This window comes from Platichthys flesus, chromosome 19 (assembly GCF_949316205.1).
Source record: "Platichthys flesus chromosome 19, fPlaFle2.1, whole genome shotgun sequence".
Lineage (NCBI taxonomy): Eukaryota > Metazoa > Chordata > Actinopteri > Pleuronectiformes > Pleuronectidae > Platichthys > Platichthys flesus.
In genome coordinates, this window is record NC_084963.1 from 16,876,343 (window position 1) to 16,946,577 (window position 70,235).

The following is a 70,235-nucleotide window of genomic DNA, read 5'->3' on the forward strand; positions in this document are numbered from 1 at the left end:
TGTCCCAATACAGTCTTATGGTTAATGTTTAATGAAAATGTTTAATATATCGGCAATGAAAGGTTATTGTCTCATAGGCGTCTTAAAACATTGTTTCTTTGATCCTGATCCACAACATAAATGAAGCCCAGTTTAGTTCATTATCTGCCCCATCTGCCCCCTTCTCTTTCCTGTATTTTCAAACACTACAGGTATTATTCAAATGATCTGCAATAAGACGGTACATTAATAAGCATCAATTTACTAGTAAATGCTTATTGGAGACATGTTCCCTACAATGAACCAGAGTACTTCAGGACTCACAGCTTCCAGTGGGATAAATAACCATGAAGCTACATTCAGGAGCACAAGGCGCTTCATCATCCCCTTGGATGTGGAATGACAACTCTCTCAGGTGTGAAACAGCCCTCACTGTCACCACGGGGAGAGCAGCAGGCGATATCTCTGAAAATAATGGCTTGAATGGCACAAACCAATAGGGCGACCAGTGATTGAAGGCCTGCAGGTGTATTATCATCAACAGACACCTGCATCCAAAGCTGGTGATGAACAAGGGCATGATGACGCCATCGACGGGGTTGGCAACCACTGGTCTAAAAGGACATTTCCTTTCAGTTTCAATGTCATAATGAGTTGAAGTATAAAACTGGCATAATTACACTACTACTGCCTTGAAAATGAAATGACCAAAACTAGCAATGTATAATAATATATTTCAAATTCACCAGCTTGTGACCTTCTGCAAGTCTATTAATCCACAAAATATATCCATTGACAATAAACATATAAACAATTACCCCAAAAATGCAAAATAATTTACTAAAATTACGCTGTAGGGGTCTATTTTTACCAGCGGATTGATTGAGCAGAGTTCGAGTGAGTATAAGCAGGACAGTGTGTGTCAGGTCGTGTCAAGTTCCAGTGCTGAAGTTAAACGGGATGAACCAGTATGTCACCAGTGTGTCACCAGTGTGGCCCACTGTGGCTTTAGCTTCACACAGTGTTTGTTAGAGTTATTTGGGTTTTATGGTCTCTACATTTTTTATTTTTTTTTTTAAGTAAGAAAAGCTCAATATCACCAACCTTGGTCTGTATAACCTTTTAAGAGAAAATGTCTTACAACTGAAGTAAAACTGAACTATCACATACATATTTTCATCCCTGTATGTATATTTCTTCTAAATATATAATAGATTTCTTTAATGATATTTAATAATATTAACTGTGAGCTTGATTGCAATAATGACGGCTCTGTTGACAGCTCTAGATTGAGGAAATCAAGCATGACATTAGAATACGGCCTCTCTGAGAGGGAAAGCAACAATGATTTGTCAATTACTCAACAGGGGCTCCGAGCCGATAAAGACACTCAATATTTTGAGTGCAGTGCCTCTCAAATCATTGTCAACGCAGCATCAAGGTTCTACCGACCCACATGCTCAACCAACTGCGTGTCAGTCTCAGCTGTTAATCCTGACACAACCCATTTTCATAGCATCAGATTGACTTAAAACCAAACTTGCAAAAAAAAAACCACTTGAACAAACATCATTTTGATAAGAACTATAACTTACATGACAGAAAGTATACATGGAAAAATATATTTGGACTTTTTAGTTTGGTCCATGTCCAATCTGCTGACATGAGGCAGGGTTTTGGTCAATACTGCAGCGAAACCACCAGGGAGTAATTAAAATATGACATCCACCTTTATAAACATTCTCTCGTCAATACAAATTTACAGGTGACGTTGCAGACAATCAGAAGATACAAGAAGAAACAACAGTGAGCTTGTGTAAATACGGACAGGGCTATAAGTGAAAAATGGGTGAGGAGATCAGGGGATCAGGAACTAGGGCAGTTTATATTGATGTGTGTCGATAGAGCAGTGCAATGACTGAGGGAAGAGACAGAGAGCACAATGAACATAACAGGACTGAGGCAGTGTCTGTCTGGTCTGTGAGCAGAAATTGGATAGATTGCCATATTAAATGCTTTTAGCAGACATATGTCTGATGTCGGTTGAAATCTTACTGAATTATATCGTCCCTATGGGCTTTCTTTGTAGCTACAATTACTTGTCAGCAATGGGATATATTGCCACAAAATGTAATAATAATAATAATAACAATAATAATAATAATAATGCATAAATACTTATATGGTAAGTGAATAGCGAAATAATTAAATTAAAACCCCAAATCAGAGGCTTTTAAATAAAAGTATGTCTGAAGAAGGGACTGAAAAAGCTAAGTTTAGAGTTTGCTGCAGTGGTGCGAGTGTATAGGTATACTAATTATAGACTTTATACAAAGACATACGATGACGATATAACTGGGCTGTGATTTGAGTAGCCATAAAGAGGGTCAAATCAGGCAGGGAAAGACAGGATAGGTCAATCAAGGGGATTGACCAGGACAGCTTGAAGTGGTTCCCAGATGCCATTCAATTGTTGTGTCTTTGTTACCCAAGAGTGTGGATTATCTTTCTGTGGGTGTCCTGCCTGACAGAGCTGCTAGGGCTGTAGCCTCCTCATCACCACGAGGGCCCTTCAAGTCTTTGACTTGTCATGGCTCAATCTTTCAAATAGATCTAATTATTTCCACTTGCATCAGGTTAAGTCTGATGTAATTATTCATGTGCCAAATGTTTCAGGGCCTTAAGTTTGTGCTCTAGTCCTGTGTGTTTTGTGTAATAATTGACTTGTGTGATCAAATGGGAGTAATCTACCTTGTAATTCCTCAAACATCTATCTTTCTGTCTGTCTGTCTGAACTTTAATAATAACTTTATGTATAGAGCGCTTTTCAACATCTAAGATAAAAAGTGCTTACAAGGACAGCAAAATAAAACAGACAGGTAATACAAGCATGAACTCAGCGAAAATTAAGGAATTACAAACATCGAAAGAAAATATTCATTTAACAGAAATATAAAAGACAAAATTGTTTTAAATCAATAAAATAGAACTTCTAATCGGTTTCATACTTAGCATGTGTATTCTTAAGAGCCCAGGACAGTCCAGTGTCAAACTTTGTCTAATTGGGAAAAAGTCAATTGGGGGAATGGGCAGTGGGCCTTCAGTCTGCAGACCGATTTGAACGTGTCTTCTTCTAAGTCAGGGGTTTTCAACCGGGGATCCGCGAAATTCGCACACACACACACACACCCACATCAGTGGGCTGCAGATTACTTTCTAGTCAGAATGGTGGTCCCTGGGACAAAACCAGTTGAAAATCCCTGTTCTACTTCATCAGATAACCTACAGCAGCGGTGAGCAACTGGTTCAAACCATGGGCCTCTTTGTTGCTGCTATGCATTATATCGAGGTGAATGACAATGCTTTCATATTGAAAAGGTGGGAACTTGGGTCTAAAGTTTGTTTTACTTGCTCAACAGAACTTTGAAATATTAAGTTTGAAAAAGTAACAGCAGTTAAGAAAATAATTCAGTTTTATATATAAACCACAGAGTTTTACTATAATTAATAAAAATGTCCCAATCAATATCCCTTCATCTTTCTGTTTGTTTTCAGAAGAAAACCGTCTATAAACATCATACGTGTGTGGTTGATACAAATCACAGGAGACGATCTCAACTAAACGTTTTTCTTCCAGTGTGAGAGACGGATCAGGACGTGTATTGCCCAACGGGATGACATTCTTCACTGGTGTCATGTCTACATCCCCCCGCGGGATGACCACCCTGATTTCCTGGGAAAAGCGAGCTGCTGTGGAAAATCTGTCTTCCTCACGTGCTGTGCTTCCTAATAGGATCATTCCTCATCTGTTACTAAACAGCACTGAATGGGTTCAGAAACATAATGGGGATTCGTGTGGCATCTTGCACTTCATTACCAAACAGAAAATAAAAAGCAGACGGTCAGAAGGGAAATGGAAAAATATCTGCATCCTATATTGTTCCGTCAATCATTGGTTGAATTCAATTTATGGGGGCATGCTTCTTTTATTATTTTGTATGGTATATTGAATTTATACATATGGGAAAAACAGGTTAAGATATTAGGATGTGTTGTTAAAATATTAGGTTCTGATTGTAGTCAAAAGTTTGCAAAGACTTTTTCTGCAAGATGCTGCGTACATAGAGCATTAAGGATAAAAAGTAACAAAACTTAAACCATTATTAACTGTGCAGTAATTTTTTTAAATGTTTTGCATTACACATACGGATTTAATTTATAACCTTAACTTACTTAAATTATTCCTACATATAAAAGGGATTTTTCTATACTAATTGCATATTAATGGTTTCAAAAATACATGGGTAACTAAAGTCTACATTAAGTCTGAGCACAAATTCATGTAATTGTAGCATTATAACCCTGACTAAATAATAACAAGTTTTACTATGACTAGGCTAAAAGATCCTTTACTTATATAACTCGTACTAATTCAAATGTTTCATCTACATTCCTAAAAGGAAATAAAGAGTTTACTAAATCTAGCATCTTTTCCGAATTTTTTATATCAGCGTCTTCACAGATTCATCAATTAATTTGATAGATTATATCTTACTTGACATACTTGTTATAGAATTATGATTATAAAATACATAAAAAACAGTTATGTTTGTTGTATCTTGTCCAGGTCTGTATTTTATATCCTATCCTCAACATCCTTTTTTATTAAATGATAGAGAAAGGTCCATATCACATCAGCTGATGTTTTATGTAAGCTAAGAAACTAATGAGGAGTTATGACACAAATTGTGACGCACAAAATGACGAAACAAAGGAAAACACAGCATGTGGTACATAAGGGCTCGGGGCGTTCTTTAGAGACATTTGTCACAGGCAGCAGCTACATTTGGATGACTGCACTGAGTGAAAAGAAACTGTCCTGGAAGTCTTAAAATCTTGATTTATGTCCAGCCTGTATGTTTGTTTAAAACAGACGATCTCCAGACTCTCCTGGTCATGGCCCTATCCTCTGTCTTCTGCACTGTTTTCCTTCCTTAATGGTCAATTCTTTCTTAATTACTCAATGACAACATAAACCTGTCAACTGTCACGCATGTTTTAGACACATATTTTTCTAAACATATCAATCGTTAATCTGTTTTTGCTCTTAATTGCCTTTCTCTAATTGTTATTTCAGTTGTATCTCCTCAAATCCCATCCTGTGACTCACCCTGTCAGTTATCATCATTAGATTTCATTTCTCATGATGTTATAAAATCATCTATTTAAGACTATGTTTATTTCACACACAATTTGTACCTAATTGTGCTCTCAATCCAGACAATACTTAACATCAGATGTAACCATTCTTTTGTCTCTGCGTTTCTTAATTGCCAGTAAATTCCCCCCTCCCACACATACAATAACTGGACACCGGGACTTTACTGAAAGTGAAATCAAAGAAATGAGGATTTCAGACTATCTGCTGGAGAAGTGCTCTCTGCTAAGAGCCGGTAACTCACAGGAAATGAGGAGACAATAGTGTGAACATTTTGAAGAGTTTATGCCGTCATAAGAGCGCATGTATAAATACCCACATTAAAAAAATTATCAAATGACACTCAGGATTGATTGCAACCTTTTAAAAATTGGACAAAAAACATAATTACTGCATGGCATCTTCCCACGGGAGATTACCGGGTGATTATCCTGCCCGATTACAGCCAATCACACGCAAATTGCATTGTGACAGCGAAAGGCCTGTGCAAGCACCATCTGTGCACATAAAAGCACCACACTTGCCACTGAATTTAGTTTCAGTGATTTGCCTCCACGTCACTGCCGAGAATGTCACTGCAAATTAACAGTTTTTTTTCATACATATATTTAGGGGTAGGGAGGGGGGGGGATGGGTACACACAGGAAAACCCTTAGAAAATACAGCTTTAGTCTGCACTTCTGTCCTTCCCAAGGTGAGAGCATCAGCACTTGTGCTCGAGGGGCAGAGGAGACGTCCCTGTGATAGGCTGATGCTGCTGGAGACGCAGGTGGTGGATGCATGCTGGGGACGTCATGCATCATTGAGAGACAGTCATTTCCCGAAAGCACAGCCTCTCTCTCCTTCTGTGGCGTCCGGGCAGGGAGAGCTGAATGAGACGTGCTTTCACACACACCAACACATGCATGGCTTTGGAAAGTAAATTTACTTAAGTGCCGTACAGTAAAATCTATTTATGAGGTGTTATTGTGTTTTTTGTTTTTTTATATGCTTTCTTGTTCTTTTAGTCCTATCAGTGTTCCTAATAAGATTTTACATAAATACACTGTACTGCTCTGTATGGGCCACTCTCTGTCGGATATTTCTGATGCAATGAGCTTTTAGCAGTTTCCCCAATGACCTGACATGAAATCCCTCAGGTCCAAACAAACCAAATGATCAAATAAAACAAATTAAGACAGGCTTGTGCAGCAGAACTGTGTTTTAAATTCTTTCAGCATCATTAATCATCTCATAATCCCTCAAATTGAATGTGTGACGGTGCTACTGATGCCTGTGATAATCGAATAATGTCATTTGTATTGATATATCAGGCACAGGGGTGATTCTTCTGCGGAACAAATGTCCTCCAATTCTCTTTTTTACACTCAAAACTCTTACTCTCCTACTTTTACATGTCATTTATTGGAAAACTGTATTCATACCTCAGTAAATCAACAACGTTGTGTGTACACGAACTATATGCATATTATATGCTAATACTTGCACACAGTAAATGGTAAAGAGGAAGTAAGCACATCTTGCAAATTCTAGTGGATATAGAGGTTTTTATTTAATGCAGTTTCATCAAATGTTTACATTATGTCTTAAATAAGTTTATATTTTATTTGGTCTTCATTTTACTGTCTGAGCTGTCATATTTAAAGAAGATGCTCAAATATTGTATAAAACAAAATGGATGAATAGATTAGTGTCTCGTGGAGTTCATTTAAACAGCATCAAACATTTCAGATGCTGTACATTTACATCTTCATCACTGAAACAAAAACATAAAAAAGTTTTAATCCAGTTCTACTGTCCATGATATGTTATTTCCGCTAGCAAGGGGAGAAAAACTAAAATATGTCATTATGGGCAACAGAGGCTGACTGGAAAACTGCTAAGGGATGAGAATGTCTAATGACAATTAGGCTGCCTATAGAGTAAACTATTAGTTATTTAACATTTGATATTTAATATTTTGAGCAGAGAGGGTCTCGGCTGGGGATATCTGCTGGGACAAAAGCTATAATGATATGATGACAGAGGATTTGAGGACATTTTTAAATGACTAAGGTGTTTCTTTAATGGTGAATGCCACGGAATTAATAGGCAGTTGCGAACAATCTTTTAAATTTTTCATAGACCAGACTAGACACAACTCCATTAACAATGTAAAAAGGTGACAATCACAAAACTATGGGGAAGGGGCACTTTTGTATCCTCTATATACTTACATCACTTAACTATAAAAATGATTTTAAAATTGTTTCCTCCAGATTGTTGTGACAGCATAACTGCCTGAGATTGTTGATATTCTTAAATAATACACAAATGATCATGTACTGGGGAAAATACTACAAACAACTGATTCAACTGATGTTACATTTACTGTTTTTATTAAGATGTCATTTTCAAAACTTATGGATTGCGATTAACAGAGCTTATACAGTTTTCCCCACAGACGTTTACTTGCTTTTCTTTTTCTTCTCTTGGAAGAACTCATTGCAGGCAACGGTCAGGGCCGCCACCAACACCACAAACTCGTTGAAATCCACCTCGTTGTCTTTGTTCGAGTCCAGGTCGTTCATGATTTTCTCCACCAGCATTGGATCCTTCTGAGACTGTAAAAGAGTCACAATTAGCACAACAAACAAGCAATGTGCTGGAGATTATTAAAATGCCTTTTAATGATTATCCTATGGACTCTTTGTATCCCTGTTTAAGCAATGAAACACTCCTTAGATAAATTCCATTTGTATATATCTGCCTGTCCATGTAGGATGAGTATCACCAATGTGGTCGTTTGAATGTTATTGGATTGACTCAAGGCAAAAGCTTCCATCCGTGTCCAGTGGAGAGCAGAGTGATGTTACTGTTAAACGATCCACGAGCTACAGCTGATTACACAGGATGGTTATTGCTTCGGTTGTTTCCAGCAGGATCGAGACACGAGTCACGGCTTCATACCTCCAAGTCAATGGGATCTTAAAGTCGTGGCTTATTTAAGTCGAAATAGGAAAAACACTGGAGTCAAACCAGGTGGGATTCATTTCATCAGGCAAATATAACTAAAGTGTTGTTGGGTTTTATGTATCTTGTTTTGATTTACAATTCTCAAATGGCTTCTGTTGGAGTGAAAGGTGACGGCAGACAACAAGAACAGAGAAGAAAAGAAAACCGAAAATACAACCAAATTCACTGCGACAACTGCACCGAGATGCTGGTGCAGGCAATCAAATAAAAATAACATAGGTACAAGTAGCAAATGTCTAAAATTGATCTGAATGAAACAAACTCTAAAATAAAATTTAAGCTAACTTTATTGTCATAATTTAGTTTTTAGCTTTGTGGTTATAACTGTTCTTGTCTTCAATGGTTTAATTGCAAAAATAAGCTGTATAAATGCAGTGCTGTGTCCAAGTTTTCAGTCAATGGAAACCAAGAGTGTGTTCGTCTCTGTGGGGCTGCGTCTGTTGTCAGAGGTGACTATAGCCCACGGGGGTGTGATGACATCATGGGAGTGTCTATATTTGGAGGCGATATGGGCCACTGATGATGATGATGATGATGATGATGATGATGTGTGAACACCTGAGGCTTCCCCTTGGCATGAGCGAGGACAAGAAGTGAAAATAATAAATATATCTGAAGGCATCAGAGGTCTTAGGCCTCGGCCGCTTTGTCTGACACGCTGGTCTCAATCATGTGAAATCGCAGGCTTGCACATGCTGCTATCACACAGACTCAGAGGATGGAGCTTATTGCAAACAGCCTTATCTATCTCCTTCTTTATTTCTCACAGTTCCATGGCGTGAGAGCCACCAGGAGTTACACGTCAAATCGGAAGGATCGCAATCGATAAGACTGTTTTCCTCGGAGAAGGTCAGAGTGCTAAAATAAATGTATAGAAAAAAAAAGACTAGTGTGAAAAAAAAAAACTTTTATCAAACAGGGTCTTGGCAAGAGAGGAGCAGCAAAGCATCATCTGAACCAGTGATTACATTACATAAGATTAAGATGCATTTATTAGTCCCAAACACACAAAGGCACACTCATGCAGGTAGGGAAATTTAATCTCTGCTTTTGACCCATCTGGTGCAGGACACACAGAGCAGTGAGCGACCATGTACGGTGCTCGGGGAGCAGATGTTGGGGGAGTAAGGTGCCTTGCTCAGGGGCACTAGACAGGGTAGGGAGACTCTTGGATTTTTGGACAGATCAATCCAGGTTCGTCTTTTGTTGTCTCTCCTTGGAGTCAAACCAGAGACGAACCAGAGACCTTCTCTGCCCATAGTCCAAGTTTCTGCCACTAGACCACCGCCTCTCCTATATGGTCATTATACAACAACTGAGCCAATACAGGGAGATGTAATGGTCACACTTTGATGCACTAACATATTTCTGGTAATTAAGAGGACCAAGGAGTTACAGGAAGACCCCCCCCCCCCCCCATCCCCCATATGTTCTGCTACATCATGACAAAACACAACCATAATGTTGAAATGTTGAAAACTTTACCGTGAGGAAGTCGGTGAGCTCGCTGTTCAAAAGTTCCTTCAGCTCGCCCTTGTTCAGCTTGTATTTGTCTCCGTCATTTCCTGAGTAGTTGTAGAAAACGGATATCAGTGCGTCCATCGCACCCTCCAGCTGGCTCGGCATTTCTGCTGGGATGATAAAAACCTTTGCAGCTTCCTGAGGAGGAGAAAGATTTTCACACAGAATTGAATCAAATGAACAGGATCCACCTAGCAGACAGAAGGAGGCTGATTCTTCGGTCAGTGGGAGAGGTGTTCTCACCTGGTTAGAGTCCTGCACAAGTGATGAGAGACGCTGCGGCACAGCCTGTTTATTAGGAAATGAGGAGCAGCTAAGAGGGCCATCCTCTATCTTTTTGGCGATAATTAATTCCTCAGGTGAGACGCCCGTGGCAACTGTCTTTCCTTTCCAGGTGTTAATCAATTCCGTTGAGTGAAAAACAACACGTGCACCAGTGTAACCCCCGATGCCCCACGGGTATTCATCAGGCCCGATGTTTCTATGGCCACACTGCGTGCTTGACTTTTTGGGAGGAAATTTATAGCAACTGTGTCCTGCTGGTTAATGAGAGACAGCACAAGCGGAAATATTAACTGGGACCAGTGTGATGTTTTTTCCTCAGGGGACGATACAGGTTGCAATTTGAGTGTTCTTTTTTATTTGATTGAACAGGGGAATATGTTTTCCTTGGGTAAAGGTTTTACTTGAGTATTTTTATACTTTCACTGCATGATATTTCTCATGGGTAATATGCAGAAACCACAGATTTGACATATAAACGAATCAGCAGTAATAATCTCACGTTAATTGAAATATGTTATTAACTTAAATTTAATATGTATTACAGCCTATACTGTATCTCAGATAGAAGAAAACATGACTTAAAATAGGGCTGAATACAGTATGAATAATATTGTGTAGTGTATATTGTTACCTTTCTTCTAAAAAAGTATTTACTGTTGCAAATGAAAGAAACCCTGTGTCAGAAGTGACAGTGGAGAACAACACTCTTCACACTGTAGCCCCAAATGACAACACCTGAGGGAACTTTTCTTCCACCCAAAGCCACTGTCACAGAGAAATCAACTTTCCATCTATTAAGGTGACGAAACAGTTTCACCTCACAGCCGCTGTTAGAGAATGTTGTGAGGGAAGGTGACATTGATACATACTACATGTATATATATTGCATTTGTCTCACAGATACATGTCTACCCTCTAGAGATAGTTACAGTTAATCTGAATGTAGCTCACAACAAGGCTACTCCATATTATTTATGAATGATGAAACTCAATGCCCTGTGATTTGTAGGAGACTTTCCCTGATTATTGTCGAAGGTGATGTAAACCGTGCCTTCCACCTGTCCGAGAGAGGCTGGGCGATTTTACATTTGTTAATTTGGCCTCAGGTCCTCTGCAGTATGTTCAATGTCACGACAGGTGCAGTAGAAGTGATGCGTTCATTGTGTTGGTGCTTAAGCTTTTAAACATCTTGAAAATGAGATGACTGAGTGGGCATGCAAATATTTATATTGACTGCCATTTTGGTAAAACACAATGATTATTGAATGTATAAATCTTTAATGTGAAAAACGAATCAAAAGGCATTTCTATTTAATCACGTCACGGTTCATCCTCTTCACATCTGCCCTTCCAATGTAAGACACATACTACATACAACTATATTGTGTCTGTAATGGCCATTGAATCATTACTCATAATAAAAAAATACTGATAATGTAAGATAATCATTGATAATTGGCTCTGCTGCTGAGGGGGTTTGTATTATGTTATAGAATATAATATATTGCTTTTGTTGTCATTGCACAGCTGAACAATGAAATTGTATATACAATATATATAAAAGAACATGCAAAGACTCTTTAAACAGAATCGGCACTTACATATTAAGATATGTTTATATGCATGGTACATTAAATGTACACACATATATAGTAGGACAAAATAATAGGAATGGATATAAACAATAAATACACTCACACACACACACACACACACACACACACACACAAACAAACACATACATATATATTTATATGTGGTTATTTGATAGAGTTCCGTTATTTTAAGTTGTCAGGAGTCTGGAAGCATAGGCCTTGATGGACCTGCAGCGCCTTCCAGGGGGGCAGTGGAGTAAAGATAAAGGGTGGCCTGGGTGGAATGGGTCCTTGATGATGTGGCCCGCCATAACCATTGGTTTCTTTCATTGGAAATTTCCTGGGGTTTAAGTAGCTGGGTTTTAAGGGTTTTGTGTCATCAATCAATCAAATTTTCAAATTTTATTTGTATAGCCCATATTCCTAAATTACAATTCATCTCATAGGGCTTGAACAGGGTGTCATCTGTCCATGTAAAGACCTGGGAGATGTGCGTGCCTTGGAATTCGAAGCTGGTCACACTCTCCACTTCTTCTCCTCTGATGGGAGCAGGTTGTTTTTTTTCTTTTCCCTGATCAACTCCTTTGATCTGGAGGAGTTGAGGGCCAGGTTGTGTATGGTACCATTCTGACAGTTTGCAGACCTCATCCCTGAAGGGAGACTCATCACCATTTGAATCAGTCCAACCACAGTGATGTAATCTGCAAACTGGATGATTGTATTGTGTATCTGGGTTGGTACACAGTGGTGGGTAAAGAGGGAGTAGAAGAGGGGGCTCAGCACAGAGCCCTGTGGAGCTCCAGTGCTGAGTGTTAGGGTCGGGAGTGATGGTATCCAAGCCTGACAGTCTGTGGTCAACTTGTTGAAAATCTTTCTGCATGAGAGCGCACTGACCCCCAGGTTGTGGAGATTGGTCACCATTCTGCTGGGGATGGATTTGTTGAATGTGGAGCTGAAGTCCACAAACAACTTCCTCATGCATGAAGAGCTGTGTTGATGGTGTCCTCTGTGGATCTGTTGTTTCCGGCCGCACATTGGTGTTGCTCAAGAAAGGGTGGAAATGCAGAGGAGCTTAAGGACCAGCCTCTGGAAGCATTTCATCAGTGGGCTTGAGAGCCACCGGCCTGAAGTCATTAGGGCGGCTGATTGCTGTTTTCTTCTGGACAAGCATCATGGCAGCAGACTCAAGGCATTTTGGTACAGTCTTATGTTATATTATGTTATGTTATCTCTTATATTACCTAATCTTATCTTATCATAAGCTGTTGAATAAAACTGCAATCTTACTTTGTGGCAGAATGAATTATCTCAACAACTGTTAAGTGAATTGTCTTGAAGTTTTGTGCAGATATTCATAGAGGTTGTCCATGCAGACCTTTGAGCAGATGAGTCCAGCACCTGTTGATGGACGCTGACGTGCTTCCGAAGGTGTATTCCTTTCACACCTCCAGTGCTGTTAACACGCGCTGTCACCAAGCCTGAAGTAGCAGAGAAAGAAAACACACTTGGGATCAAGGAGTCCGGGCTGAGTGTAAAGCCTGTTTTCACACTTCTGTGTCGCAGCCCTCAACACAAATGTTGCTGAGAAATGTGGTGGTGAAGTGACCATTTAGTCTCAATGTCAGAGGGACTGACTGCTTTTCATAATCATTCAATTAAAGTGGGTTTCCCTCGTCAGCTTTATTCTAACCTCTGGTTTTTGCACTGCTGCAGGCAGCTGAACGAACGCCATTAATTCTTAATTTCTTTTCTTTTTTTGCCATTACACAACAGCTGAGCCTGAATGGAAAATCGGGTTCTGCTGTCATATGCGTCATAACGGATATACACATACATTGAGACTGTGTCTTTATAACACTGCTTGTGCGCTTTTCCAGTTCAAATAGCATGCAACACATGCAACGTTCAGACATCAATACTTTCCCAGAAACCTTTAGATTTGTTCCAGAATTTAGTAAAATGTTCAGCTCTTTTTTGCAAAATGTCTGTAACATTTTATTTTAATCCCAATCACCCACCCCATTAAGCACATAGAAACAATACGTAATCAATTGATAGAAGTCATGTTATTTATTATCATCTTGCAATTCACTACGTATATTGACATGTAAAGACGATTTATCTATCTCCTCTTTCAAAACATACAGCTTTCATATGTTTTATTCTGTTTATTTTAGTCTTATTCTTATTGGAGTGAAAGTCATAATATAAAACAATGTTGTAATTATATGATATAATATGTCATTATATTTTCATTACACCATGATAAATAAAGTATTATTAATTATATTAATAACATTTACTAATGAATTGTTTATTCATTTACAAATACATTTAAATTCAATGGTCGGAGAAAGTGCTTTGTTGCTTTCAGTAGTGAGTTCATTCAATTCGTCATTCTCCCAAAAAAAAATCCATCTGTCAATTAAACTTTAACAGCTTGCAGTTTATTTTACTTTTTCGTTTTGACATATAGATTGGTGTTGTTGCAGTCTCTGTCATGTATATAAAATAAAAAGAGAATCCAATCCACAATCAATCTCAACATAAACAGTTTGAAACTACACCTTTGCATGGTTGTGTACAAAAGTCTCATCACACAATATAAGGATTTGATTTAATGCAATCTATTGTATCTTAATCTACAGAGTATACACATAAATACACTGATAAACATGTATAATGTTCTCAAACAAGGTTATGGTTACATTATAATGTGTTGAAAAGCATTTACTAGGGTTCCAGTGTTTTGAAGGGTAAGCATGGGGAAGTTAAAGTGAAGTGAAGGGACAGGCTTTGGTGTGAGGTGTTAGCATCTCTGTGATCACCCTGTCAGGGTCAGTGTAAATAGCCGCTGGAGGATTTCTCACTCGCTGTACTTCAGTGACTCGCGCTGACAAACTTTGTTACTTTGCTAACAAAGTGTTTTTTTGCTGAATCCTTGGCCCGATGCTATATCTATCCAGTAAAGTACAAGCCAGTAAATAAACTACTGCATGTTTCAGCAAGGGTTCATTCTTCTATCATTTATTTATCATACGTCAGATTTCTTTACTGTGCAGCATTAAACTTTTAATTGTATCTGGTTCCTTTCAGAGCCAGGAAGTGTCTGGACAGTGTTCCTTGGAAGCCTTGTGGCTGCAGAGCTCAACGGATGAGTGCCGCCCCTACGCGAGTGAAGAGTCAATGTGTCCTCAGACACCTGCGTGATGTGGTGTGCGCCACGTCTGATTTATTTTGCACTTGTGAGTCAAGTGGCAAATAAAAATGTGGTTTGCGATCACCCCAACTACCCACAGAGCTGATTACTGAGGCACTGGAGCAGTTTCTGCTCATCATTTTTGACAATGTGCCAAGAGCTGTTTCTGTTATTCCTTAAGGCGATCTTTAGTTTTGGTATCTGTTGAATCAGACAGTGGCCAGATCTTCTTCCATGAGCTATTTGTTATTTTTTACTTCTGTAACTGTCAGTGTTTTTCATCTGGGTTTGAATCGATGTCCAAGTCCAACAGGAAACAAAAAGACAGAGGGCAACGTTATAGGAGTCTATAGAGTATTTAGTACTGTATGTTGTTGGGGAACTATTGATCTCTCAAATAACTCCAGCTTTCTTTACATATCTTAATGAATGTGCTTCACTTTTTGATGCCAATAAAGTGGCTGTAGATTACACAGATACTAATATCGTCAGTGCAGTAAAACCAGTTTGGTCGTGGACAGTGTTGTTGGTTTAAAAACAAGTCGTCTCTACTGTTCATGGTCTGCACCCACTATGTGGATTGCACAGGATAATGCTTCATCAGCTGTCGTGTTGACACAATACTCATTTCATGGAACTCGAAACTGCCTTTAGGCCTCTTGGGCATAACTCATACCTTGGAGGAATGCAATGAAAAACACTGTCCTCTCTGTTGAGCTCCGTCCAAACTTTGGAAACCTTTAAAAAAGACAAAAATCTAAGAAAATCTTGTTCAGATGCAGCTTCTCCCCATTCATTATTTTAGTGGTGTGTAGGATTGGTGAAGACTTGACTTCTGTTGCCCTCTATTGGCTGATCAGAGGTATCAGAAAGTGTAATGATAATACTCCTAAACTGTCCTATTACAGACAGGATATTTTTGTTTTTATAGGGTTGAGTCACAGCTGTGCGAGTAGGCCGTCCCATTTCGTGAGTTCCTTAAAATGCGTCAAGGGGCATTACGTTCTGGTCCAATCCAACTTCAGCTCTGTTGCTATGCAATAGCAATACGGGCAAAATGGGCAGTTGATGCGATCATGGAATTCCTCTGTAGACCAGCATATCTCATTTGAGCTCGGCCTTATCAATGTACTGAAGCATGCCTCTTTCTTGGGCCGGGTAGACCTCTTCCTCTGAAGGATGAAGGCCCTGAATTTTATCACAGCGAAGAAGAAGAAGTAGAAGAAGAATTGGATTATGATTACAATTAGATAGCTTGAATAAACAATATGAATACTCACATATAGTATCATATATGTGAGTATATGATACACATCTAGTATCATTATTAAGAATACATTTATGTTAAACGCTGTCTTTTTTCATGAACGTTTTCAAGTTTTTGATTTTGTGGAAGAGCTCTGTTATATGACTGTCAAGTGTTTTTTCCATCACTATTTTTGAGGGTTAAGGGCAAAAGATTTCACACTTTGTTAAGACTAATGTGTCAAACTGTGGTTTGTGAATATGGACTTTACATATTTGATTTGATTTATTGATTGATAAATACTGGAAACATATCAAAACAGCTATCCTGCTCCGTTTGACAAACGTTTAAAAATTGAGTTATTCGTGACTATAAGCTCATTAGTTAACTTTAACATAAAACAGCAACTCAAATGAATGGTATTATGTGTCCGAATATTTGAGCCAGTGGCAGCCTCACTGACCAGGAGCTAATTCATGAGACAGAAAGTTTAATTCCCAAAATGTCAAACTATTCCTTTAATGCACGTTGGTTTCCCCTGCATTCACATGGGTGGATTTATTCAGTCAACTTTAAATCAAACCCTGTGTATGTCAGTGTGTCTGTTTTCTCTTACCACACATAAACTCAATATACTTGTAGAATAATTGTCTGGCCTGCTGTTGACATGTAATATGTTGTTATTTAATGAAATCAGTGTTAAGAGCATCCTAAGTCGACATATTAACATAGAGTGCACAGTGGTACATGAGATATTATCCAATCCTCTGCTCTGCAAAGGAATATTGGGTCACTCCATGGAAACAAGAGCTTTGGTTGCTTCTCCAGCTCAGTTTTTTTTAGGAAATAACTCTTTTCTGTAAACAAACTCAAACTGAGTGATAGGCCAACAGCAATCCAACGTCAGAAAGGAAGTGCTTTTGAATTCCTGTCTCATTTGAAAGCTGTTGTATGATTAATTACTCCTCTGGCCTCAAATGTCAGTGTACAGTGTGTGTGTGTGCATATGTGTGTGTGCGTATGTGCGTGTGTGTGTGCGTTTGTGTGTGTGTTTCTTTCTATAGTTATGAGGGCCAATTTTGGTTCAATACAGTTATTGTGAGGACATTTTGAGTTGAGGTTCTCACAAATTGAAAGGAATGTTCAGGGTTAAGACTTGGTTTTAGGGGTTGTGGTTAGAATTCGGTTTAGTTTAGGGCTAGATAATGCATTATGGCAATGAGTGTCCTAACAGCTATAGAGAGACAAGTGTGTGTGTGTGTGTCTGATAATCTGAGAGGAGCAATAACAGCGAGAGACTGTATGACTTGTTACAGATGATGTCTATTCTGTTAATGTTAACAACTATAAATCACCAGCTCAAGCGTTTTGTGACAGCCTCAAATTCACAAGTAAACGGAAGCCTTCCCTCCATGATCTGGGTCAAAAATGAGAGCTGTTGTGGCCTGGCTTCTGAGTCCTGGCTGTGGTCCTTGTGCCATGAAAAAGAGCCTTTACTAAGTGCCCGCTTTGAAAATTCGGAGGGGGAGGTGGATGGGTTGGAGGTGGGGCTTGAATATACATAAGAGGCTAAGAGAGCCCGCCAGTCCAATTTGGCACAATCTCTCCAGACAATTTGCTCTTGCCTAAACTATAAAGAGAAGCTGATCGGATCTCTCCGTTCGTTTAGACTCTGTTTATCCTCTCCAGAAGCGTGTTAGAAAATATCCTCTTGAATCTGCTCTCTTTTGAACGAGAGACGCCTTGTTAGTGATGAGCACGGGCAGGTTACTCAGAACTGAGGCTTTATCCTGGATGACGAATGTGGACAACGTGACATGGGGCCAGTCCCACGACATGGTCCTGCAGCCCCTTTGGGACTTCCTCCACCAGAACCACCACGACCTTCTGACGAGCCCTCTCATCCCTGTGTTCCTCTCCGTCACAACCTACTTCTTCCTGGTAGCTCTTTACACTGTGTTGGACCTGCTGGCTCCCACCTGGCCTAGCATCAACCGCTACAGGCTCCATCCTGACAAACCACTCTCCTGGCCAAATATCTGGACGACCCTGGGCTGCACCATCTACAACCACCTTCTGTACATCTTTCCTGCTGCAGTTGCCCAGTGGCTGTGGAGGCCACCCACCCCACTGCCTCGTGAAGCACCCTCTCTCTGGAGCTTCTTCCTGGGCATCCTGGGCTGCATGGTAGTCTTCGACTTCCAGTATTACCTGTGGCACCTGCTGCACCATCGGATTCCATGGCTGTACCGCACCTTCCACGCCGTGCACCACCAGTACAACCAGCCTTTCAGTCTGGTCACCCAGTACCTGTCTGGCTGGGAGCTGTTCAGCGTGGGGTTGTGGGCTACGGTGGACCCAATCCTGCTCCAGTGCCACTGCCTCACAACATGGGGCTTCATGGTGTTCAACGTCTATGTTTCCACCGAGGACCACTGCGGCTACAACTTCCCATGGGCCATGCATAACCTGGTGCCCTTTGGCCTCTGGGGCGGTGCACCCAAGCATGACACACACCACCAGAGGCCCAGCACCAATTTTGCCCCATTCTTCTCTCACTGGGACTGGCTGGGGGGCACCCACACCGTGTCAACCCCCTCCAGCCACGTTGCCTCCAGCCACGTTGCCAGACGAGCTGAAGGGAAGAAAAAACGAAAGAGTTTGAATTAATCCCTCATTGACTCTGTCCCTCTTTTACTCGCTCCGTCTCTTTTGTACCTGCTCTTGTCCCACTAGTACATGCTATTTTCCTCTCTCCTCTTCGGGAGAACACTTTCTCTCTTCCCCATCTCCCTGCCTTTCCTTCTCGTTGATATTGTTAAATTAATTCACTCTATTCTGATATTCTGCTCTGCTTTCTAACAGAATACGGATATTCTTCACTGTTTTGGAGCTGATTATCAATCTTAACATTTTCTGGTAAGTTGTTGAGAACAATTATCTGTAATATTTTACCAGACGCTGTTGTACTTTGTACATTTATTTTTTATTCCTAGAGATTTTCCATTAATGTTAATATATCAATGGTATTCTCAGGTCCTGTTTTCAGTTACCCTGTAAAATAAAAGTAAAAGATTAAAGCACTTTTTGGAGATTTCTTCTGTTGCACTTTGGTGAGTAGTTGAGAATGTGCTGTCAGTGGATGGTGGGGTCAAAGTGATTACACACACGTAAGCACAAACATTCTCCCTCTCTCCCTCCGCAGCACCGACTCTCTCACTCACACGCATGAATAGTGGTCTTTAAGCTGCATCCCAGTATAATGCGTGGGCGCAATACTAATCTATCATCCGCTTTCTCAGACAAAATGGTCTTACTGGAGGAGTTCTTCATTAAACTCACCCTAAAAATAATTAACATGTTTGAGATGCAAAGTCTTCCACATGTGAAAATAAGGATCAAACACTGCGAGAGACTTTGCTACATTCGGTATATCTCTGAACATTTGCCCTCCTGTGAGCCAGGCTGGTCAACTCCAAGTTCTAGTTTGAAAAACCAAATGAGAAGGGATGTTTGCCGCCATGATCCATAGGCTCAAAAGGGCCTGTCAGAGGAAATCAGACCCTCAGAGACCCATCTCTGTTTTATTTAATTTTTCGAAACAAGATATCTATTTTATTCATGTTTTGGTTGTTAATCTGTGTTGTTTCCTGTATTGAAAGGTACTAAACAAACAAAGCAGTTTCAGTATTGTGGGGTAACCTTACATACATTACTGTGGAAATAAACTCCTTTGAATTTTGAAATACGAAAAAAAAATTTGGGCTACATCTACAATTCTTATTTGCACAGATTAAACTATCTAGCATTGTGTCATATCTATTTAAATCAAAGAGGACATGCAGTGAGTCATAGGTCAGCACCCTCATCTCAGGTGGAGACACAGGCGGTTTGTTGTGGTGTGTTTCTTCATCACGAGGGAAATGACAGTTGCAACAGGTTGTTTCACGAAGAAACATGTTCACATGCCTTAAGCAAAACTGTCTGCATGTCTCTCAAATTTCTGCAGTACTGGGATCTTATTTATGAAGAAATTAACAAACTTTAAACTCGAGGATGATTGGGATGGGGACTGTAATGTGTGGGTGTTTAGTGAGTGATTTCTTTTAGTGTTTATTTAGGAAACAAATGCTCAAAGGAATGATTTTTAAAGATTTCTGTTTGTTATGCAATCTACCAGCATCATATGGAAGAAATCTTCTCACTTGTGCATTGGTAAAATAACTTCAACAGTTGCATCAAGTCAGATCAGGGCCATCTTTCAGTAGCTAATTATTTTCTCATATTTCAATACCTGACCACTTGTCAGTCTTGTGGTTACAGGGCTGATGCAATTTGCCAGTTCCTATGGAGCATACCGTAAATATTGTGTCATGGACACAAGCAACGCAAACCACCACTTAAACCGCATGCCTGCAACTGCAGAAGTAACTTCACAGGGAAAGAGGCAGCAGTAAAACCACAACATGCTGTTTTCACACTTTGAGTTTTGTAAAACGATATGAGGTTCAACCTGTTTTCACTCTCCATACTAAGCCCCGAACTGGCTCCCGGTGGTATAAATTCACATTCAACAGGAGTGTGATATCCGCTTTTGTCATTTAACTCTAGAAAGGGAGTCAGTTTCCAAAGAATAATGAATTATTCCCTAAGAACACTGCTATATGTTGCAATGCTGTTATTTGGAGTGCAACTACAGTATAATTCCTATAACAATGGCCCTCACACCAAAGCTGTGTTGATTGTGTCATGCAGCAGGATGTGTTTTTAAATGACTGCACAACGGCATTATGTTCGAGGTCATCTGCGTTTTCAATCCCGCAGGATCATTCACGGTCAGAAACATTGCTGCAGGACATATCACTCCCTGCATAATTCATGGTGCCCTCAAACCCCCTTTGGGTCATCAACTTTTACAAACCACAATCAGAATCTTTTCACCCTTCTCTCTTTTTTAAGAAGTGGTTTATGTGTGCCCTTGTCACATAATGTAACTAACGAATGTAAATGTAACATCGCCAGGGAGTGGCCCTGTCCCCAACATGAGAAAAGAAGGTATTGTTTACTCCGAGTGCTGACAAAAGGTAACATGACACCCAACAGCAATCATTTACCTTCTTAAACAGCCCACCTCTTTGGGTGGGGTAGATGCTTGAAACACATTGGCTCATTTACTCCTTATCTACAGAAAAAAATACCAGGACCCTTCACTTTAGTTCACAATACCCCCCTTTGTTGACAATCTATTATCTTTTAGAGGACAACATGCATTGTCTTAGGTGAGAGATTTCAACTGAAAATAGAACCTGACTGTGACACACATTGAAAGAGTTTAACTAGAAACCTAGAAACAGGCTGCACCCACACTGAGAGAGTGACGTAGGACGTCACTAACTGAGGTGTATTGTAAAAATAGGTAAGCTGTTTTACTCTCTGCTGGTGGAACGTTGTGCGATAGTGAAACCAGTGGGAGGACAACCTGTTTACGTAATCCTCTAAGCCTGCCTCAGCACGTTCTCTAACATTCTTCAACCCCTCTACTCTGATCCTTTTCTTCTGTCTGACTTTTCCCTTCAGATAAAAACCCTAAAACATGACCAACAAGTAGTAAATGTAAACTGAGAGTCATTCAGGAACAGGACTTTAATCAGTTACACTATCGAGTGAAGGAGTTTAAAAACAACACGTGGTATAAAAAGTTAAAGTTACGTTTAAACTTGCTGCAGGAATTTTGCTTAATGATTTGACTAAAGTTCAACTGACATAAAATAAGTCACAACTGATCCGCTTCACAAATCAGTTCAGTTTGCTCTTATTTCACACATTGTTTATAAATGTTCTTCAGTGCAGTGAAAATCTTAGAAAACCCAAATTTATCTGTGCAGCCAAGTCAGACCTTAAAAAGGCCCTTTTTACCTTTACATATAAATGAAAAATAAAAAAATATGCATAAATGTTTCACATTTTAAAACCAAACATCAATTCATAATGAAGTAACACACATCTTAAAATTAATTCCACTCTTATCCCAGTACAGTATTTATAGAATGTGTCCCAGTGCCACACTACCTGTGTGATGCCATGTTATCTGAACACTACAGTACAAGCACAGACACGATGCGCGATATCTCTGCTTTATATGGCTAACTTGTGCTGCTCTTTGTGTCCCCTGTGTCTGACGTACTTGACTTGCTCTTCCTGGAGTTTTTCAATGAGCTGAATTAAACTCTCATCCTCTCCACAGTCCTGCTGCTGCGGCACAGCAAAGTGTTCTTCACGTGGTTCCTGAAGTCCTCAGACACAAAGTAATAGATGAACGGGTCCAGGCAGCTGTTGAGACTGGCCAGGCATAATGTGGAGATGTAGAAGCTGTAACCATTATTTTTCTCTCCATTCCTCAGTAAAGTGTAATGCACCACCAGCATGATGTTACTGGGGATGAAACACACCATGAATGTCACCAGGACGGTCCCAATCAACACCCTGGATCTGTATCGGTTCTTTGCTGCCGTAATATCCTGCATGCTGTTCCCCAGAGCTCTTAGTAACAGAATATAGGCCACAACGATCACTACACAAGGGATTAGGAACACAACGACGGCCATGAAGGTGAAGTAGTAGTAAAGGAGCCGGACAGAGGGGAATGGATCTGTGGAGTTTTTTATGACGTTGACGTCATGGCAGGTAGTGATGTTCAGATCTTCGAGCTTGACAGTGTGGTCATACAGGTACAGAGGGGTGGTGGTGAGCCAGATGAAAGCCCAGATGGAGACACACACGCCAACAGCCACGTTGGTGTTCTTGGTCTGCTGGGACAGAGGGTGAGCCACGACCCAGTACCTCTGCACACTGAGACAAGTGATGGACAGAATGGAGCAGTACATGTTCCCGTAGAAGAAGCTCACAAGGACTTTGCACAGCGGCTCTCCATAGGTCCAGTTGTTGCCGTTTAAGTGGTAGGCAATTTTTAGGGGCGTCCATATGACAAAGAGCAGGTCAGCCAGTGCCAGGTTGGCCATGTAAATTGATGACGGCTGCTTCTTTTTGGTCCTGAAGAGGAAGACCCAGAGTGCCATGCCGTTGGCAGGAAGTCCCAAAATAAATACGATGATGTAGATGATTGGCAGAAAGACTGTGGTGAGGGTACCCTTCAACGTCTCTGCTGCCTCGGAGTGCACAACATATTTTGTAGGGTCCTGTTCAATGGTCTTATCTAAAAATAAACAAATAAAACAAATCAATGCACTGATTAGTTGATGGAGAAAATATTGATTGTATACGGTTTAGATAATTCTATATAACAGTCTGCTTATAACACCCCTGAAATAGCTGACATTCCTGTCTGTTTTGGAGTTAACCACAACCCAGTGTACCCTTCATAACATTCTGTACTTGTACGTGTTTATAAAGATTTGGTTTGATTTAAATAATCCAGGTAACATTTTCATATTCTCTCTTGAGATAGACCACATTTATATATACTCAGATACAGTAGATGATTGGGAGAAAGACTGTGGTGAGGTTACTCTTCAACGTTGCGTTGCCCACACCAGCTTGTCCAGGGTTTATACGGACCTCAGGACCGGGCCACCCACGATCTTCGACTAAAGCTAAAAAATAACACAAAAAAAAACAGATCAGGGTACTGATTAGGTGATGGAGAGTATATTCATTGTAAACAGTTTAGATAATTATCATTTTATTAATCTACCTGTTTGCTTATCTCACCCCTGAAATAGCTGACATAGATGAGAAATAACACCAGTTAAGTAAAACCTTCAACTTATTCATAGCTATTGACATGAACAGTAATAAAGAAAATTCTGTTTCATTTTATGCCCCATAAAAATCTGCCATAAATTCTTAATTGCAGATAAACCAGGGAGGATGAACACAAAGTTGTCTAACTTCACTCTTCACCATAGACTGTTTATAAAAAGCTCTGCACACAGTATATTGTAGAACTGTTTGAGGAGGACTCACTAATGACAAGGAACAATTCTGAAGTATCTCCAGAGCATTAACACAGGACAAGAGAATAGCCCATTCGGAAGAAACAGGTTTAGGTCAAGCACGGCACTAGTTTACCAAACAAAAAATATAAATGAGATACATTCTGACTGAAGCTTCTCAAATGTGAGGATTTGCTGTTTTTATCTGTGTAAAATGATTGTACAGGTACTGAGACAGGGACAATTATTTGAAGAAGTCACCATGGGCTTTGTGATGGACAATTTCATTTATGTTCTACAAGAAAACACACAGAATGATATTTTTAGTAAACATTAGAAAATAGTGACAAATTTCCATCGCTCTCAAGTCAAAAGTGACCTTATCCAATGTCTAGGATTCTCTGATCAACAGACTGAAACCCAGATATAAATACGTGTGTAGTTAGAAAGGCCTACATTTCCCGACATTCCTGTCTGTTTGGGAGTTAACCACAACCCAGTGTTAGAAACAGTGTCCCCGTCAAAACATTCTGTACCTGTTCATGTATATAAACATTGGATTTGATTTAAATTAATCCAAGATAACATTTTGATATTTTCTCCTGAGAAATTACCACATGTATATACTCAGATACAGTAAAGGCTGAAAGCGTGTCCGTGTAACGTGGACGAACCAGTTCCTGCGACACAGTGAGAAGTTGCAGCTCTTACCTGAGGTGACAGAGATGCAGCAGCAGAACATTGACATGAGCCACAAGCACTGAGTTAAGTCCATGATGTCCTCTCGACGATGAGAGGCTCACTTCTCCTTCAACACACTGCTGCTGTTTTACTCTCTGTTGGTGGAAAATTGTGCGATAGTGAAAGCACTGGGATAACAACCTGATTAATCCTCTAAACGTGCCTCAGCACGTTCTCTAACGTTTTTCAACAGCTCTACTCTGACACTCTTCTTCTGTCCGACTTTTCCCTTCAGAAAAAAAACCTAAAACATGACCAATATGTAGTAAATGAAAACATAAATATATAAGGTTTGGGCCAGACACCGTTCTGAGTGTGAAATCCACCAAAACACATTCCACAAAATATAAACATGACTACGAGGCAGGCAGAGCGATACATGACAATGAGCATCGTCCACTTTCCTCTTTGTCTGCATGACGGAAACTGTGAGTCACTCAGGAACAGGACTTTAATCAGTTACACAATCAAAGAAATGAGTTTCACAGACATTGCATCCTGTTGTTTTATCATTTATTTAAAAAAAAATTACATAAAATTACGCCATTTTCTTTGGGGCATTAACTCTTAAGATTAATAATATCAAAACCTCATCATCACTTGCTTTAAAAAGTTAAAGTTACGTTTAAACCTCCTGCTGGAATTTTTCTAAATGATTTGACCAAAGTCCGACTGACATAAAATAAGTCACAACTTATCCGCTGCACAAATCAGTTAAGTTTGGCTCTAATTTCAGACATTGTTTGTAACGGTTCTTCAGTGCACTGAAAATCTAGGAAACCCACATTTATCTGTGCAGCCAAGTCAGGCCTTAAAAAGGCCCTTTCTATATTTGTATTGAAACGAATTATAACAAAATATACATAAATGTTTCACGTTGTAAAACCAAACATCAGTTTATAATGCAGTAACACAATCCTTATCCCAGCACAGTCATGTTCACATGCATAAGAGATGCCTCAAGTTCAACTGGTTGCAAATGACAGTCTTATCTTTAATGTGTCCCAGTGCAACACTACCTGTGTGATTCCTTGTTATCTGAACACTACAGTGCAAGCACAGACACAATGCTCGATATCTCTGCTTTATCTGGCTAACATGTGCTGCTCTGTGTGTTCCCTGTGTCTGAAACCTATGATTTTGCTCTTCCTGGAGTATTTCATGGAGCTGAATGAAACTCTCATCCTCTCCACAGTCCTGCTGCTGCGGCACAGCAAAGTGTTCTTCACGTGGTTCCTGAAGTCCTCGGACACAAAGTAGTAGATGAACGGGTCCAGGCAGCTGTTGAGAATGGGCAGGCAAAATGTGGAGATGTAAAGGACGTAATCATTATTTATCACTCCATTCTTCAGTAGAGCGTAATGCACCACCAGCATGATGTTACTGGGGATGAAACACACCATGAATGTCACCAGGACGGTCACGATCAACACCCTGGATCTGTATCGGTTCTTTGCTGCCGTAATTTCCTGCATGCTGTTCTCCAGAGCTCTTAGTAACAGAATATAGGCCACAACGATCACTACACAAGGGATGAGGAACACAACGACGGCCATGAAGGTGAAGTAGTAGTATGGGAGCCGGACAGAGGGGAATGGATCTGTGGAGTTTTTTATGATGTTGACGTCATGGCAGGTGGTGATGTTCAGGTCTGTGAGCTTGACAGTGTGGTCATACAGGTACAGAGGGGTGGTGGTGAGCCAGATGAAAGCCCAGATGGAGACACACACGCCAACAGCCACGTTGGTGTTCTTGGTCTGCTGGGACAGAGGGTGAGCCACGACCCAGTACCTCTGCACACTGAGACAAGTGATGAACAGAATGGAGCAGTACATGTTCCCGTAGAAGAAGCTCACCAGGACTTTGCACAGCGGCTCTCCATAGGTCCAGTTGTTGCCATTTAAGTGGTAGGCGATTTTTAGGGGCATCCAAATGACAAAGAGCAGGTCAGCCAGTGCCAGGTTGGCCATGTAAATTGATGACGGCTTCTTCTTTTTGGTCCTGAAGAGGAAGACCCAGAGTGCCATGCTGTTTGCAGGAAGTCCCACCAAAAATACGATGATGTAAATGATTGGAAGAAAGACTGTGGTGAGGGGACTCTTCAACGTCTCTGCTGCCGCGTTGCCCACAACATATTTTTTAAGGTTTTCAGAGCCCGGTCCTTGGGTCTCATCTAAAAATAACACATAAAAACAGATCAGGGCATTGATAGGTTGATGGAGAGAATATTGATTGTAAGTGGTTTGGATGAATATCATTTGATGAATCTACTCCCTGCTTATAACACCCCTGAAATAGCAAACATTCCTGTCTCTTTGGGAGTTAACCACAACCCAGTGTTAGAAACGATGTCCATGTAGAAAACATTCTGTACTTGTCCGTGTTTTTAAACATTTGATTTTAAATAATCCAAGATAACACTTTTTGATATTTTCTCCTGAGACAAGACCACATTTATATATATATATTCAGATACAGTAGATGATTGGGAGAAAGACTGGTGAGGTTACTCTTTAACTTCGCGTTGTCCACATCAGCTTGTCCAGGGTTTTCAGTGACCTCATACGCGGCGAACCCACGATTTTCGACCGAAGCTAAAAAATAACACACAAAAAAACAGATCAGGGTACTGATTAGTTGATGGAGAGTATATTCATTGTAAACAGTTTATATAATTATCATTTTATTAATCTACCTGTCTGCTTATCTCACCCCTGAAATAGCTGACATGCAGTAGAAATAACACCAGTTAAGTAAAACCTTCAACTTATTCATAACTACTCACATAAACAGTAATAAAGCAAATTCTGTTTCATTTCATGCCCCAAAAAATCTGATATAAACACTTTATTGCAGATAAACCATGGAGGATGAACACAAAGTTGTCTAACTTCACTCTGCACCACAGACTGTTTATAAAAAGCTCTGTACACAGTATATTGTAGAACTGTTTGAGGAGAACTCACTAATGACAAGGAACAATTCTGAAGTATCTCCAGAGCATTAACACAGGACAAGAGAACAGCCCATTCGGAAGAAACAGGTTTAGGTCAAGCACTGCACTAGTTTACCAAACAATACAATTTAAGATATGTTCTGACTAAAGCTTCTGGAATGTGAAGAATTGCTGTTTTTGTCTGTGTAAAATGATTGTACAGGTACTGAGACAGGACCAGTTATTTGAAGAGGTCACCTTGAGCTTTGTGATTGATAATTTCATTTATGTTCTATCAGGCTACAAGAAAACACACAGAATGAGATTTTTAGTAAACATTAGAAAAGAGTGACAAATTTCCATCGCTCTCAAGTCAAAAGTGACCTTATCCAATGTCTAGGATTCTCTGAGCAACAGGCCGAAACCCAGATATAAATACGCGTGTATTTAGAAAGGCCTACATTTCCCAACATTCCTATCTGTTTGGGAGTTACCCACAACCAAGTGTTAGAAACAATGTCCCGTCAAAACATTCTGTACCTGTCCATGTATATAAACATTGCATTTAATTTAAATTAATCCAAGATAACATTTTGATATTTTCTCCTGAGAAATAACCACATGTATATACTCAGATATAGTAAAGGCTGAATGCGTGTCCGTGTAATGCGGACGAACCAGTTCCTGCGACACAGTGAGAAGTTGCAGCTCTTACCTGAGGTGACAGAGATGCAGCAGCAGAACATTGACACGAGCCACAAGCACCGAGTTAAATCCATGATGTCCTCTCGACAATCAAAGGCTCACTTCTCCTTCAACACACTGCTGCTGTTTTACTCTCTGTTGGTTGAAAATTGTGCGATAGTGAAAGCACTGGGATAACAACCTGATTAATCCTCTAAACGTGCCTCAGCACGTTCTCTAACGTTTTTAAACTCCTCTAATCTGACATTCTCCTTCTGTCCGACTTTTCTCTTCAGAAAAAAAACTAAAACATGACATGTAGTAAATCCAAACATAAATATATAAGGTTTGGGCCAGACACCGTTCTGAGTGTGAAATCCACCAAAACACATTTCACAAAATATAAACATGACTACGAGGCAGGCAGAGCGATACATGACAATGAGCATCGTCCACTTTCCTCTTTGTCTGCATGATGGAAACTGTGAGTCACTCAGGAACAGGACTTTAATCAGTTACACAATCAAGGAAAGAGTTTCACAGACATTGCATCCTGTTGTTTTATAATTTATTTAAAAAAACTAAACAAAAACAACGCCATTTTCTTTGTGGCATTAACTCTTAAAATAAGATTAAAACCTCATCATCACTTGCTTTAAAAAGTTAAAGTTACGTTAACACTTGCAGCTGGAATTTTGCTAAATGATTTGACCAAAGTCCGACTGACATAAAACAAGTCACAACTTATCCGCTGCAAAAATCGGTTCAGATTGGCTCTTATATCAGACATTGTTTGTAACGGTTCTTCAGTGCAGTGAAAATCTTAGGAAACCCACATTTATCTGTGCAGCCAAATCAGGCCTAAAAAGGCCTTATCTCTATAGAATGTGTCCCAGTGCCACACTGCCTATGTGATGCCATGTTATCTGAACACTACAGTGCAAGCACAGGCACGATATCTCTGCTTTCTCTGGCTAACATGTGCTGCTCTTTGTGTCCCCTGTGTCTGACATATACGACTTGCTCTTCCTGGAGTATTTCATGGAGCTGAATTAAACTCTCATCCTCTCCACAGTCCTGCTGCTGCGGCACAGCAAAGTGTTCTTCACGTGGTTCCTGAAGTCCTCGGACACAAAGTAATAGATGAATGGGTCCAGGCAGCTGTTGAGACTGGCCAGGCATAATGTGGAGATGTAGAAGCCGTAACCATTATTTATCACTCCATTCTTCAGTAGAGCGTAATGCACCACCAGCATGATGTTACTGGGGATGAAACAAACCATGAATGTCACCAGGACGGTCATGATCAACACCCTGGATCTGTGTCGGTTCTTTGCTGCCGTAATTTCCTGCATGCTGTTCCCCAGAGCTCTTAGTAACAGAATATAGGCCACAACGACCACTACACAAGGGATGAGGAACACAACGACGGCCATGAAGGTGAAGTAGTAGTATGGGAGCTGGACAGAGGGGAATGGATCTGTGGACTTTTTTATGATGTTGATGTCATGGCAGGTGGTGATGTTCGGGTCTTTGAGCTTGACAGTGTGGTCGTACAGGTACAGAGGGGTGGTGGTGAGCCAGATGAAAGCCCAGATGGAGACACACACGCCAACAGCCACGTTGGTGTTCTTGCTCTGCTGGGACAGAGGGTGAGCCACGACCCAGTACCTCTGCACACTGAGACAAGTGATGGACAGAATGGAGCAGTACATGTTCCCGTAGAAGAAGCTCACAAGGACTTTGCACAGCGGCTCTCCATAGGTCCAGTTGTTGCTGTTTAAGTGGTAGGCAAATTTTAGGGGCGTCCAAATGACAAAGAGCAGGTCAGCCAGTGCCAGGTTGGCCAAGTAAATTGATGAAGGCTGCTTCTTTTTGGTCCTGAAGAGGAAGACCCAGAGTGCCATGCCGTTGGCAGGAAGTCCCACAATAAATACGATGATGTAGATGATTGGGAGAAAGACTGTGGTTAGTTTACCCTTCAACGTCTCTGCTGTGGCGCTGTCCACAAAACCTTGTCTAGGGTTTTTTGGGACCTCAACCCCTAAGTACCCCTGTCCTTTGGTGGTATCTAAAGACAAACACATACAAACAAATCAGGGCACTGATTAGTTGATGGAGAGAAAATTGATTGTAAACGGTTTAGATAATTATCATTCAATTAATTTACAAGTCTGTTTATCACACCCCTGAAATAACTGACTTTCCAGTCTGTTTGGTGTTATAAATATTTGATTTGATTTTAAATAATATAAGATAACATTTTGATATTTTCTCCTGAGATAAAACCACACTTATATACTCAGATACAGTAGATGATTGGGAGAAAGACTGGTGAGGTTACTCTTCAACGTTGCGTTGTGCACATCAGCTTGTCCAGGGTTTTCAGTGACCTCATACGCGGGATACCCCCGATTCCATGAATCATCTAAAAAATAATACATCATGACAGATATGGTTACCGATTAGTTGATGGAGAAAATATTAATTGTAAACAGTTTAGATAATTGTCATTTAATTAACCTGTCTGCGTATCTCACCCCTGAAATAGCTGACATAGATGGGAAATAACACCAATTAAGTAAAACCTTCAATTTATTCATTACTACTCACATGAACAGTAATAAAGTAAATTCAGTTACATTTTATGCCCCAAAAAATCTGACACAAACTCTTAATTTCCAGATAAACCAGGGAGGATGAACACAAAGTTTTCTAACTCCCCTCTGCACCATAGCCTGTTTATAAAAAGCTCTGCACACAGTATATTGTAGAACTGTTTGAGGAGGACTCACTAATGACAAGGAACAATTCTGAAGTATCTCCAGAGCATTAACACAGGACAAGAGAACAGCCCATTCGGAAGAGGCAGGTTTAGGTAAAGCACTGCACTAGTTTACCAAAGAATACAATTTAAGATATGTTCTGACTAAAGCTTCTCAAATGTGAGGATTTGGTCTTTTTGTCTGTGTAAAATGATTGTACAGGTACTGAGACAGGACCAGTTATTTGAAGAAGTCACCATGGGCTCTTTTCTGTGATGGACACTTTTATTTATATTCTAACAGGCTACAAGAAAACAACAAATTGATACTTTTAGTAAACATTAGAAAATAGTGACAAATGTCCATCACTTTCTCGTCAAGTCAAAAGTGACCTTATCCAATGTTTTGTCTTCTCTGAGCAACAGACCGAAACCCAGATATAAATACATAGCTGTAGTTAGAAAGGCCTATATTTCCCGACATCCCTATCTGTTTGGGAGTTAACCACAACCCAGTGTTAGAAACAATGTCCATGTCGAAAACATTCTGTACTTGTCCGTGTTTGTAAGCATTTGATTTGATTTTAAATAATCCAAGATAACATTTTAATATTTTCTCCTGAGATAAGACCACATTTATATATACTCAGATACAGTAGATGATTGGGAGAAAGAATGGTGAGGTTACTCTTTAACTTCGCGTTGTCCAAATCAGCTTGTCCAGGGTTTTCAGTGACCTCATACGCGATGAACCCCCGATCTTCGACCGAAGCTAAAAAATTTACACACAAAAAAACTGATCAGGGCACTGATTAGTTGATGGAGAGAATATTGATTGTAAACAGTTTAGATAATTATCATTTAATTAACCTGTCTGCTTACCACACCCATGAAATAGCTGACATAGATGAGAAATAACACCAGTTAAGTAAAACCTTCAACTTATTCGTAACTTCTCACATGAACAGTTTTAAAGCGAATTCAGTTACATTTTATGCCCCCCCAAAAAATCAGATATAAACTCTTAATTTCCAGATAAACCAGGGAGGATGAAGACAAAGTTGTCTAACTTCACTCTTCACCATTGACTGTTTATAAAAAGCTCTGTACAGAGTATATTGTAGAACTGTTTGAGGAGAACTCACTAATGACAAGGAACAATTCTGAAGTATCTCCAGGGCATTAACACAGGACAAGAGAACAGCCCATTCGGAAGAAACAGGTTTAGGTCAAGCACTGCACTAGTTTACCAAACAATACAATTTAAGATATTTTCTGACTAAAGATTCTCAAATGTGAGGTTTGATGTTTTTGTCATTGTAAAATGATTGTACAGGTACTGAGACAGGACCAGTTATTTGTTCATGTTAAGTCACCTGGGGCTTTGTGATGGACAATTTTATTTATATTCTCACAGGCTTCAAGAAAACAAACAAAGTGATATTTTAAGTAAACATTAGTAAATAGTGACAAATGTCCATCGCTTTCTAGTCAAGTCAAAAGTGACCTTATCCAATGTCTTGTCTTCTATGAGCAACAGACTGAAACCCAGATATAAATACGTGTGTAGTTAGAAAGGCCTACATTTCCCGACATTCCCGTCTGTTTGGGAGTTACCCACAACCCAGTGTTAGAAACAATGTCCCCGTCAAAACATTCTGTACTTGTCCGTGTTTACAAACATTGGATTTGATTTTAAATAATCCAAGATAACATTTGGATATTTCCTCCTGAGATAAGACCACATTTATATATACTCAGATACAGTAAAGGCTGAATGCGTGTCCGTGTAACGTGGACGAACGAGTTCCTGCAACACGGTGAGAAGTTGCAGCTCTTACCTGCGGTGACAGAGAAGTAGCAGCAGAACATTGACACGAACAACAAGCACCGAGTTAAATCCATGATGTCCTATTGACGATCAGAGGCTCACTACTCCTTCAACACACTGCTGCTGTTTTACTCTCTGCTGGTGGATCGTTGTGAGGTATTGAAACCAGTGGGAGGACAACATGATTAATCCTTTAACCGTGCCTTAACACGTTCTAACATTCTTCAACACCTTTACTCTGACACTCTCCTTCTGTTCGACTTTTCCCTTCAGAAAAAAAAACTAAAACATGACCAACACGTAGTAAATGTAAACATTAATATATAGAGTTTGGACCAGACACCGTTTTGAGTGTGAAATCTACCACAACACATTCCACAAATTCCAAACATGTCTACAAGGCAGGCAGAGCGATACATGACAATGAGGCTCGTCCACATTCCTCTTTGACTGCATGATGAAAACTGTGAGTCACTCAGGAACAGGACTTTAATCAGTTATACAATAGAGTGAAGGAGTTTCACAGAAACTGCATCCTGTTGTTTCAATCATTTATTTAAGAAACTATACAACAATTACACCATTTTCCTTGGCGCATTAAAACTTTAAATTAGATAAACACCTCAGCAAGAGGTGGTTTTAAAAGTAAAAGTTACATTAAAACTTGCTGCAGGAATTTTGCTAATGATTTGACAAAAGTTCGACTGACATAAAATAAGTCACAACTGATCCGCTGCACAAATCGGTTCAGTTTGGCTCTTATTTCAGACATTGTTTGTAAATGTTCTTCAGTGCAGTGAAAATCTTAGGAAACCCACATTTATCTGTGCAGCCAAATCAGGCCTTAAAAAGGCCTTTCTATCTTTACATATACACAAAATATAACAATATGCATAAAAGTTTCACATTTTAAAACCAAACATCAGTTCATAATGAAGTAACAGACATCTTAAAATGAATCACACTCATTCCAGTACAGTCATGTTCACATCTGGATATGAGATGCCTCGAGGTCAACTGGTTGCAACTGACCGGCCTTATCTCTATAGAATGTGTCCCAGTGCCACACTGCCTATGTGATGCCATGTTATCTGAACACTAAGGTGCAAGCACAGGCACGATATCTCTGCTTTATCTGGCTAACATGTGCTGCTCTTTGTGTCCCCTGTGTCTGACACATATGACTTGCTCTTCCTGGAGTATTTCATGGAGCTGAATGAAACTCTCATCCTCTCCACAGTCCTGCTGCTGCGGCACAGCAAAGTGTTCTTCACGTGGTTCCTGAAGTCCTCAGACACAAAGTAATAGATGAATGGGTCCAGGCAGCTGTTGAGACTGGCCAGGCATAATGTGGAGATGTAGAAGCCGTAACCATTATTTATCACTCCATTCTTCAGTAGAGCGTAATGCACCACCAGCATGATGTTACTGGGGATGAAACACACCATGAATGTCACCAGGACGGTCACGATCAACACCACGGCTCTGTGTCGGTTCTTTGCTGCCGTACTTTCCTCCATGCTGTTCCCCAGAGCTCTGAGTAACAGAATATAGGCCACAACGATCACTACACAAGGGATGAGGAACACAACGACGGCCATGAAGGTGAAGTAGTAGAACGGGAGCTGGACAGAGGGGAATGGATTTTCAAGGTCTTTTATGATGTTGACGTCATGGCAGGTGGTGATGTTCGGGTCTTTGAGCTTGACAGTGTGGTCATACAGGTACAGAGGGGTTGTGGTGAGCCAGATGAAAGCCCAGATGGAGACACACACGCCAACAGCCACGTTGGTGTTCTTGCTCTGCTGGGACAGAGGGTGAGCCACGACCCAGCACCTCTGCACACTGAGACAGGTGATGAACAGAATGGAGCAGTACATGTTCCCGTAGAAGAAGCTCACAAGGACTTTGCACAGCGGCTCTCCATAGGTCCAGTCGTTGCCGTTTAGGTGGTAGGCGATTTTTAGGGGCGTCCAAATGACAAAGAGCAGGTCAGCCAGTGCCAGGTTGGCCATGTAAATTGATGACGGGTGCTTCTTTTTGGTCCTGAAGAGGAAGACCCAGAGTGCCATGCCGTTGGCAGGAAGTCCAACCAAAAATACGATGATGTAGATGATTGGGAGAAAGACTGTGGTGAGGGGACTCTTCAACGTCTCTGCAGTGGCGCGGTCCACAACAACTTGTCCAGAGTTTTCAGGGTCTATAACCCCGATGAACCCCCGTCCTTTGGCCTTATCTAAAAATAAACACATAAAAGCAGATCAGGGCACTGATTAATTGCGGGAGAGAATATTGATTGTAAACAGTTTAGATAATTATCATTTAATTAACCTGTCTGCTTATCACACCCCTGAAATAGCTGACATGCATGAGAAATAACACCAGTTAAGTAAAACCTTCAACTTATTCATAACTATTCACATGAACAGTAATAAAGTAAATTCAGTTACATTTTATGTCTCCAAAAAATCTTCCTTAAATTCTTAATTGCAGATAAACCAGGGAGGATGAGCACAATGTTTTCTAGCTTCACTCTGCACCATAGCCTGTTTATAAAAAGCTCTGCACACTGTATATTGTAGAACTGTTTGAGGAGAACTCACTAATGACAAGGAACAATTCTGAAGTATCTCCAGGGCATTAACACAGGACAAGAGAACAGCCCATTCGGAAGAAACAGGTTTAGGTCAAGCACTGCACTAGTTTACCAAACATAAATATATAAGATATGATCTGACTGAAGCTTCTCAAATGTGAGGATTTGCTGTTTTTGTCTGTGTAAAATGATTGTACAGGTACTGAGACAGGACCAGTTATTTGAAGAAGTCACCTTGAGCTTCGTGAAAACAAAAAAGTGATACTTTTAAAAACATTAGAAAATAGTGACAAATGTCCATCTCTCTCTCGTCAAGTCAAAAGTGACCTTATCCAATGTCTTCTATGAGCAACAGACTGAAACCCAGATATAAATACGTGTGTAGTTAGAAAGGCCTACATTTCCCGACTTTCCTGTCTGTTTGGGAGTTACCCACAACCCAGTGTTAGAAACAATGTCCCCGTCAAAACATTCTGTACTTGTCCGTGTTTACAAACATTGGATTTGATTTGACATAATCCAAGATAACATTTTGATATTTTCTCCTGAGATAAGACCACATGTAAATACTCAGATATAGAAAAGGCTGAAAGCGTGTCCGTGTAACATGGACGAACTAGTTCCTGCGACACAGTGAGAAGTTGCAGCTCTTACCTGAGGTGACAGAGACGCAGCAGCAGAACATTGACACGAGCCACAAGCACCGAGTTAAATCCATGATGTCCTGTCGACGATAAGAGGCTCACTTCTCCTTCGACACACTGCCACTCTGCCGATGCTTCTTAAATGTCGGACAACACTTGATGTACCGTGAAGGCCACACCCTGAACTACCTGTCCCAGCCCTGACGTCACTGCCTACCCGCTGACGTCCGGTCTGAGCCAGTTCTCGCACTGTGAGTCTGAACCATAGACTGTATATGGTCTGAACCCAGTCTATGGTCTGAACTGAGCTTAGTCGTAACACAAACTGTCCAAATACCTGATTTGTATATCTCCAATAATTGATTTAAAATAAATGCTCTAGAATGTATATGATGTGTAATATAAAAAAAAAAAACACAAAAAGGATTTCTGTATTAAGAAACGAAAAACATTATATCCCCCGGAAGGAAACTATTTGGGCTGAAGAGAATTTATTTATGTGTTCTTAAAGATAAATAATCATGTGACCATAGACTTACTGACATCGTCCAGAGTTAAACTTTTAGTAAACATTAAAATATTGACAAATCTCCATCGCTTTCTTGTCAAGTCAAAATGAAAGGCGTCTTCTCTTAGCAACAGACCAAACACCCAGATATCTTGAGTTTAGTAATGTGGGACAGGAAATTCATCGTCTGACGCCGTCGTTTGTTTTTTTTGTTGAAAAACTAGTCTAGATCCAGTTCTTAAAGTAGACACACTGTATACACAAATATCCAGGTCCCATCCCTCTACTATATTTGGAATGACTCGGATGACGCAGCTTCATAATAAAGCGTCAAACAAAGCAACAGAGCGGAAGCCCAACCTCCTAGACAGGTAATGACTCAAACAAAAAATAACTTGTGGTGGAAGGTTAGCTGTTATAGCTTCTATTGCAGAACTCAATCTGTGGAACAACAACTGTTAAAATAAAGTAAATCTCAAAAGCTTGAATAAATTTCATCGGACTAACTTTGCTAACTTTTCTTTTTATTTGAATCTAAATTTATATAAAAAACACTTTACTGTTTTTGTAAGGTACTGTGCTCTTCCTCTGACAGTCCTTAATGTTTGAAGAGATTGGTTAAGAATAAAAAAAAAAAAAACTCTGAAAATTAAAACCAATGTAACCGTTACAGTGATCTACAGGGAGCAGGATCCAAATTAACTTCTAATAAATTGAAAGAATGAAACATGAAAGAAAGGGTCAGTTTTGTTTGATACTGTGTGTTTTACTTCAGGGACTCTACAGCAAATTTAACTCATTTTATTAAAGCTTGAAAATAGATCCAAATAGGTCGAACAATACCACCTCTCTTGCTTTTTACGTAACATTTGATTATTTAACCAAAAGACAAAGATTCTGTCCAATCAAAAAGAATAAAATAAACATCTGCACTGCTCTTATATCATTTTAATAAAAGATTTACATTTGAAATCAGTTACAACAGTAAAAGAGGCATTTCTGACTTTTCTACTATAGGCATCAGAAAGCTGCATATGACTGTTTTGAAAACAAGAAATACCCAGAGTGACCTTTACAACTGCCTGGCTCACAATACAGTCAGATATGTCAGCAAAACCAACGGTGTGACTGGGGGGAAGATACATCCGCTGGGCAGGTCCTTTTATACGCAAACGGAAAAGTAAAAAACAAAAGTTATTACCATTTAAATTATGAGTTAAAAACATATGTAAAGAGTATATCTTATATCCTCCAAAACACTACATTTTTGGCCATTTTAGGTCTGAATATCAAACAGTTTGTCTCAATAAAAATACACCACAGACTAAAAGACAGACACATAAAAATGAATTAAAAAATAAAGTCATTCAAATCCCAGTGAATCAAACAAAACTGTTAAAAAAAAATTCATCACACTCTGAAGTTGTCAAAAGTATAAAAATAAACATTTTTTAATTTTATTTGAAGAAAAAACATGAGTTCAATGCTTTGAAGAGGTCATTACATCACAGGGACTCTCCTGAACTTCCACAAAGACCTATCATTTCTCTGTAAATTTAAATAAAGAAAGACATTTTATTAAAACCTAAAAAGATCGGTTCATTAACATTCAGTGCTCTGCGTGTTCCGTGAGTCGGACGTGTACGTGTTGCTCTTCTTCGAGTACTTCAGAGCGCTGAAGGAGACCCTCATCCTCTCCACCGTCCTCTCACTCCTGCACAGGAACGTGTTCTTCACATGGTCCCGGAAGTCCTCGGAGATGAAGTAGTACACAAAGGGGTCGAAGCAGCTGTTGAGGCTCGCCAAGCACAGGGTGGTGATGTAGAATCCGTACAGGTTGTTGGTTGCCCCGCCCAGCAGCAGGATGTAGTGCACCAGCAGCATTATGTTACTGGGAGTGAAACACACTAAGAACATAACCAACACTGTGATGATCAAGACCACGGCCTTCCGTCGCTTCTTTGCGATGTTTTCGTCCTTCATGCTGTTCCTGAGCGCCTTGAGCATAAGGACGTAGGAGATGATGCACACGACGGTGGGAGCCACAAACCCCACTATGCCCATTGTCAGGAAGTAGCCTGCAGCTATTTCCTTCTGACTGGGCTTGGTGACGTCATGGCATGTGAAGATGTTGAGATTGGTGACAAGGACCTGTTGGTCGTAGAGGTACAGAGGGATGGTGAGAAGCCAGACCACCACCCACACTGTGACGGAGACGCACACAGCTAGACGGTTGTTCCTCTGATGCAGGGACAGCGGGTTGACCACGGCCCAGTAACGCTGAACACTTATGCAGGCGATGAAGGCGATGGAGCAGTACATGTTGGCGTAGAAAAAAGCCACCAGCACTTTGCACAGACCCTCTCCGTAGATCCAGTTGTTGCCATTAAAGTGGTAGGCGATTTTTAGGGGGACCCAGATGACGAAGAGCAGGTCGGCCAGGGCCAGGTTGGCCATGTAGATGGAGGACGGGTGCTTCTCCTTGGTGCGGAAGAGGAAGACCCAGATCGCCAAGGCGTTGGTGGGCAGCCCCACAGCAAACACGATGATGTAGATGATCGGGAGGAAGACGGTCGTGAGGCTACTGCTGAGGACTTCTTTGGCTTGGGAGCTGACCGACACCCCATTGTTGGTCTCTGTTCCGGTGAAGCCTCTTTCGTCTGCGCAGACACAAAATCGAAAGACATGATTAGAGGAGGTGCAACAGGTATTTGTGCAGGAATTTACTAACCTCTGACTACACCAGAAAGTCGGGTCCTGTCAGCTGCCTGGATTTTGACTTCCTTCCTCTCAGTAGACAAACATGCCTCTGAGCTTGAGTCAGTCCTGTCACAACCATACATTTAACATTCAGCTAATATTCCATATGACCAAACGACTTCTGACTCTAACAAACCAGTCTGTGGTGACAGCGGGTGACAGTCAGGATCAGAATAACTCGTCAAACAAACCGGGCCTACAAATTCAACGCATGTAAATTCAGTATCTTGATTGGGTCTAAGCTGAATATCGTGTAGCTCAGTGGAATGAACAGGATCACGTTACCTATCTGCGACAGGACGGTCTGTAGGAAACACAGGAGCAGGAGCAGCTGATGCGACCGAGTAACAGAAGTCATTACTGAACAGGGAGACGAGTTACAGCAGGTGTGTGAGAGGTTGTCTCTGTGTGATTGTGTGCGTTCGCGGGCGCGGCTTTGCCTCGCTTCCTTAAAAAAAAAAATACTGGTTTAAGACCAGTTTGTGATGTCACCAGGTCAGGTGATCATACCTAGTTTACCTGCACACACACACACACACACACACTGGTGCGTCTTCCTTCCGCCTGCTTCCTGCTGCATGAATGACACCATGACACTTGTAACCTTTATTTACTGGTTTATTTTTGTTCTGTGTTTTCATCAACACTTACATATTTGATCAGTCTCATCTTAATCTCTACTATCCTGTAATCATTACAGAAAAAGAAATACAGCAGACTAAACACTACAGATTGGCTTTGTGCCATTTATTATGGAAAAAAAAACTTCCTTCCGCCGCATTTATCGAACAGATCGCAGATTCAGATCATATCTATTTCCGATAATATCTCATATGTGTCGGTGTTATCAGGGGAAATGATTATTCCAGCAGTATAAATTCCACTCACCGTTTCTGCACAAGTTAAAGAATAAAAATAATTAATTAAAACAAATTAGTCAACTCTTTCTCCCTGAACACCAATGCTAGTGTGTGAGTTGGAGTGTGAAGTCAAGCGGTCTGTATTTCTACTTCCTTTAGTGTTGCGCCATCTGCTGGAGTAACCGACCCTGACAGAGGTGTAAAATGCTTTAATTGGACAAACTTTCAGTACTGCACATTTATCACCAGCAGGAGGCAACATAGATCTAACTTTATTAAGGTGGGTGGCATAATCCAGTGCCTGGGCTGTTTCTGGGACTGACCCATCAAAGTCGGACTAAAATGTATGTAACACTTCAGTAAGTAATTACAAAGTAAAACAAAAAACACAAGACCATGAAAATGAGCTTATAAGCAAATTTAAGCTGATATAATTCAAAATATAGACCAAAGTAGCAAGTCATTTACTTTCATTAAATGTAATGCCTATGGGCTTAGTTCTTAAAATCATAGATGCTTACAGATATGTTCTGAACTCCGGATAATCTCCTGATTTCTCGGGAGGAGCTGTATGTAAGATGGCAAACTCCAATTGAGAGCCTCTGGACTTTCTGTGGAGTTTCTTCAGCAAGCAAACCCTCTAGTCAAAAGTCTGCAGAATGTCTGAAGGAGCCGATGTGAGAACACGGCAGGAGATCCTCCGCAGGATTCAACCCGAGCAAGTGGGGGGTTGATGACGTCTCTGACAAACAATAGGCGCAAAACTAAAACAAATAAAACTGCAAAGACGTTGAGAGAGCCTTTGGTGATGAGGGGAGACGCCTGTGTCCATGTGATGTACATAAAAACATGTGATCTCCTCAGCGATATTACCCTGACAGTCCGGACTGCTGCACCAGCCCCCACTTGAATGCTCCACAGATTTCAGTCTTCATTTCTGAGTGGAGAATATGGCTGGTTCATGTTTGAAAGACAAACTCTAAAGAGAGTCTGTACCCAATTCTACAGAGTCCATGTCTGAAAACACCTATAAACACTTGCTGTGCAAAAAAGAAAAACATTTCATAGTATGAAATGTTCACATGAAGTGCTTCAAAAACAGTCTCATCTTAATCTCTACTATCCTGTCATCATGACAGAAAAAGAAATACAGCAGACTAAACACTACAGATTGGCTTTGTGCCCTCTTTGCTTTTAATTGACCTTCATAATAAAGACTATGGTCGACTACAGGTAAGAGTTAGTTAAGTCACATCTTCTCAGATCTCTCAAACCAGTCTCTCAAACCAGCAGTTTATTATACTGGCTGTTGAGGTTGGCCTGGAACGAGTCTGTCTTGGTGACTGGATTGTGTATTTTGGTACTTTCTGTGCGGCTGGATTTCAGAATTTTTCTGGAGCTGGATCGGCGGGAATCAGATGATGAGAACTGAATGCTGCTGCCATCCAAAATCTTCTCACACCTCAGTGTGCTGGACAGTTGTTTCTGGCACTGGGATGAGCCAAAGTAGTAGACCAGGGGATCCAGGAGGCAGTTCAGACTTCCCAAACACATAAACACGAGATAGGCTACGTAAGAGCCATCAGTGCTCTCTTGGATCGCCTCAGCACCTCCTCCGTTAAATTGCAGATAGTGGGCCATCAGTAGACAGTTTGTGGGCGTGAAACACAGCACAAATATCACCAGCACTGTTCCAGCCATCACCACTGCTCTTGTTGTCCTGCGTGAACGTCCTAGAACGCCGCGTGGGACTCTGCTCAGTGCCCAGATCACACGAGTGTAGGACACCACTGTGACGAGCAGAGGCAGGAAGAAGAAGGCGCAGCAGAGGGCGATGAAGTAGAACTTGTAGTACCAGATTACCTTGTGGACAGACTGGACGTCGTGGCAGGTGGTGATGTTCAGCTGACTGAGGTGAAAAGTCTGGTCGTGGAGGACAAGGGGCACAGTGCCAGCGAAGGATAATATCCACATGGCGACGCAGGCCATGATTGCGTTCTTTGGCCTCCTCCAAGACAGGGAGTCAATAGGATAGACTACAGCAAGAAGGCGGTCCAAACTGATGCAAGTTATGAGCAGAACAGAACAGTACATGTTCCAGTAGAAGGCTGCAGTTACCACACGGCACATGAGCGAGCCGAATATCCAGTTGTTGCCTCCAAAGTGGTAGAAGATCTTGAAGGGGAGCAGCACAGCAAAGAGCAGATCGGCACAGGCCAGATTCAACATGTAGATGGCCGCCGGCTTCTTGGGTTTGATCCTCAGAGTGAAGGCCACCACTGCACAAATGTTGATCGGCAAGCTGAGGAGGCAGACCAGTGTGTAGAAGGAAGGGATGAGGATGGTGGACACAGAGCCTGTGAGAAACAACAGCGCTTCTTCTGAGATTTCCACCCTCTTGATGCTGGTTACATTACGCACTAGCCCACTTTTCGATATATAAGATCGGGTGACCTCATCCAACGAATTGAGATAGTCCGCGTCTATTGGTTCATATGTGCCAACAGAGGCAAGAAACGTCCGCCCTTGCACGGTGCCTGGAGAGAGAGGGAGAGAAAAAATATGTGAGGGGAGAGAGAGAAAGACCGTTTAATCAAGGGGTAAACGGGTTTTTGGATTCAAATGATTTATCTTCTAAAACTGAATTTTTGTATATATATATATTTAAATTCAAGCTTCTAAAATAAGAAGAATAAGGATGTGGCTGCCCAATAGACTTGATTGAAGGATTCATTGAATTGAAATCAAGTTTTTTTTCATTTTTCACTTACTTTGATAAATTTGCCAAGTAAAATGTGGTGGTACATGAAATGCCCGAATCAACAGATGCAATCAAATGGCTTGTTTTAGTGCGGAAAAATAACAAATCATCATAATGAGAAGAGTTCACCATTGGGCCATTACAGATTCAGGGCATATTGGCATTGATTCTACAAATCGCTGAACTCTCCTGCAGGGAGCGAAAACATATTCCCCCATTTTATTTTTCCTGATGGTGTTGAGCGCTCACAAACATCTGCGTCTGAAATCTCCCATTTCTCCCAGTGTTCATCTGGTAACTGTTAAGAGCATATGATTCACACCATTTCATAGACAGACTTTCAGTTACCCCCTCCGGTCCAGGGGATCGTGGGTTTGTCCTTCTGGAACCAGACAGAAATGTTTTGTCATAGGACGAAGATGTCATCGAATGACTCATCTGATCATATTGCGATTATCACATCTCTGTGGACCAGTGCCTGTGGTCTTTGCACCACTCATCTCTCAAACATGCAGCCATCTTTGTAGTGAGGGGCTTGTGCACTGCAGCCCAACTTTGAGACCCCCCTCTATGTGATTGTAGGCAGACTGTCTGATCACGTCCTGCTCTGACGCTCTCAGTCACCACGAGAACCTGAGGAGGATTTGCTCTTCAGGTTTTCCTTTAGTAACTGTTCCTATTGAGATAATAGGTTTGGTTTTGGTCTTTGTTACGTTAGGTATGTTTTCTATTTGCCCGAGTTTAGTACCTTTTGATGGAACAACTGACAATTCATTTAATACCTGCACTGCCTTCATAGACACACACTTTTACCTATTCACAATATGATCGGTTAGATCTTGTTTTTCCATCCATCAATCATCCATCCATCTCCATCTATTCATCCGTGCATCATAAACAATTGAGTGACTGCAGCTCCTGCCATCCACACCCCAACAGTGAACCCTTTTCAAAGTCACTCAGATCTGTTCTTCTTGTCTTAAACCCATCCAAGATATACACATGTATGATATATACATTTACACTCTAAACAATCTCCATTCATTCAGCCTTTTCCTTTTAATTTGTTTGTAGTTTTGTAAATTAAACCAACTAACCTTTTCTTCTCTAATAACACAGTAAAACATATCAAACCTTATATACACCGGTGTTATTTTTTCATTATAAGTGAATTGTTCTTACCGTTGTTCGTACCGTTAATCCCAGCTGACGCAGCACATGCACACACCAGAACCAGCACTGTTGGAAACACTGGAAACATTGTGCTGGTGAAAAATGAAGCAATAACAACAATATTGAAAAAGATTATATTAAATATGGTCAATCCGTGTGTCTGTTCTCTGCGTGTCTCGTCTCTCTCGCACTCGTTCTGCTGCTGATCATGACCAGTGAGTTGGTTTCCTCCCAAAGTCTGAAGGAAAAAACACAAAACCTTGAACAGCCAATCAACAACAGCATATGCACACACAGAGACATTCCTGTCCACTGATGTCACCTTTCCTGTCGCACTGACAGGAAACACACACACTGACTGCACCATAACTGGACCTCAACTTGTATTAATGGTTGAAGGAGACAGCGTTGATTCTTGGCTGCAGACAAAAGAACATCAATCCTCATTCCACTGCTGTCAGACTCCACAGCACCAATATAAACCTAACACTTCACAGTTTGTCCACATTACAGCTACTTATCATTATTTTTGCATGTACACACACATTTATACACACAGTTATACTATAGTACTAATATGGTGAATTTATACCCATTTATAATATATTTGTGTTTTTTTATATTTATATTAATTTTGTGTGGTCACGTGCCTTTTTATCTTTAAAAGTCTATAGATGCATATATATGGATATGTCTATTTCATTATCCCCTTATACAAATGCACAAATACAGTGTACCCAATAAACAATATTTTCTGTCTGTTGTAAAAGGTTTAAATTCATTCCATTGCCGTTTTTATTCTCTTGCCTCATTCTGGCTTGTCGGCTGCAGGTTAATTACCCTGGTGTGGAATCAATAAAGTTTTATATTTTATCAAATAGAAAACTATTAAACAACTGAGAGCAGTTACAGTCTTTTAGGCAATAAACAGTCTACAGGCAACAGAAAATGCTTGGTATCACTTACCTTTAAGATCAAGCACTGACAACACAAAAGTTCAGAAATGTCTTCCCTTGCATAGTTTCTCATGGGTAATTCTATATTCAAATCTAAACTCCGTCAAAGAAGAGAGTCCATACTGGAGTAATGAAGGCAGACCCAAACAGACCTGGGCTGAAGCAGGATTATAATGAATCACAATATTCTCAGAGTGAAGACAATAAAAAATGGATTAATTTATCATAACTGTCAAAAAAGATACACAATGTCTGTCCGCAGGGATATTTCTTGATTGGAAAAAGCACGACCGCACAACCTTATTCACATTAAGTGATTTATACCACAATGAAGTGAGGCAAACAAGAGAACCTGAGTAGGACTTGGACTCACACTAGGCAGTGAACTAAAGCGTACATTTACGTCCTTGTCATGGATATTTATGGTGTCACTGTCAGAGTTACTTCTGAAAGGAGGATGTAAGGGGACGTTCAAAGGTTTTGTGCTGTTTTTTTAACTTTGGGAATTTCCTGAAAACTTTTCACCAACACATTTCAAGGGACATAGAGAACAGAATTTGTTATATAAACATACTTCAAGATATATCCCTGGAGATGCCTAAGTGTTTCCTGTGTTAATAAAACAGAACAGGGGCTTTAACCTTCATGCGTCTGATTCTGGGAGCTTTGCAGTTATAAAACAAAGGATATGAGGATGGAAGACGGAACAAAGAAATTGTGTTTCTAAAGAAAGAGAAATATGCTGGTTGCTTTCTCTTTGTGAGAGTTTGGAAGATGATGAGTCCAGGATGTCTGACTCATTCATCCTGAGCTTCACAGGGAGTCGAGGTTTGATCTTACAGACATACAGACTAAACCTATTTCCTGACAAATATATGTCACCATGATCTGTTTCTTATAATTAAAAAAAAAGTGCTTTTCAGATATGCAATCATTTCATGCTTATTAGGACTCAGGCTGTAATGTGTTCAGTGTAAAAGAAAGTGTCGGCTGTATAGCTTGTGCTCTTCTTTTTATACATGGTGTAGTATCTTAGTTGGTTGTCTGTTATGTCATGATTAGGAAGGGGCCAGAAGATTAAGATGAATTACACTTTCAAATCAAAGCAGACAGAAACTGGCACACACATTGAATTCTGTTGGAAAGATCACAGTGCAAAATGTTTTAATTGAGGGTGTATTAAATGAATCAAGAGACAAATTGGGTCTTATCAATACACATGCCAAGTGTGAAGCCGATCTATGTGAGATATGCGTTTCACAGAGAGACATACAGAGGGCTGGACAGAAAAACAGACATTTGTTGAATAAGTAGATAGATTCATGTTTCTGTACCACAATGATTTTTGGTTTCCCTCACCTCCAAAGGGAAATATTTGGCTCTTTGATGGTTAAATGTTCCACTATGTTCAAGTTTCCTGTTTGGTGCTGCAGGAAGTGCACTGTGGGTTAAAATGTCAGATTTTCTTGTCTGATACAGTGAAACAATAAACCAAAACAGGGTGGAACCAAAACAACATAATTGTGGGATAAGAAAACAAACAAAATGATAAGAGGGACACCATAAAGCTCCATAAATGGACTGCATTGCCAGGCGATAGAAAGTGCAGCTGGTCATGGTATCCACTGCTGAGGTCAGGCTACTCTAGCAGCCTGCTGAGTTTGGGCGTTCCTGAACTAATAGAAGCTCATTCCTGCTCAGAAAAAGAGGCAGGATACAGACTGTGGGAGATTGTGTCTACAGTTAAGTTGCTGGCATGTTTCCAGGCAAGTTTAGTTCCTGTTTTAGGGTTTTCTGTGTTCACTTTAGTACATTTTATCATTCCCAGGGAATCGACCTTGGGGAAAGGAACAGACCAAAACAAACAGCTAAACAATGAAAATAAAAGAAAGAAATTAAGCGCCTTGCTTTGTCAGTTAGTATGTGAGTGAGTAAGAGAGAGAGAGAGAGAGAGAGAGAGAGAGAGAGAGAGAGAGGCAGCCTGACCTGCCTCCCACACAGAAACTCAGCTTTTATCAGCTGGTATAAATCAGATGTTCAGATGTGAAAACCAAACCCAGCTGTTAGATATATGGATGCAACAGTGCAAATGTCTAAGACAGAATACAAATAGTGGAACAGTAACCGCAAAGGCATGTCAGAAAGTAAGAACTGCTCTCAGCTTCAGTCGAGGTCCCCCTACAGGTGGGACCTCGACTCTCAACTCTGATGTTGAGCCTCCTTCATCTCTCGCCAACGCTTAAAGCCGGTCTGATAGGCACTAAAGCTATGCGCTTCAAAGAAAACTTGTTGGGTGAGGATGAGTTTTGCATTGGCGTTTGTGCTGTGTTGTTGACTTTAGCAGAAGGGAATAAAGACATGGTGGATACATCAATCTTTTAATAATGATTCACTGGCGATGGGTACAGAGTGTAGCGTCCATGCATGAAACACAACCTGTGTCAGGTTTTCACACACAAACACATAAACACACACACTCTGATTCTGAATACTATTTACATAGTTAAACAAATGAATTAAAAATGAATTGGTTAGGGCGTTTCCTCAGGCGCTCCTTCACACCCTCACAAGACTCTCACCACCGCACATCACCAATTTATGTGTGTCTGTGTGTGTGTGGTCTCATTTAATTAAGTATTTCCAATTATTTTAGTATTGCGCCATAAGGTGTATACAAACTGCCTTAAAGGAGTGTCAAGTTACAGCTTTACTAAAACACATTCAGTACAGCACATTTATCACCAGTAGAGGGCAGCATGGATCTTACTATACCATGTCCACAATTTATTATTCTTTTCATTCTCATCTATCAGGCCAAATTAAATCTTTACTTTAAACCGTATTGGAGAGGTCCGTGTTCAGGTTTCTTAATGTTTTCAAGTTTATTATGAATTTTCAAGTTTAAGAGAAGCTTGTTCAAGAAATATATTTAAAAAAATGCTCAGTAATTTGTGCCAAATCATGCAGCTCTACTAATTTATGGTGAGGCTATATTCTGTAAAATAATATATAAATGTGTTTAAAGCAGAGGGTGTAATAATCAAATGTAGATTATAACGAATCATCACAACAACTTTCATAACATAATATATCTAACATTATATGATTTGAATACAGGATAACATTACTAGTTGCAGTATACTTTATATAATGGCACTTTATATAATAGGCTTCGCAATTTAAAGTTCATACTGGGCCACTTTTGGAATTTCTATCAAATTACCTCAAAGCAGTAATAAAACAATATTAACCAGATCAAGACAGTTTAAACATTGTTTGCTCTTTGCTAAAGTCATTCAATAAAATGAGCTGGTTTTCAGAACAGAATGAAATGTGGTTTCATGACATACGTCTGTGATCGCCACACCTCTGGGAAGAGAGAGAGGCAGAGGGAGCAATGTTATTAGGTGTTGGTTACATAGTATATCTATTTGATCTGATTGAAAGCATGTGGTTTGGAAGAAACCCTGGTTTTAATTTGTCTCCAAAATTGAGTTTTTATGGTAACTCTGCAGGGTGGAGGTCAACCTGCAGGTCACTGGATCAGGTTGTTCTCATCCTAGTTAAGCGAGTACTGAGGCTAGAAAAGGAATGTCCACTACAGCCCTCCAAAATCTTCTCACACCTAAGTGTGCTGGAAAGTTGTTTCTGGCACTGGGATGAGCCAAAGTAGTAGACCAGAGGATCCAGGAGGCAGTTCAGACTTCCTAAACACATAAACATGAGATAGGCTGCGTAAGAGCCATCAGTGCTCTCTTGAATCGCCTCAGCACCTCCGTTAAATTGCAGATAGTGGGCCATCAGTAGACAGTTTGTGGGTGTGAAACACAGCACAAATATCACCAGCACTGTTCCAGCCATCACCACTGCTCTTGTTCTCCTGCTCGAACGTCCTAGAACGCCGCGTGGCACTCTGTTCAGTGCCCAGATCAGTCGAGTGTAGGACCCCACTGTGATGAGCAGAGGCAGGAAGAAGAAGGCGCAGCACAGGAAGATGAAGCAGATCTTGTAGTACAAGATTATCTCGTGCACAGGCTGGACGTCGTGGCAGGTGGTGATGTTCAGCTGACTAAGGGGAAAAGTCTGGTCGTCGAGGACAAGGGGCACAGTGCCAGCGAAGGATAATATCCACATGGCGACGCAGGCCATGATTGCGTTCCCTGGCGTCCTCCAAGGCAGAGAGTCAAGAGGATAGACTACAGCAAGGAGACGGTCCACACTGATGCAAGTTATGAGCAGAACAGAACAGTACATGTTCCAGTAGAAGGCTGCAGTGACCACGCGGCACATGAGTGAGCCGAATATCCAGTTGTTGCCTCCAAAGTGGTAGATGATCTTGAAGGGGAGCAGCACAGCAAAGAGCAGATCGGCACAGGCCAGATTCAACATGTAGATGGCCGCCGGCTTCTTGGGTTTGATCTTCAGAGTAAAGGCCACCACTGCACAAATGTTGATCGGCAAGCTGAGGAGGCAGACCAGTGTGTAGAAGGAAGGGATGAGGATGTTGGACACAGAGCCAGTGAGAAACAACAGGGCTTCTTCTGAGATTTTCCCCTTCTGGGTGCTGGTTATTTTCAGCACCCCTGTTTCGTTGATGTTGGTTTCATTATGCATTAACATACTGTTGTTGCTGTTTTCATTAGGCACCTTACATTCATAAAGACTCCTTATCTCTGGAGTTGTGTCTGCTGGGAACATAGGACAAACTACAGAAGGAATTCCATGCGTTTCCACTGTAAATGGAAAAGAGAGAAAGAGAGAAATAGAGTCAGAGGATCCCAGATATGAACAAAGTTTGCTTAATCAAGGTGTTGAAAGATCTTTTAATTCATATGAAATAAAATATAATAAATAGTCGAGAACTGATACGATTAGTTGTTTACTTCTTCAATTGATTTTCACTATCGGTAACTAGTTAGATTGAGAATCAAGTTATTGAGTTTGTTTTTTAAATGCCAATAATTTGCTTTACTGTAATCTGATTATCAAACTAAGACATTTTACATCATGTCAATGTAGGAAATTAAAATTTTTCATGGCCATTTAACAACAAGTTATGGTTCAAACTGTCAATTCAGAATATAATCTCTTATTTGTTTTTTACATTTTTAGCCTCTCAAATATGGAGTTGCCGCTTTCTCGGTTTATCTTGTAAACTCAAAGGTCTAGAAAATTTTGAAAATTGTGAAATTTACGTAATCTGGAGGAATTTTCAACGGGCGTCGCAAAATGGCTCAACCGTGCCCCCCGAGACAACTGGAACGTGTCCACATTGACTGAACTTCACAAAAATCAATACACATGTGTATCATGACCAGACAAACAGGAAAAACACTAACAGGAAGCCTGCTATTTTGCATTTAGTGGCCATTTTGGCAATATTCAAAATTTTTACTTGAGGTACTTGTACCAGGGCTTACATCAAATCAACTTCAAATTTTTCGTCACATAGTGTGACAGTGGCGTGGCGTCAAAGTTTGATTACACACCATTAAAAAATGATGTTCTGTATCGGGGACATACATGGACCATAAATCCTTTGATGCTGAGCCGTAAATAAACAACTCCACTCCTGCAGTGACAGTGTCAGTGGTCAAAGATCGAAGGAATCTTTATATCTTGCAAAGGTGACGTCTCTCTCTCTCTCAAAATTGGGACATTTCCTCAAACCGTGTAAACATTGAGGTACGGCGAAGGTTCATCCTTCGCCAAAGGAGACAATGTTGTCATAACTCCACTGTGCATTGTCCTATCACCACCAAACTTCTGTATCATGATCAGAGTCCAAGCCTGAATAGCTCTATGTGTCAATATTTCCTCAGTCATTATTTATTTTTTCAGGTAAAAAGCATTCAACACTTCAAAATGCATGTGCTTGAGCCCGCTCAGTGCTGCTTTGCAGTCCTAGAAATTTTAGAAATTGTATTTTATAGTTGGTACTTTCCAGGGTTGAGCAATTCTGGTTATTATTATTTTAACATGCAACCGCGCTTTGAGTGTCAGCGAGTGATTGAGAAAGAAACAGGGTTTGTGATATCACAGGTCACACTGATGTAACATCAGTCCATAATGTTCATCTGTAGCTGGATGGAGGTCTGCTGTGCTAACTTCCAGCTGGATTTCGGTGACGGCAGTGCCGTGCCCTATTCCAACCTCAGCTGGACTGAGGAGGGAATCAAGCACGTCTACTATTCTTATTGTTCTCATATAACTACGTAAAGGTTTCTTACCCCCACCCAAGATACTGAATCGTGTTGTAAGTTATTCTCGACAAACCCCAACAAAAGCAGCAGTCTCTTAAAGAGGAACCAGAACAAAGTCGCCAAGTCTCACCGTCACTCTCCTCGGCGGCAAACAAAGAAAGAGCAGGAAAGAAAGGTTAGGCAGGTAGAGCAGGTAGGTTTGCAGAACACCCATCCACCGACGCACACCTCCACCTTAGTTCTAGTAAATCAACTACCTGGATTTCTTTGTCTAATCGGGAGCTTAAGTGCATCTCACACTGACCAGGAGCTGAGTTAAAGTCTCTCCTTGTTACTTAAAACCGTATTAGTGGCAAAAAGCCTGAGATCTCAGCTCTCACGGCCTGGGAGACATCATGAAACAAATTCAAAATGTTAGGACACATTTGTCAGAACAAGGTTTTTGTACATTTATGCTTTAAAGACATGAATGAGATAGAATATTACACTTTTGTACCTTGAAGAACACGATGAAGCCTCATTGTAACTAACACATGTGAACACCACACTAACATTTCACGCATTAACAGAGTTTTGTATCCCACCTCCCACTGACATCTGACGGACTGGGCGAAGAACTCCATGTCTCTGAGCTGTTGGGGGGTACAGAAGGCCTCTATGCCCTTGTCTGCTATCAGGAACTTCTCCAGCAACTCTGGGTCCAAAGTCCTCAGGTTCTTCTGAGGGAGAAAGGCATATCAGGCAGTTGCCAAATGGTTCCTTGCAATTTGGTCTATTTAAAATGTTATTTTTTTCATTGACACATATGAGGAAAAGAATATATACATTTATTTAAAGTTGTTAAATCATCGATCTTCTTGTGTATTTGCAGATTTCTGTCGAATCAGCCACTGAGTTGAAGGCAACAAATGCAGCTTCCATGAACTGGGTTCATCGTTTACACTACAGATCCTATGGACCAGAGGTCTTCAAAAGGGCGGGTCCTATAAGGGGTCTGCGGAGTTACTGCAGGGGGGTCGCGACATTTTTTGTTATGACAATTTTTTATTTATTTTCCAACCAATTTTCTCCCCACAAATGTATGTCTTTAAATAGACATTAACATGATTCCAACATATTGTGAGGCTGATATGACCCTCTGCCTGACAACCTCCTTCCGTCCAAGGTTATATAAGTTGTGTGCTACCCATCAGGGTCCGACATCTCACTAATGTGGGAGTATGTGTGCCATCCACAGATGGATTGAGGATTCACTGTCTATTCTACATGTATGTTTAAAATAAAAACATGAATCTGTGAATTATTTGAACAGCTCAGTGTTGTATGCTAGATGTGTTTATAAATGGCAGTTGCATGGCCACCCTGTACCTTGCACATGTTTAAATTGAAAACATGAATATATTTTATCATAAATTGATAACCTGTGTAATATTTGAATAGTTTAGTATTCAATGCACAATAACAGGGTAGCTATGTTTATACATGGCACTAGGACCAGTTTAACATAAAACACAATTTTATAGAATATAAATAGTATGGGGTCCCTGCTCCATCTCTCCACCAGTTTGGGGGTCCTTGGCCTGAAAAACGTTGAAGACCCCTGCTATAGACTGTATATAAAGATGGACGATATGTCTCCACTCCTCCCACTATCCAGAAATGTAGCCAGTAACTTACTTTTTCTTTTTTTCCAAAATAAATTTGTTGGTGCGTGAAATGCCCAAATTAAACTGGCTAGTTTTTTTCAACCATGAGTCTAAGAGCTTAAAGCCAATCTTTTCAGCTCTATTAAATCAACACTCTTAAGTATATCATAATTCATATACATGATATATCGACATAGCATGTTGATACATAAACAAATTTTAACTGTGTTTTCAATTTTTTAGACAATGCATGTTTTCTTACCATTCAGCACAGTTGAGTCGGCACACGCACTCACCAGAACCATCAGCAAGGCTTTTTGAAACAACGAAAACATTGTGCTGGCGAAACTGAAGCAATGAAGACTGATAAAAAAATGTTTTAATCTTAAATATGGTAGAATTTTCCTTCTCTTGCAGGCTCTTCTTACAGCGTATCCTGACCGGTAAAGATTCTTTCTGCCCAAAGTCCGCTGGCTCCAAAACCCAAACCGCACAGTCAACAAGCGTCATCTGCACGCACAGAAACATTCCTGTCCACTGATATCCCATCACATAAATAGCTGCCAGTTCCAGTTTAAAAGTTTATGGTCCATAAGGGACATCTTCATGAAAAAGTATTTTTTCTGTGCTATGTGCTATTTGGCTGAAGATGATAAAATACAAATTCCTCAAAGAGCAAGTAGTAAACGATTGAAAGCGAATGTAAGCTATTCATTTCTACTTCAATGAGCTCCACACTTGAAATTTATTTGGGGCTCCAAATCTGAACAGCTCACCACTTCAAAGTTTTCAGACCCAAGCAGCCTCTAAATAAAGTACCTGCTTGTGATATTTTGGCCTTTCTGCATTGACAGCCACCACACAGATGACCATATATGTTTAAAGGCGCAGTAATGTGTCTTTTATTTATGTCTCCTGTCACACCGCGGTGAGGGTTGTCTTGTCTGGGGGTTTCTGTCTTGTAACTTCCTGTTTTATTTTGAAATCCTAACTCTCCTCTCGTTTCAGGTCACTTGCCCTTCCTCATGTGTCACTGATTCCGGATTGTTTCCACCTGTTCCTTTCACCCTCATGTGCTTATAGTCTGCGTCTCCCCTTTGTCCTGTGCTGAAGTGTTTCGTTCTTGTTCGTTCACCCAAGCACTTCCACAGTCATAGTCGGATTTTCCGTGATCTTTGCTACGCCGCGTAAGTTGTTTTCTGTTTCCTCCATGAGAGTGATTTTTGGTTTGTTAATGTTTTCTAGTTTAGCTTCTTTTTGTGTTGTTTTGGTAATCTGTTTTTCTTCCTCCCTTTTGGAGTGATTTCTGTTTAGAGAGATTTAGTAGCCTTCTTTTTAGGTGAGCCTTTTTTTTTGTCCCGTTTTCATAGTTTGGTTTTCCTCCTTCGGGAGCGCTTTTGATTTCCTGCCCTAGCCTTTTGTTTGACCTCCGTTGTGAGCGATTTATGTTTTACGAACTCCTTTTTCTAGTGAGTGTTTTTGAATAGATTAAGCAAGTTTTTTCTTGGCCTGATCTGTTGTCACTCTGCATAGAGGAACCGATCTCAATAAAGTGTGCTGGCACGTGAATCCTCTGCATCTGAGTCCTCCTTCTAGTCCAGGCCTGACATCTCCTGCACTTGGTCATATGATGGAATGCAACCAAGAGAGCCACAGTAGGATATTTATAGTGTAACTTGTTCTGGATCGGAGAAGATTGAAGTGGAATTTTTTAATCTTTGGGAACACATGATTTAAGGGACATAGAGAACAGCATGTTTTATAAAAACATCCAATTACTTTTTTATTTGAACAAATATCCCTAGAGATGCCTATTTGTTTCCTCTGTTTGTAAAAGCCAAATAACACCATGAGATGGGATGAATAACCTATCTTCGTAAAAGTTAGTCTCTTTATTTAAGGTAAATCGAATGGCTCTCATGGCGTCTCTTTCCAGGAAATCAGATTATGTTTATTTTCTTTTTATTAAAACAGATAAATCTATCAGCTGAAGTCATGGGGACTTTAGCTGGATGGAAGTTAGTACAAACAAAAAAAGGGGCGAAAAATTTGTTTATAAAGAAGTTGACAGGCATTACAAGATACAACATTTTTTTGAGTCTGGATGTCTGTGCTCGGAGAATTCCAGTCCTTTATGATCTTCGTGCTTTTCTCAGGCATCTTGTGTTGTAGATGCCTTGCACGGAAGGAAGATGGCAGCCGATGATACGCTCCGCTGTCTTCACCACCCTCTTCAGGGCCTTGCGATCAGCAGCGGAGCAGCTACCATACCAGGCAGTAGTGCAGCCTGAGAGGATGCACCTGTAATGGTGCACCTGTAAAAGTTTGTTAAAGTTTTTGCAGCCATGTCAAACTTCTTGAGTCTCCTCAGGAAGTTTAGGCAGTTTTGACCGCTGAGTCCGCTTGTTTGGACCAGGTAAGGTCATCCGTGATGAACACACTGAGGAATTTGAAGTTGGAGACTCTCTCCACTACAGTTCCACCGATGTGTATGGGATCATGACCATATCATGTTTGGGTGGTATGCAAATCAGCTTGTCCCTGAAGTCTCTTTTTCCATCTCTGATGGCCCTCCGTAGGTCACATCTTGACTTCCTCAAAGCCTCCAGGTCACCAGAGTTATAGGCAGAGGACCGTGTACTGAGCTTAGCAAGGACATTACCATTAACTCAGCGCTTTTGGTTTGGGAAAGTCCTAACACTGACTGTAGGGATGACGACATCAACGCATTTAGAGATATACACTCCTGATCAAAATCTTAAGACCAGTTAAAAAATTGCATGAATTTGCATTTTGCACTGTTGAATCTTAGGAAGGTTCTAAGTAGAGTTTCAAAATGCAAAAAGAAGAAATGGGAACAAGAGCCCAAAAGTTGTGAGCAGGCAATTTATTGAAAACAACAATTTAACTGAAGTAGGCTGTTCATCAGCTGATCAAAAGTTTAAGACCACAGCTAAAATGTGCGAATGTTGCGCCAAGTGGTGAAGATGGCTTCACGAAGGGCATCCAATTTCTGGAACTGAAATCCATTTTTGTAAACTTCCCTTGCCATCCGTCCCCAAATGTTGCATGCCTAAGTGTCCTTGGCAAGATACGGAACCCCTAAATGGCCCCTCATAAATGCTGAGTGTTCTAAAAATGTAAATCGCTTTGGATAAAAGCGTCAGCTAAATGTAATGTAATGATTTTTTTGTTCCATAACCCTGAGGATCTTTTAAGAAATGCAAAATGACTGTCTTACTACGTCCAACCTGCGTCTTTCTTCTCTTTCGACTCCTGAACTTCTCAATGCTGCTGCAAGAGCTGCAAGGTCCGGTTGGATGTACAGGAAGTTCCTTCATACTGGCTCATAGTGTGTCTTAGTACGTCATAGTACAGGCATCTGGAAAACAACATGAGTAACATGAGTCTATTATCAATAAACAGAAATAACCTGGCTACATCATCGTTGGAAGATCCACAGAAAAAAAAACACAATTACTAAACAGTTGCTTACGTACAATGGCGTCATTTTCCACACTGCAAATCCGGACTGGCAGCTAGTCTCTTGACCTTATGTGCAGTAACTGCCTCGTTGTGTGTGTGTAGGGCTGTGAAAACACAATGATGATTGGGATCAGATAAAGTAAACCTGGAGAATGTATTTTATACAGCATAGCGCGTCTCTTCTTTAATCTTCCCCGCTCCGCTTCGTGGCGCCGGCCATTTGCCTCAGAGATGTGAAGGGAAAGGAAGTTTCCTACAGAGTACATCCGGACAAAAAGTCACGTTTATGAAAACTTAATGAGAACAAACTCTTAAGTCTAAGCAGTTCATACATATTTAGACATAAACTAGTTCTGCTCAAGCACTCGATGGTCTATTCGTCTTTTAGCAACTTTCTCGCTAATCCCACAGTTGTTAACACGCTTTTCAGATCTGAGAGTTAGCTTAGCAGTTAGCAATGGCATCTATCTGTAGCTTACCAGAATTTTGGGACTGTGCGCCAGTCTTCTCAGCTTCGACTTGTCCACACTGGGCCCCCGGTATTGCTTTCCAAGGCACTCATCCTCTCCACCAGAAAACAGTGTCGCGTCGACTTCAGCAAGTTTTTCCCCCCCAAAAACAGTCACTCTGCGGACCACGCAGACATGAGCCGGTAGTTTTATGTCTGCGGGAGACAGACGCTTCATTCACAAGGCTGTGATTGGACGAGCCCCAACTTTTCGACGTTAATGACTGACGTGACGTTTTCAGAGTAAAACTTGACAAATTACCTTTTCACGTCTGAAGTTTTTACAATTTTTAAATTGTACTTAACATTTATATGGGATGAGTGTGACTGAGGACCAGTTTATTCTTTCTGGTGTTAAGTTAATTTACTTACATGATTCTTGCTCTTCTGTGTTTGTACCCTCATAGTTGATTGCACTTATTGTAAATCCCTTTGGATAAAGGTGTTGAGTGTTTTAATGGAATACTGTGAGTTTGAGAGTCAACAGCTTAGTTTGCTATGGACATGTGAATATTGTGCTGAGTTTGCTAGTATTTTGGGAGGACAAATATTTGGGACTTTGACTCACGATGACATAACTGATATGCTTTATGTGAGGCACAGTGTTTTGTTGTCAGCAGAAAGACTCCTTAGAAAAAAATTATTTTAGAAAAAGGTGTTAGATGTGAAAGCCTCCCCTGGGCCTAGGAGCAGGGGGGTCACCTGCCAACATTCTCAGGCTTGTAAAACTGCCAGAAACTGGAAGCCTGCGTCAATTCCCGGCAGTTCCTGGCAGTTTTCTGTGCTGCCTGCAAATTCCTGTGAACAGCCGTTAACCTGAAATTCCACCAAAATTTGCAGCGACACTAACTGATACAAATTCTTCTTTTCATGCAGGGGTTGTTAATAGCTATATTTTACACTTCACTTACATAACGGTGTGTAGTTTCAACTGCCTGGAATATAAAATGCCTGTCCTCCATATCAAAGGTCTCCATAACAGGCCTAACAGTCAGTGCGAGTAAATCATCAGGGGGCTCTTCATAACCATTATAGTCATAATCTTCAGTCATTTCCTGTGTAGCTGGAGAGCGAGAAAGAGAGAAAAAGAGTCAGAGGATCCAAGATATAGACAAAGATTGTTTAATCATGGTGTTGACAGATCTTTTTAATTCCTATGATAATTATTCTAGAACTGAAACGATTAGTTATTTACTTCGTCAATTGATTATCGGTTACTTTTGATTTAGAATGAATTAATTGATTATGTATTTTTTAATGCCAATAATTTACTGTAACCCTAACCCTAACCCTGAATATCAAACAAACTGCATGTCAATTTGGGAAATTTAAATTTTTGATGTGCATTTTTTTTAAACATTTGATAACAAGTGATAGTTCAAGCTGTCATTCAAGATTATAATCTATTGTTAGTTTTTTACATTTTCAGCATATCAAAGATGGATTTACAGCTTTCCCGGTTTTTGTTTGCAGACTCCGATGTCTAGGTTTGGGAAATGTTGTGATATCTGGAAAGATATTGCAACTTGTTTATATTTAATTAATACAATAAAAAAATGAAAATGAAATCTGTAAACCAACCGATTAGGAAAACAATCAGTTCATAGTCTATTTATCATCCGCCACAGTTATCTGGACTTGATGATGGACGAAGACGAAGCTCTAAATCTTGATTATGTATCAGGTAATAATTGATCATGGGCCGGTTTCGGAGACAAGTCTTAAGCCTAGTCCCAGACTTAAATGCTGTTTGAGCTGGCTTAACTGAAATTCCCTTGCACAGACGTAGCTTAAAATAGTCGTGGATTAAGCCTGTTCTGGATTAAACAAAGCCAATTGCAAAATTGAGAATTAGAGCTACTCCAGGACTAAATTGGACTGAATTGAAGCTTAAACTAATCTGCCGAGGAGGCAGGTTTAACTCCCGTTTAGTAGGCTAGGCTACTGTTTGAGAAGCTGAGCTTGGATTGTTTGGGAGCATGGACTATTTGGAATATCTAAATGAGGACCAACATGCACGACAAAGGCCAGCCAGACGAATACTGCTGGATAGGAGTGATCCATTGAATCAGTTTGATGAAATAACTTTTCGAGACCGCTTTCGTATGCACAAGGAAAATGCATTGGAGATAATTACTTTGCTTGAGCCTAGACTTTCCTCTCTGTCTCAGGAAGGCCTGTGTCCAATCAACTGCAAGTTCTGATCACTTTGAGGTTCTTGGCATGTGGAATCTTTCATCGTGAAACTGGTGATTTGTGTGGTGTCAGTGAACCAACTGTATGCAGAATAGTTCACAAAGTCTGCAGTGCCATTTGTGAACTGAGGAGTCTTTACATCAAGTTCCCTGATGCTGCTGGGCAAGCCAACTATAAAGTGCAATTCTATGAATATGGGCACTTCCCAGGAGTGATTGGCTGTATAGACGGATGTCATGTTCCCATCAAGTGTCCATCAACTCCTGATGCAGAGGAATACAGGAATCGTAAGAACTGTTTTTCAATCAATGTTCAGGGTGTCAAGGATTTTTCTCAACTCTTCATTGTGTGCACAATTTGAGAGAGGACAACATAGTGGACTACTACTTGGTGATAGTGGATATGGTCAGAGTAACTATTTATTCACACCACATCTAAATCCCACAACAGCTGAGCAGCAAAGGTACAACAGAGCTCATATCCGTACTAGAGGGATGATCGAGCGTATGTTTGGAGTATGGAAAACTCGATTCCAGTGCTTACGAAATACGCTTCGTTTAAAGCCAAGAAGATGCTGCAAAGTGATCATTGCTACAGCTGTGCTGCACAACTACCTGAAGCAACATGGCTGTCCTGATCTGCCAATGGAAGATCAGGATGATGCAGATGTGCCCATGGTGGCAGAGGCAGCCAATGACCAGCGAGGACTTGCACACAGAGCTGCTTTCACAGTGCAGCACTTCAGCATTTAAATATGGAATGTATTCATTATGGTATAGTTTTGCTTGCATACTATTTCTGTACAAAATTACAATAATGTAGCTAAATTAAACGAGTGAACCAAGGCTGGTTAAAATGTAGTTTGTGATGATTAATACTCACTCACACTCACATGCCAAATGACAATACATTTATTTTTATTTTTCACAATTCCTCATATTCACCATGGCTACTGGTATGCAGAATTCTTTTTTGGAGCATGACCCTCTCTCCCAATTTCATATCCAGTTCAACCTCTAGAATTCTCATTTTCATTTCATGTTCTTCTTTTAAATATTCAATTTTACGCTCATGAAATTCTCTGGCTAACTTTTCATGCATAGTTATCTTTTTTGGTCTCTGTTGGATGGTAGCAGCTTCATCTCCCAGGGATGCCATAGCAGATGTGGAGGGTTCAGGCTCGTTGTGAACTGGTTCTTGATTGGTTTCCTCTGGAAAAAAAGACCACTGTTCCAAACTCAAATCAACTAATATGGTCCTGTAACCAATTTACTTCCTAAGGTATAGTTACCATTTGTGCTCAGTTCTCCATGTTCACTGTCCAAATGGTCATTGTCTGGTATACCACCCAGAGGTTGCTGGTGCTCTATTATACCAGACAGCAAGTCACCCAATTCATCACATGTGTCCTTTATTGGTGGTCCACCACCTGTAATAAATCGCTCTCTTCTGCTTGCTGCATTCTCTTTTTTTAATCCCAGTTTAATGTTCTTCCATAGAACCTATGAAGGCAGATATCATTCATTAGTTTTCTTTTTTGATGTCACAAAAATAGTAATATGGGAAATCTGAAATACTGGTACTGATAAGGCATAATAAAAATAAGTTTGTCTCCTGATAATTTAGGTCATGGTGGAGAAATGATTTTATTTTATATTTCTTTCCCCCTCACATATAGGTATGGATTTTCCTTTGTGCAACATATCTTACTCTACCACCATGTTTAACATGCATATGCCCCTTTAAAATAGGTTACTATCCTTTTAAAACAGGATATTCATTCAATGTGAATGCTACAAGCAGCAGGAGTATTGTATTTGGGTAGGCCATAAATAAAGCAGGGTATAGGCAACAGGAAACAAACACATATTTTTGTGCCTAATAATGAAGATTAACTCACCTGCAGTTGTTGTACTGTTCTTGTGGTGACATCTTCATTTGCATTGAATTCATTGCCAATTGCAGTCCAAGCACTTCTTTTCTTCTGTTCAATAGCAGCAGTATGGAGTTTGCTTTCAATGACTGGATGGTTCGATACAATTAGTTTTAGTAGTGTTTTTTCATGCTCACTATAATTTTTGGAGCGAATTCTCTTTGCCTCTGCCATTGTGTTGTCTCAAAATTCACTGCAACAATGGTGTTTCATACTCCATTTCAGGTTTTCATGAGCACAATTGGACCAACAGCCTGTGCTTCCACTTAGTCTAATGAGGCTTGAACCAGGTGTTCTCATTAAGCTTACTCCAGGACTCCATAGTCTCAGACTAACTAAGCCAAATTTATGCCATGTTCAAGCAAGCCACTTAAATAGCCAGGATTAACTAGTCTGACTTAGGCCTACTCCAGTCTTGATTTAAGCCCTGTCTCCGAAACCGGCCCCATATCTCATTTAAGTGTCAGTTATCACAGGACATTATTTTTTTAGCCTTGAATCCAGTGGTGTAAGTTTAGTGCTTAAAGCTCGTTAAGCACTAAACGGTTATTTAGTGGTTATTTAAAAGAATTTTGTAGTACACCACTGTTATGAGCAGAGGCATGACGAATAAGGTTCAGCACAGGACGATGAAGTAGAACGTGTTGGACCAAATTATCTTGGTCACAGTCTGGACTTCATGGCAGGTGGTGATGTTCAGCTGACTGAGGGAAATAGTCTGGCCGAGGTGGACTAGGGGCACACGACCAGAGATGATAGGTTTGGTTTTCTATTCACTTGAGTTTAGTACATTTTGATAGAACAACGGACAATGCATTTAAACCTGCACTGCCTCCATATAAACATACTTTTACCTATTCACAATATGATTGGTTAGGTCTTGTTTTTCCATCCAATCATCATCCATCCATCTCCATCCATCCATGCATCATAAACAATTGAGCGACTGCAGCTCCTGCCATTCACACCCCAACAGTGAACCCTTTTCAAAGTCACTCAGATCGGTTGCTCTTGCCTTAAACTCATCCAAGATATACACATACAGTTGCAATCAGAAATATTCAACCCCCTCACCTCAATAGACATTATAGTGATGTGGATGACAGATAATGACAATAAATGACAAAAAATCTCATCAAACAACAAAAGATATTTATTGATGCATATTTTAGTTATTTTGACAACAGAAGTTGACTTAACCTTGAAGTTCAAATGAAAAATGTATCTCTTTCAACACATGTGCATGTGCAGTATTATTCAACCCCCCAGCTTCAGTACTTTGTGGCGCATCCTCTAGCTTTTATAACTTCTAAAAAATGTTTTCGGTAAGTGCGGACAAGCTTCTTACACCTCTCGATTGGAATCTTTGCCCATTTTTCAAGTGCAAAAGCCTCTAGATCAGTGATGTTTGATGGCTTCCATGCTGCAACTGCCTTCTTTAAATCCCACCAAAGATTTTCAATCAAATTTGAATCTGGTGACTGTGAATGCAACTCCAGGACGTTCCTGGATCTTTTTCTCAACCAAGCTTTAGTGGACTTGGAGATTTTGCTTTGGATCATTGTCTTGCTGGAAAGTCCATCGATCACCAAGGTTCAATTTGTCAACAGAAGGAATCACATTCCTCTTTAAAATGGCCTGGTATTTCTGTGAATCCATGATGCCATGTACACAATAAAGATTGCTAGTTCCTGCCGCAGAAAAAACGCCCAACATGATCTTTGACCAATCTCCATGCTGGACTATGGGGATGGTATTCTTCTGGTCATAAGCCTGTCTTTTCACACGCCAGACATACCGCTGGTCCATACGTCCAAACGTTTCCAGTTTGGTTTCATCAGTCCATAGAACTGTCACCCAAAACTCTGTAGGCTTATCCAAATTCCTCCTGGCATATTCTAGTCGACTTTTGATGTTGCTTGTGGTCAAGAGCTGAGTGCGTCTTGGAGCCGTCCATTAAGTCCTTTATGAGAAACTGTATGAACTGAACATCCTCCTGAGATACATACTTGTCCTCATAGACCCTTTCATTGAAGTCGAACATCACTGACTAATGGGGCTTGCTTTACATTGATATGTTTATCAGAATTAAGACCTTGAACTCGTAGACCGCGGCTACTCGTACTTGCCAAGAATGGTATCGACAGCTGTCATTGTGCTAAGTTTCAGCTTCACTGGTTGAGAGTCAACATCCAGGTCTTGAAGCAAGTCTTCTAGAATGAATGTTGAATCACTCTGTGTATCGAGTAATGCATAGGTTAGAACTTCTCTTTGTGGCTCTTTTACTGACAACACCAGGACTGGGACTATGCTAGAGGTAGCAAGGGCACGTTGAGTTGATGCGTAGCACATGACTTTGAGAGCCTCATCACTCGTTCCATTGCTGTTAGGGCAGAGCCGTTTTTTGTCGCATCCCCTGGTCCTTTCATCCACTCCTCATGCAGGCAAGTGGGATGCCTACGACCACAGATATTACATGCAAGTCGCCCTTTTCAGTCTTTTGTGATATGTCCCTTACTTAAGCAACCAAAACAGAGGCGGTTTTCGTGGATGAATGCCTTTTTTGTCTTCCATGGGTTTTGCGGCAAAAGAAGGGCACCTGACAATGCCATGCCTTTCATCCTTGCAGACCACACATGGGGGTCTTCCCCTATAATTGACCGTTTCAGGTGCATCTCGGGTGGCCTCCTTTAATTGGGCAGTTGTATCGAGGGATCTGGCTCCCTTCTCGACTGTGGGTTTAAAGTTCATTAGGTGATAGGGTTGCAAGATATCCGGGCCTCTTTGTTCAGGAATGCTGTGAAACTTTGGAAATTGGGGTAATCCCCAGATTTATACGATTCGGCCCCACTTTCGTACAATCCATTCAGGTAGTTTTTGAAGTAGCTTGTGGTTTTCTTCGCAATCGTTCAGGATGGTCAAACCTTTAACGTGTGGGATTGCCTCTGCGCAGCCTTGGAGAAAGTCTGTAAAATCTCTCAGTGCTAAAGGATCATTTGCGCTGATTTTGGGCCATCTGGCGAGCTTGTCTCTGAAGGCCATCTGAACGAGGAATGGGTTTCCGTATCTCTCATGTAGGACTTTCCAGGCGCCTGTATATGTACATCTTCTCGCTTGGTGAGAGGTTTCTGATCGATAAGCGTTGCAAAAGTCATCTTCCAATCAGTGAACTTCATAGGATCGCCATTAAACGTTTCTGGCTCAGGTACAGGCAAGCGGTTTAAGCTGATTGCGCTTGCTATTGCTTGGGCCAGTGAGACGGTATCTTCAGATGTAGTTGCTCTCAGAGGTGCTCATTGAGGTTGAAATGATACTGCATTTGGATTCAGCTGAGTTTTGTATTCGGTCTCCTGGTGAGCAGCGTCCGATTCATGGTTCATCCCTTTTTGGCAGTCATCCTCAAAACTATTATAGACTCTTACTCTAGCAGCTGCTACCTGGACTTCCTTCTCTGCCTTCAGCTGCTGCAGGTTCGTCCTTTCCTCTTCTAGGTTGGATTGTGTCTCTGTCCTTGTACGTTCCACTTCAGTCAACATGGCCGCCTCTTCGAGTTTCCATTCGCTTTCTAATGTTCTGAGCTTGGACTGCTGAGTTAGAATGTCTTTTGTCTCCTTTACCTCTTCTTGCTTAGCTGCGAGTTCTGCCTCTGCGTCTTGTCGTTTACTAGAGCTTGTCGAGATTGCAATTGATTGGTCTGAGATGAGTGATGCTTCTGAAAATGTGGTTTCAGTATTTGTAAGTCCAAAGATGGAGCCATGATCTTCCTTACTCAGCACTATTCTGACTCTCTCCTTCTCGACTCGTTCGTTATAGTTGCCATCGATGATGTCTCTGCGATTACTCACAAGAGCAAGGATTTCTTCGGTCAGAGCAGAGCAGGTGTCCATTTTTCCAACGATATCTGGAGTGGAGGTTTGGTTGCGTGAGAGTGGCTCATAGTGATGCTGCACTGCATCATGTTTTGTGGTAATGTTGTGTTGGTTTTTGTCGAGGTCATCTGGAGAGCAGTAGTTTTTTTATTCAGTCTGAACTTCTCTTGCAGACAATTTCCAGGACTCATAGGCCTTATAAAAGGTATTTTTGTGCTTTAGGGCAGTCTCCTTGTGCGGTTCTTGGACCTTATCTGGTATTTTTCTTTGCCGTGAGCCTGGCGTGTCTTGATTGTGGGAACTTATTTACTCGTTGCTGCTGCTTCGAGTGACATTTTATTTTACTTGAGTTGCTAATTTGACTATCAGGCCCTAATCTTTAGGTGTAATATGCAGTGGGCCTAAATAGAAACTCTACATGAAGTCGCTCTAATTTATTAACTGCTGTTTCTTTAACCAGACATTTACAAGACACTTGAATACTCATGAGTTTCAGTACAAAATGGATGCAACATAAATATTATAACCAGAGGAAAAAGGCTTGACAGGCACAAACAAATGAGGATGCGCTATAAATATGTTTTAGCAAGCAATCCTAGGCAATTTAAACAGTGTTAACGCTCCTCAAAGAAAACAATAAATAATGTTGCAACATGACACATATTAACCATTGGTCATTATAATTGTCATCATCATTATTTTGTGTTCAGTTTTGACTTTAACACTGCAGGAACGTCCACAACATTTTGTATTTACATGTGAAAAGCTTCATTAAATTTGAATATCCATGTCTCTCAGTGCATCTATCATGCGTGCTAAACTCCGTCAAAGAAGAGAGACCATACTGGAGTAATGAAGGCAGACCCATACAGACCTGGGCTGAAGCAGGGTTATAATGAATCACAATATTCTCAGAGTGAAGACAAAAAACATGGATTAATTTATCAGATCTGTCAAGTAGGGATATTTCTTGATTGGAAAAAGCATGGCCGCAAAAACCTTCTTCACATGAGTAGGACTGGGACTCATACTAGGCAGTGAACTACAGTGTACAGCTACGTCCTTGTCATGAATATTTATGGTGTCATCGGCAGTGTTAGTTCTGAATTTCAGAGGATTTAAGGGGACTGTCAAAGGTTTTGTGCTATTTTGAGATGGACTGAATTAAGACAATAGAATGACCTGTATTAGTATAAGTTAGTCTCTTTGTTTACCCGCTAATGTTAATGTAATTGCTCTTATGGTTTCTTGTTCCAGGCAATCACATGATGTTCATTTTCTGTTTTAATAAAACATAAAACTCTAACCCTAACTCTAGGGGGTGACAGTTCTCTCATAGAGATCAAGCTCAAACAAGCTGAAGTCACAGGGGCTTTAACCTTCATGTGTGAGGATTGTGTGTGCTGTTTGTGATTTTGTTGTTGTCTCCTCCTTCCCTTCTTCTCCCTGTGCAGGTTGGTTGTGGCAGGGGCGTGGCTGGCTCTGGTTGCTACAGACGAGACACACCTGCAATCAATCTCTACTCATCATCCACCCCATAAAGGCCTGGTCTTTCCACCACTTCAGTGCCAGATTATTCCTTACTCGATGGTATCATGTGCGCTGCAGAAGCGCTCTACTTTACTGCCTTTGGATACCATCTTACCTGTGTTTCCCTCCTACGCAGAATCTCCTGGTGACTCTCTGCTCAGCATCTCTTCTTGGTCTCGTCCAGGATCACCCAGCCAGCCAGAACCCGGCCGCTCCAACCTCCACCTGCCTTCACATAAATAAACTCTGTTCTTTCTTCAACTATTTACCCGTCTGTGTCTGCTTCGGGGTCCGAACCTGACTCCCACCTTAACATCATGCGTCTGATTACGGGAGCTCTGCAGTTATAAAACACGGGATGTAAGCATGGAAGTGGGAAAAAAGAAAATGTGTTATAAAAGAACGATTTCTTTCCTTTTTTGCTTTCTCTTTGTGAGAGCTTGGAAGATGATGAGGCCAGGATGAGGGGGAGTCGTCTGACTCTTTCATCCTGAGCTTTATAGTCACAGGGAGTCGATGTTTGAGCTCACAGGCAGACAGACTAAACCTATTCCTCACAGACATATGTCACCATGATGTATTTCTTATAATAATAAAAAATTCTTTTGAGATATGCAATCATTTCATGCTTATTAGGACTCAGGCTGTAATGTGTTCAGTGTAAAAGACAGTGTCACCTGTATGTTTAGCTTGTGCTCTTCTTTTTATACATGGTGTAGTTTGTCATGATTAGGAAGGGGCCAAAAGATTCAGATGAAATAAACTTTCTAATAAAAACAGACAGAAACTGGGACACACGTTGAGCAGATACAGAGCAACATTAGCATCCATGTTGACGCCGAAACCACATAATTGTGGGATATAAAAGCAAAAACATTGATAAGAGAGACACCATAAAGCCCCATAGAGCTAAATGGACTGCATTGCCAGGCGATAGCTCTTAATCATTGAATCACCAATTGACTCTTTAGCAACCAACTAGGCATATGATCCCTTGTAAATTTAATACACTGATATAGCAGGGTCCATTTTTTTATGAGAGAAAGTGCAGCTGGTCAAGGTATCCACTGCTGAGGTCAGGCTACTCTTGCAGCCTTCTGAGTCGGATGTTTCTGGACTAATAGGAGCTCATTCCTGCTCAGAAAAAGAGGCAGGATACAGACTGTGGGGGTTTGTGTCCACAGTGAAGTTGCTATGGGGGGTGCCGTTTGTAAAGCAGCTCACGCTGAAAATAACAGCAACATTTTGTCACATTTAGCATCAAACCATGTTTAAAAAACTGATGTGGATTTTTGAGTCCTTTTTTTGCACATTTACAAAAATATTTGTCAACTTAGAGATATTTTAAATATTTAAATCCAAATGTTAAATGTTACACTTAAATGTTAAATGTGAAATCTAAATCTAAATGTGAAATCTAAATGTTTAATTTAAATCTAAATGTTAAATCTAAATCTAAATCTAAATCTAAATTTAAATTTAAATCTAAATCTAAATCTAAATCTAAATCTAAATGTTAAATCTAAATGATCCGGGTCAAATTAAATATTTAACTGATATGCAAATTCAAATGCCGGTAACAGGAAGTAACAAAGTAAAAGCTAGAGGAGGTCAGAGTGTGTTTATAGTGGCAAATAACGAATAAATCTTATCCGGGGAAATGGACTCTTGGACATGGATTATCGTGATATTAACTACATAAAATAACAAACACGTCTGGAGAAACTTTATTTGAAGAGTGCTTTTTAGTGTCACTTTTATGAAGCATGCAGGACTGTTGACCTGTAGCCACTATAGGCAGCCACAAGTGGGCGCACTTTGACTGCTGATCTGTCATGTTCGCCCGCCTCCACCCGGTACACTCTCCTGTCGGCCATGGTCGCTCTGCAAACATGTCAATGAATGAATCTGCGTTAGCAGGAGAATATCGGCAGAGCCGTTCTGGCAGCAATCCAAAATGTGTCCACAGCGACGGCAACCGTCACAGGGCTACCACAGGTTACCTCGGTAAGTATGTTTTCCAAATCACGTAGCATTGGATTCTTGTCAAGGCTAACTTAACTAAACTAGCTTACGGTAGCCAGTAGAGATGTTCTACTAGCACCAATGCACTTTATGTGTAGCACATATGTTTCTATAAACAGGAAACTCACACCAGTAAGTGAAGCAGTGGGACGAACTCATGAGCTGTAAAGCAAGCTGTGTAAATGTGAGTTAAAGATTACGTGAAGATGTTCTGAGCAGCAAAGCATAAATGATATAATTTTGCGTTACAGCTAACGGAGGTCAAACGTAAATGTGCCTCTGTCCTCAGTCAGACATCTCACCTTGGCTTACTTGCTGGCCTTTACTCACAAGATAAAACCGTTCTCTGCTCGGTTAGAGAGAGAGTTATGCTGATGGAGGACAGAGGCAGTCACAATGATAAAGACATTAATTTAATGTGAATAAGGTAGCAGAGTGCATACTGTAAAAAAATTTAGCCTATCTCTCTTTGTTTCTACATTTTCCTTCTTTTTTGTCCTTTGCCAATCACATCTGTGGTTTTTGACTGCTGGGCGTAAAAACATTAAAAACACTTGAAAGATAATGTTGCCAATATTTTCCTAATGTCTCTTCAGGCTCCCACCAGCTACAATAACAAACCTGGGCCAGGCATACCGCTCGCTATACTTTCATACTCATGTAATCTAGCTGGCTGTTTGTTGGTGTTTTAATCTTAAAAACGTATTGCTCCCTTGTAATACACAGGTATTTGTGTGTTTTTATTGATTTCAGGTTCTCCTTTCATCAGTTCCTCAAAGGCCTGCTACACACTCACGTTTTGTGAGAAAAAACAAAGCCTGCAAACACTATACACAAGATTTTGTCTGTTTGCCTTTTTCGACAGCATCAACAATCTGCATTCCAAGGGGAGACTCAAGAGCAAATTTGGCACAAGATGGCCTCATTGGGAAGATCTCCTTTACATCTGACTGGTCTGAAGCACAACTTCGAGAAGAAATGACAGCCATTTTCAGAAGAACGTTTGCATTGTCTATGGGCCAGTCATTCCAATTTGAGTATTTGAGTACAGTCAAGGGATGCAAAAGACTAATGAAACCAAACGTCTCGAGCAGTTTTCTGTGGGGTGGAAAAGAAGTTGCCTCGATTAGTTCAGCCACTTGTCTCTATATAATGGCATTAATACACAAACCTGTACAGGTAAACAGTTTATATAACAGTACATAGTTATGTTATGGGCAACATTCAATGTATTATAAGCAAAAATATGTATGTTGCTTTTCCTTCTTCTTTAAATAAATGACATAGCCTTTTTTCAGGTTAACTTAGTGTTAAATACTTCTGCATTGCCACTGACTTGATGTGTTATATATCACACATAACATGTTTTTTTTTCCCCAGGAGGAACCTGAGGAACTCTCCGATAGTGACTTTGAAAGTCCTGTGGGCCGGAGAAGGAAAGGTGGGTCTGAGAATTTGAAATGTTGTTTTGCAACAGGTTGTAGGCATAGTCAACAGTTATTTTTCTCACTGCAATGACTTTATCATTTATTTATAAAAAAAAATGTATCTGTTCTAATTCTGCTCATCCCAAAATTCAGATATGGTTAATTAGAAATGTTAAGTACTTTGTTTCC

General features: G+C 40.5%; 8 protein-coding genes and 2 pseudogenes across 9 annotated transcripts; 1 reads left to right on the top strand and 9 right to left on the bottom strand.

The window, feature by feature from the left end:
* Positions 1-7,644: 7,644 nt before the first annotated feature.
* Positions 7,645-9,838, bottom strand: s100z (S100 calcium binding protein Z). The gene is made up of 2 exons (XM_062413080.1): positions 9,698-9,838; positions 7,645-7,800 (listed from the first exon to the last, which is right to left on the bottom strand). Exons 1-2 carry the CDS (start codon positions 9,836-9,838, stop codon positions 7,645-7,647), a joined length of 297 nt encoding a protein of 98 aa, XP_062269064.1.
* Positions 9,839-17,752: 7,914 nt separating this feature from the next.
* Positions 17,753-19,010, top strand: ch25hl2 (cholesterol 25-hydroxylase like 2). Its single transcript, XM_062413232.1, has one exon. The coding sequence runs from the start codon at positions 17,811-17,813 to the stop codon at positions 18,726-18,728; it is 918 nt and encodes a 305-aa protein (XP_062269216.1). The 5' UTR covers positions 17,753-17,810; the 3' UTR covers positions 18,729-19,010.
* Positions 19,011-21,683: 2,673 nt separating this feature from the next.
* LOC133975196 (proteinase-activated receptor 2-like) lies at positions 21,684-25,156 on the bottom strand (annotated as a pseudogene).
* Positions 25,157-25,253: 97 nt separating this feature from the next.
* On the bottom strand, positions 25,254-28,538 carry LOC133975199 (proteinase-activated receptor 2-like). 2 transcript variants are annotated; one of them, XM_062413099.1, is made up of 3 exons: positions 28,402-28,538; positions 27,262-27,345; positions 25,701-26,924 (listed from the first exon to the last, which is right to left on the bottom strand). In XM_062413099.1, the coding sequence occupies exons 1-3, from the start codon at positions 28,463-28,465 to the stop codon at positions 25,837-25,839; spliced, it is 1,236 nt and encodes a 411-aa protein (XP_062269083.1). In that variant the 5' UTR covers positions 28,466-28,538; the 3' UTR covers positions 25,701-25,836. The 2 variants fall into 2 exon arrangements, with proteins under 2 accessions (XP_062269084.1, XP_062269083.1); XM_062413100.1 differs by lacking the exons at positions 27,262-27,345; positions 28,402-28,538 and having other exon boundaries at positions 25,254-26,032; positions 26,152-27,250.
* Positions 28,539-29,344: 806 nt separating this feature from the next.
* On the bottom strand, positions 29,345-33,413 carry LOC133975197 (proteinase-activated receptor 2-like; annotated as a pseudogene).
* Positions 33,414-33,502: 89 nt separating this feature from the next.
* Positions 33,503-36,371, bottom strand: LOC133975200 (proteinase-activated receptor 2-like). The gene is made up of 2 exons (XM_062413101.1): positions 36,216-36,371; positions 33,503-35,201 (listed from the first exon to the last, which is right to left on the bottom strand). Exons 1-2 carry the CDS (start codon positions 36,277-36,279, stop codon positions 34,105-34,107), a joined length of 1,161 nt encoding a protein of 386 aa, XP_062269085.1. The 5' UTR covers positions 36,280-36,371; the 3' UTR covers positions 33,503-34,104.
* A 1,272-nt stretch (positions 36,372-37,643) lies between these two features.
* LOC133975129 (proteinase-activated receptor 2-like) lies at positions 37,644-39,927 on the bottom strand. Its single transcript, XM_062413015.1, has 2 exons — positions 39,759-39,927; positions 37,644-39,373 (listed from the first exon to the last, which is right to left on the bottom strand). The coding sequence occupies exons 1-2, from the start codon at positions 39,829-39,831 to the stop codon at positions 38,316-38,318; spliced, it is 1,131 nt and encodes a 376-aa protein (XP_062268999.1). The 5' UTR covers positions 39,832-39,927; the 3' UTR covers positions 37,644-38,315.
* Positions 39,928-40,077: 150 nt separating this feature from the next.
* On the bottom strand, positions 40,078-44,492 carry LOC133975128 (proteinase-activated receptor 1-like). Its single transcript, XM_062413014.1, has 2 exons — positions 44,277-44,492; positions 40,078-42,870 (listed from the first exon to the last, which is right to left on the bottom strand). The coding sequence occupies exons 1-2, from the start codon at positions 44,353-44,355 to the stop codon at positions 41,615-41,617; spliced, it is 1,335 nt and encodes a 444-aa protein (XP_062268998.1). The 5' UTR covers positions 44,356-44,492; the 3' UTR covers positions 40,078-41,614.
* Positions 44,493-47,632: 3,140 nt separating this feature from the next.
* LOC133975230 (proteinase-activated receptor 1-like) lies at positions 47,633-53,485 on the bottom strand. Its single transcript, XM_062413135.1, has 3 exons — positions 53,335-53,485; positions 52,011-52,145; positions 47,633-49,956 (listed from the first exon to the last, which is right to left on the bottom strand). Exons 1-3 carry the CDS (start codon positions 53,405-53,407, stop codon positions 48,767-48,769), a joined length of 1,398 nt encoding a protein of 465 aa, XP_062269119.1. The 5' UTR covers positions 53,408-53,485; the 3' UTR covers positions 47,633-48,766.
* A 3,257-nt stretch (positions 53,486-56,742) lies between these two features.
* On the bottom strand, positions 56,743-61,549 carry LOC133974844 (uncharacterized). Its single transcript, XM_062412625.1, has 6 exons — positions 61,163-61,549; positions 60,554-60,764; positions 60,207-60,473; positions 58,018-58,129; positions 57,038-57,185; positions 56,743-56,811 (listed from the first exon to the last, which is right to left on the bottom strand). Exons 1-6 carry the CDS (start codon positions 61,367-61,369, stop codon positions 56,743-56,745), a joined length of 1,014 nt encoding a protein of 337 aa, XP_062268609.1. The 5' UTR covers positions 61,370-61,549.
* Between the last annotated feature and the right edge of the window lie 8,686 nt (positions 61,550-70,235).

Bases quoted from the DNA above. Each gene is read 5' to 3' on its own strand.
- LOC133975230 (XM_062413135.1), bottom strand. From the start codon at position 53,407: ATGTTTTCGTTGTTTCAAAAAGCCTTGCTGATGGTTCTGGTGAGTGCG. The intron at 52,146-53,334 runs GTAAGAAAACAT...TTTCTCCCTCAG, and splicing joins CGACTCAACTGTGCTGAATG to AAGAACCTGAGGACTTTGGA. The intron at 49,957-52,010 runs GTGGGATACAAA...TTCCATTTACAG, and splicing joins CCGTCAGATGTCAGTGGGAG to TGGAAACGCATGGAATTCCT.
- ch25hl2 (XM_062413232.1), top strand. From the start codon at position 17,811: ATGAGCACGGGCAGGTTACTCAGAACTGAGGCTTTATCCTGGATGACG.
- LOC133975128 (XM_062413014.1), bottom strand. From the start codon at position 44,355: ATGTTTCCAGTGTTTCCAACAGTGCTGGTTCTGGTGTGTGCATGTGCT. The intron at 42,871-44,276 runs GTAAGAACAATT...CTCTCTCTCCAG, and splicing joins GATTAACGGTACGAACAACG to GCACCGTGCAAGGGCGGACG.
- LOC133974844 (XM_062412625.1), bottom strand. From the start codon at position 61,369: ATGGCAGAGGCAAAGAGAATTCGCTCCAAAAATTATAGTGAGCATGAA. The intron at 60,474-60,553 runs GTAACTATACCT...CTTTTTTTCCAG, and splicing joins TGGAGAACTGAGCACAAATG to AGGAAACCAATCAAGAACCA. The intron at 57,186-58,017 runs GCATTTTATATT...CGTGGTCCGCAG, and splicing joins ACCTTTGATATGGAGGACAG to AGTGACTGTTTTTGGGGGGG.
- LOC133975200 (XM_062413101.1), bottom strand. From the start codon at position 36,279: ATGGATTTAACTCGGTGCTTGTGGCTCGTGTCAATGTTCTGCTGCTGC. The intron at 35,202-36,215 runs GTAAGAGCTGCA...GTTTATTTTTAG, and splicing joins CTGCGTCTCTGTCACCTCAG to ATAAGGCCAAAGGACGGGGG.
- LOC133975199 (XM_062413099.1), bottom strand. From the start codon at position 28,465: ATGGATTTAACTCGGTGCTTGTGGCTCGTGTCAATGTTCTGCTGCTGC. The intron at 27,346-28,401 runs GTAAGAGCTGCA...GTTATTTTTTAG, and splicing joins CTGCATCTCTGTCACCTCAG to CTTCGGTCGAAAATCGTGGG. The intron at 26,925-27,261 runs GTAACCTCACCA...TGTTATTTTTAG, and splicing joins GGACAACGCGAAGTTAAAGA to ATGAGACCCAAGGACCGGGC.
- s100z (XM_062413080.1), bottom strand. From the start codon at position 9,838: ATGCCGAGCCAGCTGGAGGGTGCGATGGACGCACTGATATCCGTTTTC. The intron at 7,801-9,697 runs GTAAAGTTTTCA...ACTCTTTTACAG, and splicing joins AGCTCACCGACTTCCTCACG to TCTCAGAAGGATCCAATGCT.
- LOC133975129 (XM_062413015.1), bottom strand. From the start codon at position 39,831: ATGACTTCTGTTACTCGGTCGCATCAGCTGCTCCTGCTCCTGTGTTTC. The intron at 39,374-39,758 runs GTAACGTGATCC...GTGTCTGCGCAG, and splicing joins GACCGTCCTGTCGCAGATAG to ACGAAAGAGGCTTCACCGGA.